Source organism: Cupressus sempervirens, chromosome 4 (assembly GCF_028749045.1).
Source record: "Cupressus sempervirens isolate cs-2001-9-10 chromosome 4, ASM2874904v1, whole genome shotgun sequence".
NCBI lineage: Eukaryota > Viridiplantae > Streptophyta > Pinopsida > Cupressales > Cupressaceae > Cupressus > Cupressus sempervirens.
In genome coordinates, this window is record NC_143121.1 from 160,601,171 (window position 1) to 160,673,259 (window position 72,089).

General features: G+C 35.4%; 1 protein-coding gene and 2 pseudogenes across 1 annotated transcript; 1 reads left to right on the forward strand and 2 right to left on the reverse strand.

Moving 5' to 3' along the window:
- Positions 1 to 43,182: 43,182 nt before the first annotated feature.
- LOC149560465 (nuclear transcription factor Y subunit A-7-like) lies at positions 43,183 to 43,741 on the reverse strand. Its single transcript, XM_089823602.1, has one exon. The coding sequence runs from the start codon at positions 43,704 to 43,706 to the stop codon at positions 43,284 to 43,286; it is 423 nt and encodes a 140-aa protein (XP_089679728.1). The 5' UTR covers positions 43,707 to 43,741; the 3' UTR covers positions 43,183 to 43,283.
- Positions 43,742 to 48,305: 4,564 nt separating this feature from the next.
- Positions 48,306 to 48,836, reverse strand: LOC149560466 (nuclear transcription factor Y subunit A-7 pseudogene; annotated as a pseudogene).
- A 689-nt stretch (positions 48,837 to 49,525) lies between these two features.
- Positions 49,526 to 50,001, forward strand: LOC149560467 (nuclear transcription factor Y subunit A-7 pseudogene; annotated as a pseudogene).
- Positions 50,002 to 72,089: the final 22,088 nt, after the last annotated feature.

Below are 72,089 nucleotides of genomic sequence, written 5' to 3' on the forward strand. Positions count from 1 at the left end.
AAATCTTCATTTCTCACTCATTCCTTGCTCTTTTCTTATTGGTTGCATGCCTTCTCCATTTTTCTTATTGGTTGCATGCTAATTGCATATGAAATGTAAAAGATTCATTCTTATCTTTAATATCCTTTAAGATTCTTCTATGTCGGGTCAAAAAATGGTTGACATAGGTGTTTGTGCAATTACAAACAATTATTTCCAATTTGTGTTACTCGACACTTGTTACCTCTAATGCTTGGCTCATATAGAAAAACTAGCTCACTCAATACCTATAGCAATTTTGTTTCACTCAGCTTCTATAGTGACTTGGCACCTATAATTTGCTCGGCACTTGATCTTCACTTGGTACCTAAAGATCACTTGGCACACGAAGTTCACTCAGCACTTGCTGTAGTTCTATCTAACTTGGCATACATTTTAACTCAACATCAACTATTTACTCAACATCTATACATATTTTACTTGGCATGTGTTACTAGCTTGGCATGAACTTAGTAAACATCTTGAGTGTGTTGACATGAAATAGTCAAAACCTAGTCTTAGATTCAACAATCTCCCCCTTTGACATGAGTGTCAAAAAAACTTAACAATATATCAAAGTCTTATGTCCTTGAGTAAAATATGCATACAATTTGGCATATATACGAAAATTCAAAACTTCTCAAAATTCTGTGAAAACTATCTACATATATATACCTCAAAAGTTTAGTAACTCCCCCTGAGTTGTTGTGCCATTTCATTCTTTTGTTCCATTTATATTGCCTTCATTTCTTATTTATAACTCCCTCAAAACATTATATCTCATATCTCCCCCTTAATTGTATCTCCCCACTTACAATATCTCCCCCTTTTTGATACTTATGTCAAAAGGTTCTAAGGAGTAAGACCATATTTTTTCAAAAATATTTTATTTACCTCCATAATCATCTTGAGAGAAGTATCCCAAATTTCCAAAGCAATTTCCACTAATTTATGTTGGATAGCTATCTCTACTAAAAGATGAACAAGACTTTCCAAAGTAGAAAGATTAGGATCTTTCTTGAGAACATTATCTGCATAGGCTTGTTCTTTATGGAGTACTTCCAAGTGTGGGGTTATGGAAGACTATGTCTACATCAATTTGGCCTTGATGTTGGCCTCTTCAGCTGTCAACACAACTAGTTCTTTCTGAGTGTGAAGCATTTGGGAAAAATGCTTCTCACTCTGAGCTAGATCATTTGGTAGTTGAGTGTTGGAAATCTTTAGATTTCTCTCCAAGCTCAAGATTCTTTGGCTTGTCTCCTGTGTGAAGTATGAAAAATTACACAACTTTTTGTACAATGAGAATACATTCTCAAGTATCTTTTTCACTTTGTCAATTTTCTTTGCCAATTCAACCTATGATAGTGTTGTTTCACTAGATATTTTCTCATTTAATTTTCCTTGAAATTTCTTCTTAGACCATTCCATAAGTTTCACATTGGTTTCCTAGTCTTCATTAGTCACCTATTCTAAAATCTCTTTCAGTTGTTCCAATATAGGCTTGTTTTCATTAGGTGTCTACAAGTTGAATGCATCAAGAAATATTTCCACTAGTGCTTGCTTCTGCGTATACTCATTTCTAAGTATCTCTTGTCTTTTCCTCTTTTCTAGTGCCTCTTGCACTTCATATATCTGTTGCAAGTTCATTGTCTTCGAGTCATAGCTTGGTATGACTATTTCTTCATCTAATGAAGGGTCTCCATAGTGAAGTACCCCTATAACCTTAGTTGAGCTTGAGCTTGGTGTGGAGATTTGTAATGGCATTGCATCGGTGCTCATCTTTTGCTGAGGAGTCCCCGAGGTAGGCAAGTTTATTAATGTTTGCATTGCCACTTGTTCCTTAGGTGTTTTCTCTACTTCTTTCTCCTCTTGTCTACTATCTTGGTCAATTATGATGATTTCAGGAGCTGCACCTAAGGTTTGTGCTACAGGAACATTTTGTCCTATTGGTTCCTTTGTAGGCTCCTCAACAGTAGTTGTCATCTTTGTTGTAGAACCAACCTTAGCAATTTTTTGTTGTGTCTCTTGCTCTTGAGGTTGATCTACTATAATAGTGGGAGGTTGTAGGATTGTTCTTGAGTGGTTTCCTTCTTCTTTGTTATTTCTTCTATAGCTTTTTGCAACTAATCAACACTTACCAATATTGGATTTGTGCATAATTGTGCTTGTAGTGTTGATTGGTGAATGATCTTCTTGAGATCTTCTATAGTTAAAGGGTTGATTTTTTGAGTAGAAGTTCCAGGAACATCCTTTATAGTGACTATAACTACATGTGTTGTGTGTGGAGGACTAGCAGGTGGAAATTATGTATCTTGTACATCTTGTTCAGTTTGCTACTCATCTTTAGCTGTTGCCATTTCATTTTCCTTTTCTATTTCCTCCTCCACTATTTCTTTTTTTGCCTCTTTTTCTCCTTCAGTTGTTTCATGTTCTCTTTCTTCTTCTTCGTTACTAGCATTAGCCTTATTTGCATCTTTATTCTTTTTGGTATTTTGTCCCTCAAAGGGATCTCTATCTCCATCCTTGACAATAGTCAAGCCATATATCAACTTCCATATTCTAGTTGATTTATTAACAACTTCTTCAACTTATTCTAAAGATGTTGAAGGCTCTATGCTTTGGTCCAAACTTGCTTCCATGTTTCTTATTTTCCTTAGTTATTTGGCCTTTGCTCAATTCTGGCATCACTTGTGCCAATGTGGATTCTCTTATTTCATTTTTCATCTTTAAAAAATAATGCTAGTTATTTTCAACAATTTCATATAATTCTTTGGGTACTGTATTGTCCAATTCAAGAGGGGTGTTCTTGAATTCTACCATCATGGCATATATTGATTCTTCTATTTTATTTTGATCTCCTCTACTTAATTTCTTAAAATCAACATTTTTCAAACCAGAAAAATTTGCATTTTTCCTAACATTATCACATATTTTATCAATGTTAGACTTAGAAACATGGCTTACCACTCTAAATTGGTTGATATATTTTGATTCTATCCTTTCCTTATCATCTAATTCTAGTTTTGCAACATATTTTCTCCTTAGTTTCTTCTACACATGACCAATCTACTTAGTAGCCTTCTTCTTCTCTTTGTCCTATTTCTTGGTCTTTTGAGTTGAGGCTCTTGTGGTAGCCCTTGTCACTAGTATGGTTGGCTTTGCTTGAGTTCTCTTTGTACCCTTTTTTGTTTTAGGCTAGGCTATAGGTTGAGCTTTGGCTTTTCTCTTTTTGGGCTTAGCTTGAGCTGGTGCTTCCTTGGCTTCTTCTTCCTCAGCACCTTCTTCCTCTTCTTCATCCTCACCTAAGACTTGTGTCAATGCAAGAGGTTGATGTTCCTCTTCATCATCATCATCATCCTCTTCCTTGACTTCAACACCTTTACCTTCTACTTCTCCTGTTGTGCCTTCTCCAAACTTTGCTTAAAGCTTCTTTACAAACTTATCTTTCTTCTTTAAAGTGGAGGTAGTTTTTAGCTCCATATCTACCTTGGATCGTACCACATTATATGTTCCAAAGTTTGGTGCCTCCTTATCAATTTCCTCTACAAGCAATGTTGCAATGGTTTCTAATGCTTCATCAATGTTTATCTCATATCCTAATGGTCTTAACCATCTAGTTCTTGGAATTTCTAGTTGGCCATTGTTAGGAATAAGGTGTCTCAACCTTGTATAATTCCTATTCTTATTATTATTTGTTTTGTAAAATGTATTTCTGCAAATAATATGTAAATGTGAGTGTACATGTCTAGTTGGCATGTTGATCACTTACATGTGTCGGCATCTTGAAGTGTGTGAAGGAGATCATGGCTGAAATGGTTATGATGGATTCTTATGACGCGTAAGAGCTATTTAAGGAATGAGCTATGATAGGTGTAAGAGCATCTTATGACATGAGGCCTATCTGGGTGCCCAAGAATGAGTGGTTGGTGTGTGTAAGAGAATATGGCAAAAATAGGTTGGTATGACAGATTCCCTTACATTTCTCTTGTGACCACTATTTTTGGCAGATTTTATGACAAGCTGTCATTGCCTATTCAAGGGATGGACACCCTTTTCTTGGTATTGGATGTACATGTGGCATTGTGCATGTTTCTTGGTGCTTGAGCCATGAAAAATGCCCAATTCCATTGTGAGCATTTTGTTGGGTCTTAAGATGTTCATAAAAGGAGTATTGCATGTTGTAATGCGATAGAGTGATAGATGAAAGTTTGCAGGTATTGAGGTGCTGTTGGAGTCTTCTATTGTTGTTATTTAACTTGCATTGCAAGTGTATTGTAATCTTGTGTTGAAGATAATACATTGTGTAGGTTCTGGAGGGGTGGGGTTGTTTTACCGAAAGGTATTTCCCCACTGAAAAATCTTTGTGTTATGTGTTTCTTTCTCTATCTATTTTCTGTATGCATGGTTGGCTTCAATATTGTTTTTTACATGATATTGAATTTGTAAGTGTAGAAGATGTACGAAAACTCAGGTGCGGAAACAACTTCCTACACTAATCTCATAAGGAAAGTATGGTGCAAATCCTTTTAAAATCTTCTACACTTACAGATTCAATACACCAATATAGCAGCCAACCATGCATACAGAAAATAGACAAAGAAAGAAACACATAACACAAAGATATTTCGGTGGGAAAAAACCTTTCGATAAAACAACCCCACCCCTCAAGAACCTGCACAATGTATTATCTTCAACACAAGATTACAATACACTTGAAATGGAAGTTCAACACCAAAAATAGAAGACTCCAGCAGCACCTCAGTACCTGCAAACTTTCATCTATCACACTATTGCATTACAACATGCAATACTCATTTTATGAACATCTTAAGACCCAAAAAAATGCCCGCAAAGGAATTGGGCATTTTTCATGGCTCAACCACCAAGAAACATGCACAATTCCACATGTACATACAATACCAAGAAAAGGGTGTCCATCCCTTGAATAGGCAATGACAGCTTGTCATAGAATCCACCAAAAATAGTGGTCACAAGAGAAGTGTAAGGGAATCCATCATACCAACCTATTTTTGGCATATTCTCTTACACACACCAACCACTCATTCTTGGGCACCCAAATAGGCCTCAAGTCATAAGATGCTCTTACACCTATCATAGCTTATTCCTTAGATAGTTCTTACACATCATAGGAATCTGTCATAACGATTTCAGCCATGATCTCCTTCACACACTTCAAGATGCCGACACATGTAAGTGATCAATATGCCAACTAGACATGTACACTCACATTTACATATTATTTGCAAAAATACATTTTACAAAACAAATAATAATAAGAATAGGAATTATACAAGGTTGAGACATCTTATTCCTAACATTCTCCCACTTGTCGAACACCTTGTAAGAGCAATAGGAAAATAACAGGAACTAACTGCTATAGGCTGAAAGGCCCATAGACTCCGAACACCATCTGAACTTCTCAGTGCCCACTAGTTTCATTAATGCATCTGCAACATTCTTAACAGTATCTACCTTCTCCAAATTTACCTTTCCATCTTCCACCATATCTCTCACAAAGTGAAACTGCACATCAATGTGCTTCGTTCTATGATGGAAAGTTGGATTCTTCACAAGGCAAATAGCACTCTGACTGTCACACCAAATAGTAATCTCTTCTACATCAACACCAACATCAAAACATAATATCTTAAGCCAAATGACTTCCTTACAAGCATGAGTAGCAGCCATGTACTCAACTTTTGTAGTGGAAAAAGCAACCATAGGTTGTCGCTTACTCATCCAACTGATGGCACCACCAAACATAGTGAACATATAACCACTGGTGGATCTCCTACGGTCAATATCACCTACCCAATCTGAATCAACAAACCCATGAATACAAATTGAATGCAAAGATCTAGAAGAGTTACCATGATAACATATGGAGTAATCTGATGTACCCCTCAAATATCTGAATACTCACTTAACTTCATCCCAATGTATCCATCTAGGATTAGCCATAAATCAACTTAGGACTCCCACTATGTGGGCAATGTCTGGTCTAGTACAGACCATAGCATACATAAGACTGCCAACTGCACTAGCATAAGGTACTCTACTCATGTCCTCCACCTCACTAGGAGATTTTGGACAATCATCTACAGATAGCTTTGTTCCCATAGAAATAGGAACATATAGTGGTCTACAATCTACCATGCTGAACCTGTCCAACACAAACTTCACATACTTACTCTGACTCAACCAAAGTTTTTTGTTAGACTTGTCTCTACTGATTTCCATACCCAAGATGTACCTAGCTGCCCCAAGATCTTTCATCTCAAACTGTGCTGACAACTGAGATTTAAAATAAAAAATCATACCCGTACCCTTCCCAAATAGCAACATATCATCAACATATAATGCAACAATAAGAAGGCGTTCATTTTCAACTTTGAAATAAACACAATGATCTGATTTCGATCTTACAAATCCAATTGACAACACAAAGGCATCAAACTTAAGGTACCACATCCTAGGAGATTGCTTCAAACCATATAGAGATTTCTTCAATCTGCAAACAAAGGATTCTTTACGTTTAACAATGTAGTACTTAGGCTGTGATATATAAATCTCTTCCTCCAAATCACCATGAATGAAAGTTGTCTTCACATCCATCTGTTCTATCTCTAAATCATATGATGCAGCAAGAGATAACAAAAATCTAATGGATGTCAACTTTGCAACAGGAGAGAATATTTCACCATAATCTATTCCCTCTACCTGTGAATACCCAATTGCAACCAATCTAGCTTTGTACCTTTCAACACTGCCATCTACACAAAAAATTTTCTTGAACACCCATTTACAGCCAATAGATTTTCTCCCTTTAGGCAAAGGTACAAGGTCCCAAGTTTTGTTTTTCTCTAATGAAGCCATCTCATCATCCATAGCCTCAATCCAGGAACCTACATCTTCCATGCCCAAAGCCTCTTTCATAGATCTAGGCTCATCAGTGTTAGTAATCAAAGCAAAAGCACAACTGGAATCTAACATAGAATAACCAAACCTTTTTGGGTTCTTTCTTTCTCTCATGGATCTCCTCAATGGCTGAGGTTGAGGTTGTTCTTCCTCTTCTTCTGAACTTTCAGAGCTGCTAGAGCTCTCCTCATCATTAGACCCAACATGGTCTCTCTATTTAGTCTTCTCAGGGGTAGGATGCAACTGAACAACATCTTTTTTCTTTTCTTTTTCATTTGGTTGTAGCACAATAGGAGAAGATGTTAGCTCTCTAAAAATAACATTTCTGCTATACAACACCTTACTAGTCATAGGATCCCAAAGCTTGTATCCTTTCACACCAGCACTGTACCTGATGAAAATACATTTAACAGCTTTTCTTTCCAACTTAGATCTTTTCTCCTTTGGAACATATGCATAAGCTTCACAACCAAAAACGTGAAGATGTCTAATTCAAGGCTTCTCACCAGACCACACCTCCATGGGTGTCTTACCAACAAGGGCTAATGTAGGAGATCTGTTAACCAGATAGCAAGCAATGGCCACAGCTTCGGCCCAAAACCTTTGTTCTAAACCAGCTCCACTAAGCACACTCCTAGCCTTCTCCATCAATGTCCCGTTCATTCTCTCTGCAACTCCATTTTGCTCCGAGGTATAAGGAGTTGTCTTATGCCTCTTGATACCTTGTTCTTTATAGAACTGTTCAAACTCTACTAAGCAAAACTCACCACCAGTGTCAGTTCTCACACACTTAATCTTCTTACTAGTCTGATTCTCTACAAGGGCTTTAAATTCCTTGAATCGACTAAAGACTTGTGTCTTACTTTTAAGGAAATAAATCCATGTCCTTCTACTGTAATCATCTATGAAAGATAAAAAAAATATAGACTTGGAGATCAAAGGAACTTTTACAGGACCAAATACATTAGAATGAATAAGATCCAAAACATCAGAAGATTTGTGAGAACTAGAGTAAAACTGAACATGATTTTGTTTACCATATACACATTGTTCACAGAAGTCAAACTCAAGATTGCAATCATTTAACCCCTCAATGAGATTTTTGTTTTTCAAGGTTCTGAGACCCTTCTCACCAATGTGGCCAAGTCTCATATGCCACAACATTGTCTTTTCTGTAGGAAACTTTCCTTCCAAAGTGTTTACATTGCCATCGAAACCAATAACCATAGAATTCTTCACTACCCATTCAGATGGTGAGGATGAAGAACTGTTACATAGAGGAATACATGCATCTAGCTGAAATAAAGTACCTCTCCTAGTACCCTTAGCAAGCACCATCGATCCTCTAATCATCTTACATCCTTCTTTTGAAAAAACAACTTGCACACCTACATTGTTCAGCATACTTACAGATAATAGGTTTCATGCCAAGCTTGGAAGTGCATAACTCCATTGATTCCCTTTACTCGTCCATCAGGAAATTTGATAGTGACCCTTCCATGTCCAACTATCTTCAGGTGAGAATCATCACCCAAGTACACCTTTCCACCATCAAACTCTTCATATCTTGAGAACCAATTTCGATGAGAGGTCATGTGAAAAGATGCACCCAAGTCAACCAACCACACATCATCAGATGCATGGGCTGCCAAAGCTACAATGAATGTATCGCCATCTTCTTGAGATTTTTTAGAACCAAAATCTAAGGCTTTCTTCTTCTTCTTAGGCTCTTTACAGTCTTTACGGAAGTGCCCAGTCTTATCACAGTTCCAACATTTTGCCTTGGACTTATTGGAAGTCTTTGACTTCCCACAGGATTTGGATCTACCCTTATTGTCAGACTTATTGTCATTTTTCTTTCGTCTTTCCATGGATCTCCCACAAACAGCAAGGGCTTCTTTTTCCAAAATGGAAGCCTTTCTCCGTAATTCCTCTGATAGTAGTGAAGACACCACATCATCCATTTTGAAGGTGACTAATATTCTTCCAAGAGCCATCACAAGATGGTCCCATGAATCCGATAAAGAACACAAAAGTGTGTAGCAACGATCCTCCTCCTCTAACTTGACACTAGTAGATGTCAACTGTGCAGCCATTAGATTAAATGCATTTAAATGATCCATTAAGGATCCACCTTCCTCCATTCGTAGAGAATACAACTTCTTCCTCAGGAACAACTTGTTCACCAAATATTTGGCCTGATACACGACCCAAGTCTCTCCAACAAACTATATACGATTTTCTCATCTAGAACATTTAGAAGGACTGCATCAGTTAAATAGAGTCTTGTGAGACCCTTAGCTTTACGATCTTTGATATCCCAATCTGCTTGAGTTATAGTTTCTGGTCTTGTAGTGCTTGTAGTCACTTCCCATAGGTCACAATCTTCCAACATGTCTTCCATCTTGAGTTTCCACAACTCAAAATTAGTGCCATTAAATTTCTCCATCTCCATTCTTCCATATGATGAACTCGCCATCTCAATCTGCAAATAAGATTCAGGATGCTCTGCACAAGACTCCCACTCAACTTGAGATTAGCTCAAAAAACCCTACCCAACAACTAGGATCAAAAGTTGATCAAGCTCTGATACCACTTGTAAGGAAACTCAGGTGCGGAAATATCTTCCTACACTAATCTCATAAGGAAAGTATGGTACAAATCCTTTTAAAATACTCTACACTTACAGATTCAATACACCAATATAGCAGCCAACCATGCATATAGAAAATAGACAAAGAAAGAAACACATAACACAGATTTTTCAGTGGGGAAAAACCTTTCAGTAAAACAACCCCACCCCTCCAGAACCTGCACAATGTATTATCTTCAACACAAGATTACAACACACTTGCAATGCAAGTTCAACATCAACAATAGAAGACTCTAGCAGCACCTTAGTACCTGCAAACTTTCATCTATCACACTATTGCATTACAACATGCAATACTCATTTTATGAACATCTTAAGACCCAAAAAAATGCCCACAAAGGAGTTGGGCATTTTTCATGGCTCAACCACCAAGAAACATGCACAATGCCACATGTACATCCAATACCAAGAAAAGGGCATCCATCCCTTGAATAGGCAATGACAACTTGTCATAGAATCCACCAAAAATAGAGGTCACAAGAGAAGTGTAAGGGAATCTATCATACCAACCTATTTTTGGCATATTCTCTTACACACACCAACCACTCATTCTTGGGCACCCAAATAGGCCTCATGTCATAAGATGCTCTTACACCTGTCATAGCTTATTCCTTAAATAGCTCTTACGCATCATAGGAATCTGTCATAACCATTTCAGCCAAGATCTTCTTCACACACTTCAAGATGCTGACACATGTAAGTGATCAACAAGCCAACTAGACATGTACACTCACATTTACATATTATTTGCAAAAAATACATTTTAAAAAACAAATAATAATAAGAATAGGAATTATACAAGGTTGAGACACCTTATTCCTAACAGAAGATTTTAAAAGTATTTGCACCATACTTTCTTATGAGATTAGTGTAGGAAGTTGTTTCTGCACCTGAGTTTCCTTACAAGTGGTATCAGAGCTTGATCAACTTTTGATCCTAGTTGTTGGGTAGGGTTTTTTGAGCTAATCTCAAGTTGAGTGGGAGTCTTGTGTAGAGCATCCTAAATCTTATTTGCAAATTGAGATGGCGAGTTCATCATATGGAAGAATGGAGGTGGAGAAATTTAATGGCACTAATTTTGAGTTGTGGAAACTCAAGATGGAAGACATGTTGGAAGATCATGATCTATTGGAAGTGACTACAACTGCTACAAGACCAGAAACTATAGCTCAAGTAGATTGGGATATCAAAGACCGTAAAGCTAAGGGTCTCATAAGACTCTATTTAACCAATGCAGTCCTTCTAAATGTTCTAGATGAGAAAACTGCATATAGTTTGTGGGAGAGACTTGGGGCCGTGTATTAGGCCAAATCTTTGGTGAAAAAGTTGTTCCTGAGGAATAATTTTTATTCTATATGAATGGAGGAATGTGGATCCTTAATGGATCATTTAAATGCATTTAATTTGCTAGCTACATAGTTGACATTAGCTGGTGTCAAGTTAGAGGAGGAGGATCGTTGCTACACACTTTTGTGTTCTTTACCAGATTCATGGGAACATCTTGTGATGGCTCTCAGAAGCACATTAGTCACTTTCAAAATGGATGATGTGGTGTCTTCGCTACTAGCAGAGGATTTGCGAAGAAAGGCTTCCATTTTGGAAAAAGAAGCCCTTGCTATTTGTGGGAGATCCATGGAAAGAGGAAAGAAAAATGACAATAAGTTTGACAATAAGGGTAGATCCAAATCTTGTGGGAAGTCAAAGACTTCCAATAAGTCCAAGGAAAAATTTTGGAACTATAATAAGACTGGGCACTTCCATAAAGACTGTACAGAGCCTAAGAAGAAGAAGAAAGCCTCAAATTCTAGTTCTGAAAAATCTCAAGAAGATGGCGATGCATTCATCGTAGCTTTGGTAGCCCATGCATTTGATGATGTGTGGTTGGTTGAATTGGGTGCATATTTTCACATGACCTCTCATCAAAACTGGTTCTCAAGATATGAAGAGTTCGATGGTGGAAAGGTGTACTTGGGTGATGATTCTCACCTGAAGATAGTTGGACGCGGAAGGGTCACTATCAAATTTCTTGATGGATGAGTAAAGGGAATCAATGGAGTTATGCACATTCCAGGTTTGGCACGAAACCTATTATCTGTAAGTATGCTAAATGATGTAGGTGTGCAAGTTGTTTTTTCGAAAGAAGGATGTAAGATGATTAGAGGATTGATGGTGCTTGCTAAGGGTACTAGGAGAGGTACTTTGTTTCAGCTAGATGCATGTATTCCTCTATGTAATAGTTCTTCATCCTCACCATCTGAACGAGCAGTGAAGAATTTTGTGGTTATTGGTTCCGATGGCAATGCAAACACTTTGGAAGGAAAGCTTCCTGCAGAAAAGACAATGTTTTGGCATATGAGATTTGGCCACATTGGTGAGAAGGGTCTCAAAACCCTGAAAAAGAAAAATCTCATTGAGTGGTTAAATGATTGCAATCTCGAGTTTGAGTTCTATGAACACTGTGTATATGGTAAACAAAATCGTGTTCAGTTTTACTCTAGTTCTCACAAATCTTTTGATGTTTTGGATCTTATTCATTCTGATGTATTTGGTTCTATAAAAGTTCCTTCGATCTCCAAGTCTATATTTTTTGTATCTTTCATAGATGATTATAGTAGAAGGACATGGATTTATTTCCTTAAAAGTAAGACACAAGTCTTTAGTCAATTCAAGGAATTTAAAGACCTTGTAGAGGATCATACTAGTAAGAAGATTAAGTGTGTGAGAACTAACAATGGTGGTGAGTTTTGCTTAGCATAGTTTGAATAGTTCTTTAAAGAACAAGGTATTGAGAGGCATAAGACAACTCCTTATACCCTGGAGCAAAATGGAGTTGCAAAGAGAATGAACAGGACACTGATGGAGAAGGCTAGGAGTATGCTTAGTGGAGCTAGTTTAGAACAAAGGTTTTGGGCTGAAGCTGTGGCCATTGCTTGCTATCTAGTTAACAGATCTCCAACATCAGCCCTTGTTGGTAAGACACCCATGGAGGTGTGGTCTAGTAACAAGACTTCAATTAGACATCTTTGTATTTTTTGTTGTGAAGCTTATGCACATGTTCCAAAGGAGAAAAGATCTAAGTTGGAAAACAAAGCTATTAAATGTATTTTCATCGAGTACAGTGCTGGTGCAAAAGGATACAAGCTTTGGGATCCTATGACTAGTAAGATGTTGTATAGAAGAAATGTTATTTTTAGAGATCTAACATCTTCTCCTGTTGTGCTACAACTAGATGAAAAAGAAAAGGAAAAAGATGTTGTTTAGTTGCCTTCTACCCCTAAGAAGACTGAATAGAGACACCATGTTGGGTCTAATGATGAGGAGAGCTCTAGCAGCTCTGATAGTTTAGAAGAAGAGGAAGAACAACCTCAACCTCAGCCCTTGACAAGATCCACAAGAGAAAGAAAGAAACTAGAAAGGTTTGGTTATTCTATGTTAGATTTCAGTTGTGCTTTTTCTTTGATTACTAACACTGATGAGCCTAGATCTGTGAAAGAGGCTTTCGGCATGGAAGATGCAGGTTCCTGGATTGAGGCTATGGATGATAAGATGGCTTCATTAGAGAAAAACAAAACTTGGGACCTTGTACCTTTTCCTAAAGGGAGAAAATCCGTTGGTTGTAAATGGGTGTTCAAGAAGAAATTCTATGCAGATGGCAGTGTTGAAAGGTACAAAGCTAGATTGGTTGCAATTGGGTATTCACAGATAGAGGGAATAGATTATGGTGAAATATTCTCTCCTATTGCAAAGTTGACATCCATTAGATTTCTATTATCTCTTGCTGCATCATATGATTTAGAGATAGAATAGATGGATGTGAAGACAACTTTCCTTCATGGTGATTTAGAGGAAGAGATTTATATGTCACAACTTGAGCACTACATTGTTAAAGGTAAAGAATCCTTAGTTTGCAGATTAAAAAAATCTCTATATGGTTTGAAGCAATCTCCTAGGATGTGGTACCTTAAGGTTGATGCCTTTGTGTTTGTAATTGGATTTTTAAGATCGAAATCAGATCATTGTGTTTATTTCAGAGTTGAAAATGATCGCCTTCTTATTGTTGCATTATATGTTGATGATATGTTGCTGTTTGGGAAGGGTAAGGGTATGATTTCTGATTTTAAATCTCAGTTGTCAGCACAGTTTGAGATGAAAGATCTTGGGGCAGATAGGTACATCTTGGGTATGGAAATCAGTAGAGACAGGTCTAACATAAAACTTTGGTTGAGTCAGAGTAAGTATGTGAAGTCTGTGTTGGATAGGTTCAGCATGGCAGATTGTAGACCACTATGTGTTCCTATTTCTATGGGAACAAAGTTATCTATAGATGACTGTCCAAAATCTCCTAGTGAGGTGGAGGACATGAGTAGAGTACCTTATGCTAGTGCAGTTGGCAGTCTTATGTATGCTATGGGCTGTACTAGACTAGACATTGCCCAAGCAGTGGGAGTCCTGAGTTGGTTTATGGCTAATCTTGGATGGGTACATTGGGATGCAGTTAAGCGAGTATTCAGATATTTGAGGGGTACATCAGATCACTCCATATGTTATCATGGTAACTCTTCTGGATCTCCGTATTTAGTTTGTATTCATGGGTTTGTGGATTTAGATTGGGCAGGTGATATTGATTGCAGGAGATCCACCAGTGGTTATGTGTTCACTATGTTTGGTGGTGCCATCAGTTGGATGAGTAAGCAACAACCTGTGGTTGCTTTGTCCACTACGGAAGCTAAGTATATGGCTGCTACTCATGCTTGTAAGGAAGCCATTTTGCTTAGGAGATTGTGTTCTGATGTTGGTGTTGATGTAGAATAGATTACTATTTGGTGTGACAGTCAGAGTGCTATTTATCTTGCGAAGAATCCAACTTTCCATGCCAAAATGAAGCACCTTGATGTGCAGTTTCACTTTGTGAGAGATATGGTGGAAGATGGAAAGGTAAATTTGGAGAAGGTAGATACTGTGAAGAATGTTGCAGATGCATTAACGAAACTAGTGGGCACTGAGAAGTTCAGATGGTGTTCGGAGTCTATGGGCCTTTTGGCCTATTGCGATTAGTTCCTGTTATGTTCCTATTGCTCTTACAAGGTGTTCCTCAAGTGGGAGAATGTTAGGAATAAGGTGTCTCAGGCTTGTTTAATTCCTATTCTTATTATTATTTGTTTTGTAAAATGTATTTTTGAAAATAATATGTAAATGTGGGTGTACATGTCTAGTTGGCATGTTGATCACTTACATGTGTTGGCATCTTGAAGTGTGTGAAGGAGATCATGGCTGAAATGGTTATGACGGATTCCTATGATGCGTAGGAGCTATTTAAGGAATGAGCTATGACAGGTGTAAGAGAATCTTATGACATGAGGCCTATTTGGGCACCCAAGAATGAGTGGTTGGTGTGTGTAAGAGAATATGCCAAAAATAGGTTGGTATGACGGATTCCCTTACATTTCTCCTGTGACTGCTATTTTTGGCAGATTCTGTGACAAGCTATCATTGCCTATTCAAAGGATGGATGCCCTTTTCTTGCTATTAGATGTACATGTGGCATTGTGCATGTTTCTTGGTGGTTGAGCCATGAAAAATGCCCAATTCCATTGTGGGCATTTTTTTGGGTCTTAAGATGTTCATAAAAGGAGTATTGCATGTTGTAATGTGATAGAGTGATAGATGAAAGTTTGTAGGTATTGAGGTGCTACTGGAGTCTTCTATTGTTGCTATTGAACTTGCATTGCGCGTGTATTGTAATCTTGTGTTGAAGATAATACATTGTGCAGGTTCTGGAGGGTTGGGGTTGTTTTACCGAAAGGTTTTTCCCCATCGGCAAATCTTTGTGTTATGTGTTTCTTTCTCTATCTATTTTTTGTATGTATGGTTGGCTTCAATATTGTTTTTTACATGATATTGAATTTGTAAGTGTAGAAGATTTTAAAAGTATTTGCACCATACTTTCCTTATGAGATTAGTGTAGAAAGTTGTTTCTACATCTGAGTTTCCTTATAGACATAAGTATAATCAATATCAACCAAGAAACAAATATCATTGATGTGCTGCTCCACTAGGGATACTAGAATACTCAATCTTTTCTTTATGGATTTCTTGAAGTCCTCAAAGTAACTTGTCATAAGAGAGTCAAAGTTGTTTCCCATTTGCTCTATGTACTCATTGATTTGAGTAATAGCTGACCCATTTGATTTCCAATTAGAAAAATATAGAAAAATATACAAATTAGAACTGATCCAAACTTACATTGAGCACCTTTTGATCTTCTTATTGCTCCTAGATTCTCCATGATCTATTATAACAACAATTCTACTAGATCATATGAATGATCCTTCTTGATAATTTTATAGGCCACATCCACAAAAATGCATGGAACACTATTCAATCTACTTGATTAATAAAACTTGTGAGATATGATTCTCATTATAAAGTCTAGAAGGGGATCTATGGTTGTATCAATATTCATGCCCCTTTAGTTCCATTTTTCCCTGATGTTCTTTTCAATAAGTTCCTTTGAATCACTTTGTAGGGTCTTGTGCTAATCTAGGGTTCAAAAACCTATAAATCTATGCACAATTCTCTTTGTTATCTTGATAGGTCCTCATTCCAACCATAAAAAACCATTATGTATGCTACTTAAGACAATTATTATCCATTTTGTTTTGAAAATTGTGGGGAAAACTAGGGCACGGGTCAAGCCCTTCTTCTCAAGTATTTTAAATTCTTCCTTAAGAACTCAATTTTCACACAATTTATCATATGCTTGAAAAATCTTCGAGTCTCTTATTGCACCTATCTTGCAATTGTAACATTTCCTAACATCTTGTACCATTACGACTTTGGGTAGAATCATGGATAATGCACTAGTAGGGTCATTTTTATAAACAACTTTGCCTAAAATCTAGTTGCTTGACCTCATTGCTAACCAATTGAACCTTGAAACCTTCCTTTTCCTTAGGGTTTTTAGAACTGGATGCTATTTTGAAAATTTGGGGTTTTAAAAGTTATAAAACTTTATAACTATGCAACTTAACACTTGAGGAATACCTTAGATCAATGAAAATAGTGGTTGATCTTTGTTGAAATCTGCACTAAAGCTTCAATTACTATTTTTCAATCACTTTTATGCTCTTCTTATTCCTACTCTATGTTCAAAATGATGAGAAATGATTGAAAAAGAAACCTTATACCATTCAAAACATAGCATTAAATGCTTAGTGCATATCCAGCTGTACACTCGGCTCTTTAAGGATTTCAGCATAACTCAGCTTCCATTGAATTTCCATCACTTGGTTCCCATTGCCAACTTGGCTATGACCAATCACTTTGCTCCTACTAGCAGCTTGTTATATATTGAAATTTGCTCGGCATCCAAGGACAGCTTGGAAATACTAGTGAAAACTTTGAATTTCAACTTCACATCTCTAATCATGCTAATATCTTGTTTTTAGTACTATATTATTTGGGAACTGATATATGATAAACCTTTATAGATTAGTCCCTTATGCCTTCTTTTACTTAGGTGAAGTGTGACCACTTGATCTATTAGGTGAAGTGATCCCTTCATTTGATGAGCTACACTCATCTTTCTTCTTCCAAGTCTTCTTCATTTATCCTTTGATGTGTTCAACATCTACCTTCTCTTATCCTTTTTTGACTTCTAACTTGGGTGCCTTTGACTTTGTTGGCTGATTCTTGCTGATATGACTAGTCTTCAAGCAACTGAAACATGTGGCTTGACTTAACCATCTGCTATAGTTTCCTTTGAAATGTGTCCTTATGCAGTTTTCAGGAATGTGTCCATATTCTTGATAGTAATGATAGCTATGCCTGGTGTTATAGTCCCAATTGTAGTGATGACCATGGTTACCTTATCATGTTGCCTGATTTGATTTCCACATAGGCTTTTATCTACACTCAAAAGCTCTATGTCCATACTTCTTGCAATTGTAGCAGTGATCTTCAAATTTTTGGTGTCCTGATAGTCCTAGTCCTGCATTCATGTGCTTGATGTCCTTGCTTTTTGCACTTATGATAGTAGCTTTCCTTCTTAGGCTTATCATGTTGATAGGAATTCTTGCTCCTACATACATTAGAATTATGTCCCCTTTTACCATAGAAATGACAAGTGGGTTTAGTGTTCTTACCATTGTTGCTCCTTTCTTCTGCAGTCTTGGAAGACTCTCCTTGTTCAGTGCTAGTGTAACCAAACCCTGAAGTATCATTGCTAGCCCTTGGAGATTTTAGTAGCTACTTAAAGTACTTGATAGCCTCATTGGGTTTGTTAAAACTTTTTGTAAATTACTTCTCTCTTTTTAGGTCATTTTGTAGTTGTTCATTCTACATCTTTAGTGTAGAGATCTGAATGTCTTTCATATTTAGCTCATGACGTGCATTCATCATTTGACTTAGGGTTTCTAGTTGCATGTTTGAGATTCTTTCAAACTCAATTGTCTTTTCCTCTAGTCTATTGGTAAGATTTCTCTTGACATATTCTATCATAGCCTTGTCTTCAATGGCTCTTTTCTTTTGTTCAGTTACTTCACAAAACATTATGGCTTATGATTCTTGTTAAAGCTTGAGTATTTTGATTTATTCTACTTGAGCTCTATTTTTCTCCATCAATTCTACTATTGTTGCATCAAATTCTTAAGTATCTTCATTGGCAAACACTTTTGTGGTATCAATCTCCTTGTAGTGTGTGTCATTTTCAGCTATGGCTATATCCTTCCTTCTTTTCAAGGATTTTCTCAATTCTTCTGTGGCTTCCTCCAAGTTATGTAGAGTGAGGTGCACATCAATCACCTAATTCTCTATAATCTTCTCAATTTTGAAGCCTTCCATCTTCAAGTATTTTCTCTAAGCTATTAGGCTTCTCCTTGTGAGAACCTTGCTCTGATACTAATTGTTGGAATTAACAAGTGGGAAGATTTACTTCTAAGAGGGGGGTGAATTAGAAGTAACTAACTTTAACCCTTTTAAATTCTTTTGACTAAAACTAGTCACATGCATTCAATCTATCTATTGAACTTGAAAGTGAAGACATGCATAAAAATAGACAACACACAAATTTGGTAACCCAAAAACCCTCCAAAATGAGAAGGTAAAACTGGGGTGGGGATGACACCTACAAAATATCACTTCAGCAATAATTTTTGACCACTTTTGATGCTCTGCCATGTTAAAGGCATGTCTTATTAAAGACTTTACACTCTGTCAAAAGTGACCTATCTAAAGGACTTACAAATACTTTAATGAAGTGTCACCCTATTAAAGGATTTTATCACCTTGTCAAAGGTTCTACAACCTAGTTGTTAAGCTAACCTATAGCATAGTATTTTCTTTCTAATACAATTTCTAGAGTGTACTAGATTAATAAACATGATAGCTTACAATCCTTGATTGTTGAATTCAGGAACTTGATCTACTCTCTTTGATCCTGATCCTCTAAGATCTTATATCTGTTTGATGCCCTTGCTCTAGTCAGATCAATTAAATATACAATGTTGATTCATTCACTAAGTCTTTCACACTTTCCTCTAAATTTTGCTATAGTTTACCCATACTCTTCTCTCATCCATCCATACAATGGGGTTTCATCCTTAAAAGAGGATTTTGATGACTTAGGGTTAGGTATTAATCTATGTTCCATATTAAATCTTTATTTCCTGCTCATTCCTTGCACTTTTCTTACTAGTTGCATACCTTCTCCATTTTTCTTATTAGTTTCATGTTGATTGCATAGGAAATGTAAAAGATTCATTCTTATCTTTAATATCCTTTGAGATTCTTCTATGTTAGCTCAAAAAATGGTTTACATAGGTGTTTGTGCAATTACAAACAACTATGTCTAGTCTGTGTTACTCGACACTTGTTACATCTGATGCTTGACTCATATAGAAAAAATGGTTCACTTAGAACTTGTAGAAATTCCATTTCACTCAATTTCTATAGTGACTCAAAACCTATACTTTGCTCAGGACTTGATCTTCACTTGGCACCTGAAGATCACTCAACAAATGAAGTTCACTTAGCACCTATTGTAGTTTTGTCTGGCTCAGCATACATTCTAGCTCAACATCAACTATTTACTCAACATCTATACATATTTTTCTCAACATGTGTTACTAGCTTGGCATGAACTTAGTAAACATCTTAAGTGTGTTGAAATGAAATAGTCAAAACCTAGTCTTAGATTCAACATTTCTTTTGTCTTTGGACATGCACTTAGTTAATTTTAAATGACTAGGTAAATGTGTGCTGAATGCTTTAGCATTCTCCATATAAAAACATTATAACACCTTCTCAATATAATTAGCCTGAGATAGAGTCAATTTCTTATTTTTCCCATCTCTACAAATTTTTATACTAAATATTTATTTTTCTATCCCCAAATCCTTCATAGAAAATGAATGTGCTAACTATTGTTTGAATCTCTTGATGTGATCCTTGTTTGACCCAACTAAGACAATATCATTAAGATATAAATATAAAATAATGTAGTTCTCATCATCCAATATCTTAAAATAAACACAATTGTCTAAATGATACTAAGTGTATCCATGCTCATTCATAAAAATATCAAAATTAAGACACTGTTTTTGAGGTGCTTGCTTGAAGCCATGTAAATGTTTCTTCAAACTGTATATTGAATTCTCCTTACCCTTTACTTAAATCCCTATGGTTGTTACATATGTATTTCTTCATCAAAATCACCATGAACAAAATTATTTTAACATTAAGTTTCTCCAAATAAAAATCTTTAGTAGACACAATACTTAGAATTGTGTAGATAGAAGTCATTTTAACAACTAGAGAAAATATCTCATCAAAATCAATTCTCTTTTTCTATGAAAATTATTTTACAACTAACCCAAATTTAAATATTTTCTTACCTCTAACCTCTTCTTTCATCTTGTAAACTCAATTAAATATGTAAAGCCCTTTTAAATGCACATAACTTACATAACTCCCAAGTCTAATATTTCAGTGAGGAATCCATTTCTTTTGTCATTGTAGACTCCCATTAAAACTTTGTATCCACCTACAAATCTCCATCATAAAATTTTGGTTCACTAGCACTTGTTAATAAAATAGAGTACAAAGAGGGAGAAGCTCTTTTTGGAGGTGTATTGAGCCTTGTTGACCACCTAACATTCCCTAGAGTTTGTGATATTAATTTTTCCTAGTGTTGTAGATCATAAGGAGCTACTAAAACATCATATTTTGGAGTATCATCCAAAACTACATAATACTTTTCTTTCTTCTCATGCTTCTACAACAAATCCTTGTACAACACTTTCACATTGAATATGACATTCCTACTTCTAGAAAGTTTATGATTTTCAAAATCCAAAATTATATAGCCAAATTCATCAATTTCATATACAAAAAATCCACATTTCTTGGATTTAGCTTCCATCTTAGTGTTAGTTAACCATATTTTCCCTCCCACCAAATTTGAGTTTTGCCTATCAAGCATGGCTAGTGGTCATACCTTTTCAAAATTTCAAAATTTCAAACATTCTAATGTTATACGTATACATGTAAAAAAACTTGGGATATCTTTATATCCTAAGTCTCAGGCTTTTCATGCTTTATCCCCTTGGAGATTCAAGTGATTATCATGCAACTATCTCTCATTATCTAGTCACAGGATAATATGTCTTAATTGTGAAGTAAGTCATGAAGGTGTGAGGCAGTCATTCCATGTTGTTGGTGGACTATCGCAGTCTAAAGAGAAACCATCTAGTTAGCATTTGTGAAGCCACACCTTCCTTCATTTTGCATGGTCACAATGGATTAATAGTTAATCATGGTTGGGGCCATGACATAGTAAATAGCTTTGTTTGTTGGGTCACCAAGACAAATCATTAATCTATGCTCAAGGCAATGAATCAATGAAAACATCTCCACCATAGATCTTTAGATAGATCTACGAATGTCATTTTGTCACTATAGAAAAATGCAATAACTTTAGTCATAGTGATATAACAACAATGTGCCATGCGTCTCAGTGGACCCATTGTATGAGCTTCTTCAATCACTTGGTCATGGAGGATTAGGTCTAACCCCAAGTTCATGCTGTGAAATGGTGATTTTCTTTATTCACATCATTGTAGAAGGTAAATCTTAACCCATGGTTAGTATGGTGAAGTCATGAATCTCAATGCTTGTGCAGTCATGATGAGTTAATGATTAACTCTAGTTTGAGCTATGACACTGCAATTTTCTTGATTGTGTATTCATAAAGTTAACATCATGGTTACGAGATCAAGCTATGACCATGTAAAGACAATACATGTAGTAAAGATAATATATGTTGTATGGTCATAGAAATTTAATGCCAAAATTAGTTTTTAGCTACGAAGGTGTGACTAACATATGTTAGTTGATCTCACATCATACATGGTTAGAAGTCTATTAAGCCTAAACCATAGTGATGGTGTGATGGAAAAAATCCATGCAGTCACTGGGTTGCAACAGTTAGTGGAATAAAGAGAAAGTAGGCTACGAAGCAACGATAAAAGTTACTTGATGGTATCATGGCTTTGCATAGTTAAAATGGCTAATAAAGTTGGAGTTTGTGAAGCCATGATCACAAGAAGTCAATTATCAAACATAAAATATAAGGGCTAGTAGGGTGGTGGAATAATGAAGATCTATTTGTCCACATGGTGAAGCATGAGGATTGACTCCAGTCAACTGATGATATGGCTGACTTCGCATGCTAATAGCAAGAAGAAAAAACTCATTAATGGAAAATAAGATCTTCTTGATCATCCACAGCCACCCCTAAATGTTGCCCATGCCCAATGAATGAAAATGGACACTCCATCGCCACTTTTTTATCCATCTACTCAGTTAAAGAATTAATGGCCACCATTTTTGTCTTCCCATGGCTATTTTTTGGTGAAAGATATGATTTTCTTGCATCTAGATGTGTATGAAGATAATATCTTCTCCAAATTTGTAGTGATTATTATTTGCAACTTTAAATGGAGTTTTTGTGCTTTTCCTTAGGGTAGAAGCTATCTTAGTTATTCTTGAACTATAAAAGCAAGTTTTGTAACCCTTCTTAGGGTCAACCATTTCCCTTTTTCTATGCATGAATGTATTCTTTGTCTTATAAGTGCAAAACTTCCTTGCCTTTGTTGATGTTTTGTTTTCTATTCTTCAATTTTCATAATAGTATCTATTTTTCCTAAGATGTTATAGAGTGAAGTTCCTTCTAGGTAGCATTTCATTTCATTTCTAATCTATTTGTGGCTATTGAATTGAAACAAAGGTTAAATTAGTATATCTTGAGAATATGTTGATGAATAGTGCATTGTTAGGGAAAAAAATAAGGCTGAACAAAACTATTTTTGTGTATCACCCCCTTTAGATTAGATTAGGTAGTTTTCTTTGTATGCATTCCTTCTCCCTTCTAATCTCAAAGAGTAGTTAGGTGCACTCTAATAGCAAGGAAGCCAATGTTCTCCGGAGACTCAATCTCATAGTTCAAGCACCATAGCTTGGATATTATTTCCATGCTTCATAAGGTTTTCTTTAGGTAAAAAATTTAGGCAAGGGTGAAAGCTCTTGTGACAATAGTTTTTGGCATGCCTAGTGGGACTTATATTTAAGCATTCTATGTCTACTAGTTCACTGATCTCAAAGTGAAGAACTTCAAATACATGTTGAGAAGATAGTGTTGCTCTCAATATTTCAGGCCTTCAAGAGGCTCATTTTCAAGTACTTGGTAACTCCAACTCTATATTTTGGTTCGTAGACCAAAGCTATTATGATTCATGCCAAAAGCTCATAGAAGAGCATTTTTTGAAAGTAATTTTCAATATACTAAGCTCTCATTTTGAAACCCTATAAGGAAGAGAAATAGATTATCTCTATCACCAATTATGAGTTTAGTAGTAACAAATACACTTGCAAGATATCTCTCAACTCCCCCTATTGATAGGTCAGAGCCTAGGTTATCATCTTTTCATTTAAATAGGACATTATTTTATATGGTGCAGCCTAGAGCACATGCATTTTCCACCTTTAATGATGGGATTCCTCTCCTTTTGGCTCAAAGACATGACATCCTAGCATCAGCTCTCAAAAGTATACCTAATTTTACTAGTGAAACTTCCATATCCCTTGTACAACATATTTGAGATATTTTAAATGTTTGTAATTGTTGACATATTAGTCAAGTTTGTTATTAGTGACACACACTTATTTAGATTCTATATAGCTACCAAAATCATTGAATAGTTTACATTGTTTTCCATGTAATTTAGTAGCTACCAAGTCCTTTGGGCTATTTCTAGTGGTTATTGAGCAGATTCAATTAGTGTGAAGTTCAACAGTGTAAACTGAGCAGTTTAGTATATACAAAGTTTATCAGTGATTACTGAGTTCATAGTTCATGTGATGTGAAGCCACTACTAAGTTGTCAGTTCATGTGATGTGCAGGAAGTATTGACTGAGCCACTCCATGATAACCAAGTGATTTAGTGTTTTCCAAGTTGCATAATATCTACAGAGTCACTAGCATAGACTGAGTTCAAGACTAGTTGAAAGTGATTAGTATTGACTAAGCTTCTACATTCACCAAGAGCATGATGATGCCAAGTAGTGACAGTGGATGCCAAGTATCAAAACCTCACCGAGTCAGTCTTCAAAACTCGAATATCTTCATATTGACCAACTTTATGATATTTGTGTTAACTTGTATCATGGACAACTTTGTAATTTTGTAAATTAGATTGGTATATATATGTGATGCATTGTATCATATCAATATATATGAAATGTAATGTATATGTAATGCAAGTGCAAGAATGCAAATGTAAGCGCAAGAATGCAAATGTAAGCAATAGATAAAGATTTATGAAGGCCATATCAGCATAAGGAGTAGAAGTGAAAAATTTATCACAAAAAGGTGATCAGTACATCAAGGAATCTCTATTAGAAAACTCAGTTGCAAATTAGAGATCCACTTCTTCATCCTAATAGGTGAACCAATTAAAATCCTCTAACAAGGTAGACCTAATAGTCTTTTCTAAATCTCTTTACCAAGTGCACACTTTATTGTATGTTTGTAAATCCTTTCACAAGGTGGACTAGTAGTCCTATTTCCTCCTAATAGGACAGATTATCAAAAGTGATCAATGTAAGCCTTAATAGGCCAACTTTATACTATTGTACTAAAGTTTTGTGGGTTTCATCACCACCCTAATTTTAATTTCGACTTGGAAGGTCTTTGGGTCACCAAATAATTGTGTTCAAGTGTTATGGATGTTTTTTATATTTTTAGTTTCTCATGTATACAATTATATCAGATGTGATGAATGTAATTAGTTTATTAAAATTGGTAAAAGTTTTAAAAGTTACTGATTCACCCCTCCCCTCTTAGTAACTTAGCTTAGTCTTGAATATTTCAAATAATTGGTATCAGAGCATTGTGGTTCTCAAGAGAAAGTTTAACAGCTTGAGTAAAGATCAGGGATATGGAGATATTAGGACTTGATAAGGCTACTGATCATGAAAAGTTAGATATGAAAATGGCCATTGCACAACTCAAGAAAGCTAAGGAGAAACTTTCCCAATCCCTAAAAAGAACAAAGGAACTTGCAAATCAAGTGAATGACCATCTCTACATTGAAGAAAGAATTGAAGACTTTTTCTCTTCAAGTAGTTTAGGTGAAGCAAATGATGCAATCAAAGAACTCCTAGAGAAGAATGGTTCCCTACAAGAAGAAGTATGAAAGCTGAAAAGAGAACAAGAAATTCAATTAGTGAGGTTATGTGGAATATTGGAACAAAGGAACAAGATAAAAGAAGAAATAGATGGAAGGAGCAATGAGATTGAGAACCAATCCCTTTAGCATGCAAACCTTATGAATCAAATCTCCAATGCAAATTTGGAAATCATGAGCCAAAGATAGATCAATGAAAGATTAAGGAATGATCTAAATTTAGAAAGACAAATCAATAAAAGAATAAGAAATGAGATGAGATCTAAAAAGAAAATTAGTGAAAGATTGAAAAATGACCTAAACACTAAGAAGCAAATCAATGAAAAATGATGAAATCTCAAGTAGACATGGTTCAACTGAATGAGTGAAACCTCTATAGGAAAAAAGGAAAAACAAGAATTGGATACAAAGATGAAGGTGAATCCTCCAAACAATGTGCTCAAAGGAATCAAAAACCTACTTGCAATGACTTCGGTAAGATATGTCATACATCTAACAAATGTTGGAGTAATGGAAAAGAAAAATTCAATGGAAAATGCTACAAGGCTAATGAATGCAAAGAGAAACCAAAATTTGAAGGCAACTATCATAAATGCAAGAAAAATGGACACAAGGCATCAAACTACAAAACAAAGACATTGAATCCTATAGAGAAAATTATGAAAGCAATATTTGGTTGGGATTAAAATACTTGGTGTAGATGTCATTACTGTGGTGAATATGGACACATTGGTATGAATTATGTTAAACATCATATGAGAAAAAGGGATACCACTATAAGATGTTACATTTGTACAAAGTTTGGCCATATTGCAAAAAATTATATGAATACTAGTAAGATTGAAGATGAGAAGAAGGAAAAAATTGATAACATTCAAAAGAAAATGAGATAGCAATCCATTTCTAATTCTATCAAGAATACTTGTCCAAGTAATGATGGTCAAGTCACTCAAGAATTGTGTAACTCTACCACTTCTAATTAAGTTCTTAAGAAAGAACTAGAACCAAGCTATCAAAGAAAACATCAGAATTAGTTCTAGTTGAAAGGTAACAAAGATACAAATCCATATGTAACATACAAAAGGGATCACTAAGCAAGATCTAAATCAGTTATTACCAAGTTACCTTCTCTACCAAGTAAGGTTGGGTCATAGACTCCACTGAGCAAGGTCAAGAGTAACATTGACACTTATGGTTACTGAATCATGAAGACTTCGCTGAGTGATCAAGATAGAGTAGTGGATGATAGCCTATCAAGCATTATGTTAACTCATCTACCACTGTATTGAGTATTAATGGAAAATTTTTAACAAAATTCATGAAAGTGAATTCATTCTTCACCATGAACTTTCAAAGAGCTATTGTGAAGTGCTATTTTTTATGCAATCAAGGGACTTGAGAAAATTTCTTGCAATCATTTTCAAAGTTCTCTCAAGCTACTAAGTGAAAATGGCATCCAACAGTAGCAACAAGGAAAAGAAAGGTTCTGATATGTTGGTTCAAGGTGTTGAGTGGAAGGCATTGGACTTCAAACTCATGCCCATGGTTGTAGAAACCATAAACCCCAATGGAGCTTAATCAAAAATCCCTCCCAAGGTACTTCTTGTTAATGACATTAGAACTCATTTTAAATGTGCAATTCAATAAATTGGTACTTTTGAGATGGATGATGCCCTAGCTTAGTTGTGTGTTGATGGAACCCTCAAACCTGAGCATAAATATTTGGAAACAAAAGGTTTAACTCACATTCCCCATGTGCCTTAAGAGTTTCAAGTTAAATGGATTAGGTATATACTTAGCCAAGTGTACACTGGTCAATTATGGTTGGAGTAGCCAGTATTAATAACCAAAAAAGATGATTCATTGAATCATTGGTCTTCTCATTCTCGCAAAAGCCAAAACCAAAAAAACCTTAGGTTGAGCTAAGTTGGAAAAGAAAACCCTAGCTAAGTAGGATGACAGAGGCATGAAAATAAGTAGTGTCACTGATGCAAAACTCAAGTTTGGTATTTATTTTATAGCGCACAATAAATATAGTTCAAGCCATCTCAACAGTGTATCATGTGAAGCTATGGACTTGACATAGAAAGTGGTGAAAAATAACTTGTCTTGTGACCTTGTCGAGTTGTCTTTGAGGCAATTCAACAAAAATATGGAAAAAATTAGAACCTTGAAGAATAATCCTTGCAAAATTGGTTCTCTGTTAACATGTTTGTTCTTCTATGTGCAAATTTTTTTCCCTTCTAAAGGAACTATGGTCTAGAAAAAGGATGTGCTAGTATTATACCAAATAAATGAATACATTGTATAAATGAGAGAAAACTATGAGAGCATCATTGAAAACTACTTCGATGTGTTTAAAGACAAAATAAATAATAGGTTCAAAATACCTAAGAAGTTATTTGAGGATTACAAGGATGATGTGTGTTTTATGGTTGATTGTGACAACATATACATCTAGGCAGTCAAGCCTAAAACTGTATGGGCAAAGCCTCTTGGCTATGAACTAAACATTGATGAGACCAAGGATATCATTGAAGCCCTTGTAAATGAACTTGTGGATTCCAAGGTCCCTTACTTTGGTACCTATGATGAAGCAAAGGCAAGAATAGAGATGGAAATTAAGCTACCTCAGGTGGTTAACAAAGGAAAGAGGAGGATAGCAAAACTAAAATCTAGGGCACCTCTCATGTTAACCAAGGGAAAAGGTGAAGATGAAGAGTAGGTAGAGGATGAATAAGAAGAACCTTTAAAGAAAAAGGGCATGGTGATCATCACCAAGCTTCCAAAGGCATCCACTACAGCCTTCACAAGGAGGTTCAGGAAGAAAGGAAGTGATATTGTTCTTAGTAAACCTCCTCCCACCTTTTAAGAAAAGTTGAAACAAATGGAAGAAGGTGCTCATATAACAAAATTCAAATCTTTGAAGTATGAGATAGGGATAGAGGCTGGGAAAAAATAGGTTGAAGAACTGGTGTTGACCAAAATGGGAAAATGGAAGTATTCACCGAACTAGATCACCTCTCAAATATCTAATGAATTGTTAGAGAAAATAAAGTCAAGATGGGACTTTACAATTAAAATGCAAATAGAAAAAGACATTTATGCACAAACCCAAAGGTAGTTACTAGTGAGCATGATAGATGCTAAGGTAAAAGAATTTTTAAAGAAAAATGAAGATAAAATGACTCTAAGGTTTAATACATGTTTAATTTTGATCAAAGATATAGATCATGTAGTTAAGAATGCTACAAACATGTAGAAGAATGTTTATCATCTTCATAAACCAAGTAACTTCCTAGTGGATGTAAAGGATGATGAAGAAGAAGAAGGTAAGGATAAAGAGGATGATGAAGGATCAACTCATTATGTTACTATTGATTATGAAGAATATAAGGAGAAATTAGCTAAAGAAAAGGAAGAAGAAGAGGAGAAATGTGTAGAAGTTATTGAGGAAGATAAGAAAAATGATGAGGAGACTAACCAAATAAAGATAGTAGCTACAATCATTGCCTCACTTCCCCACTCCCTAAACAAACCCTCGACAACATCAAGTATGGAGGTAGCTTCAGCAAGTGTGGTTGTGACTACATCAAATATATCAAATGTCCAATCACTCTTCACCCCAACACAACTTAGCATATCATTGAAAAAAGTGACATCCACTTCATCAATTGAGTTGTAGGTTACTCCTTCATCTATCAAGTTGATTTCTTTAGTCATCTCCTCTCCAATTTTGACTTCTTCAGTTTTGAGTTCATCCATGGTAAGCACTCTAGTTTTGTCTACTTTAGTTTTGGATTCTTTAATTTTGGCTTCATCAATTTTGCATTCTTATAGCATCCCTACAAGTACTCCACTAGTCAGTGCTATAAAAAATTTATTGCAATCTCGAGTATGTCTACCATTGTTTCCATTATGGGTACTAAGGCAATAAGTACAAGCACCGTTGAACCAAAGTTTCAATCAAGTACAAAAGTTTTAAAGGAAATGAAACAGAAGAAGATATAGATCTAGATGAGGAAATATAAATTCTCAAATGGGATTTCTACTATCTTTCTGCAAATCAAATGCACATGGTTGGTGAACTTCTTCAGAAAAAGGCTAAGCGACAAAAATTGAGAGAAGAAAGGGACAAAGAATATAAGATATTAGATGATTCTACAAACATTTTGACTAAGGCTATTTGAGTTAAGGTTGATTATTCTCAACATATTTTGTTTCAACTTGAAGAGGTAGTCCAAAAATTTAAAAATGACACTGAGGGACAAGAGAAATTAACTGAAAAAGTAGAAAAGAAGTTCAAAAAGAAAGTGTTGGAGCACATTGCTCAGCAAATTGCTATTAATCAAGTTGAATTATCAAAAAATTTGGTCAATCTTGAGGCATCCTATTCTAATGTGTCATCACTTTTTGCTAAGCTATGTGATGTCACTAAGTATACCAAAGAAGTTAAGGACAAATTGTCCAAAATTGATATTGATCTCAAGGCAAGTGCTCAGCAATTGCAACTTGACTCTAGTTCAAGCTCTACACATTTTAAGAAGATCATTTTTTTGTCAGATATGCAAGTAGATTTGTTATGAGAAGAAGCAAGGATCTATTCCACACTAGTTGATATCTAAAATATGATCCTTTCTGTCATGGATTCTATGTAGAAACACATTGTTTACTCAAAAACCCTGATCCAGGAAAACAACTTCTCTGTTGCTGATCACATGATTGAACTATTAATAGAAGTACAAATTTCCATTCAAACATGTAAGGTCTTACAAGAAAACTAGGTTAAAAAATTGGCAATTACCCTCAAGGTACACTCTAAATTCTTATCTCATTTTGGTTTCTCTATGTAAATAGGTTAAATAAATCTTTGGCATTACTATCAAAAGGGGGGAGAAGAGCAGAGTTATAGGGGGAGAATGAGATATTCATATAAGAGAAAAATTTCATGTACATAATAGATATATGCTATGATATAAATATACTCTATATATGTCTTACAAAACTCAATTTTGAAAAATCTCAAAAAAATAGACCAAGCTAGTATCACATGGTGATGAATACAAGGTATTCAGTTTTGAGCTAATAAGTGTTTTTGTCACTAATGCCAAAGGGGGAGATTGTTGACATATTAGTCAAGTTTGTTATTAGTGACACACACTTATTTAGATTCTATATAGATACCAAGCTCATTGAATAGTTTATAGTATTTTCCATGTAATTCAGTAGCCACCAAGATTCTATAGTTGCTACTAAGTCCTTTGGACTATTTCTAGTGGTTACCGAGCAGATTTAGTTAGTATGAAGTTCAACAGTGCAAACCAAGTAGTTTAGTATATACCAAGTTTATCAATGGTTACCAAGTTAATAGTCCATGTGATGTGAAACCAATGGTTATCAAGCATTGCAGTGTCTACCAAGTTCTTAGTTCATGCAATGTAAAGGAAGTGTTGATCAAGCCACTCCATGATAACCAAGTGATTTAGTGTTTACCAAGTTGCACAATATCTACTGAGTTACTAGTACAGACCAATTTTAAGACTACTTGAAAGTGATTAGTATGAATCAAGCTTCTATGTTCACCAAGAGCATGATGATGCCAACCAATGACAGTGGATGCCAAGTATTAGAACCTCACTGAGTTAGTCTTTAGAACCCGAGTATCTTCATGTTGGCTAACTTTATGATATTTGTGTTAACTTGTGTCATGGTCAACTTTGTAATTTTGTAAGTTATATTGGTATATGTAAGTAATGCATTGTATCATATCAATATGTATGAATTGTAATGTATATGTAATGCAAGTGCAAGAATGCAAATGTAAGCAACAAATAAAGATTTATGAAGGCCATATCATCATAAAGAGTAATAGTGACAAATCTATCACAAAAAGGTGATCAGCACATCAAGGAATCTCTATCATCAAACTTAGTTTCAAATCATATATCTACTACTTCATCCTAATAGGTGAACTAGTAAAAAACCTCTAACAAGGTAGACCTAACAATCTTTCCTAAATCTTTTTACCAAGTGCATACTTCATTATATGTTTATAAATCCTCTCACAAGGTGGACCTAGTAGTCCTATTTGCTTCTAATAAGATAGATCATTAGAAATGATCAATGTAAGCCTTAATAGGCCAACTTTATACTACAGTACTTAGGTTTTGTGGGTTTTATCCACACACTAGTTTTACTTTCTATTTGAAAGGTTTCTAAGTCACCAAATCATTGTGTTCAAGTGTTATGGATGCTTTTATATTTTCAGTTTCTCATGCATACAATTGAATTAGATGTGATGAATGGTAATTAGTTTATTAAAATTGATAAATTTTTTAAAAGTTATTGATTCACCCCTTCACTCTCAGTAACTTAGCTTGGTATTGAATATTTCCAACATGTAATATACATGGGATTACAATGGATGAAATTTCTATTAGGATTCTAGCTTCATCTTTAAAGCGAAAAGTATTACAGTAGTATAAAGGTTTGCCTCATAATCTATTACTGATTGGGATGGGTTAGGAGTAGGGCTGTGTAAGCATTTTGAGGATAAAATTAATTACCTATCACTTTTGTAATAGCTAACAACTATCAAGAGAGCGCCCCATTAATATATGATAGATTTCAATTATAGATTTCAAAAGACATGGGATAAAATACCTACTACAATAAAGTCTTCTCCTAGTAATGCTTTCTTATATTACCTTAGAGCCTTTAATAGTGATATAGCTACCACAATGTAAACTATGGGAAGGAATACTTTACCAGATGCTTATGAGATTGCTATAAAGGTAGAAAATATATTGATACAAGAAGAAAAGTTAGCTTTGAGGCCTCTTATGTCTTTCTTTCCTAAGATGCCTAATCATTAGCCTACTATAGTCCCCATTCCTACCACATCTACATGTCAACCTCTCTCCATAACTCCTATAGCCTCTACATCTACTAATGAGTTAGGAGAGTTGATGGATCTAATGCAAAATATAGATAAGAAGTTGTAAATTTAGGATAAAAAGCCTTAAGATGGCCTCTCAATGATATATAAGGTGGGAAACAAGGTGGTGACCCTAGAGAGGAAATAATCTTAAAGCAATAAGCCTCCCCAACTTTAGTACCAAGGTCCTATGCATAGCAAACCCCCAAATCAAAGCCAAAGTCATGTTCCCTACAATCTGAATAGACCTATTGGTAATGCACCTACTACAAATACAAACCTAAATAGGGCTTTTGATGTAGGAGCATCCTAGGTGTAAGAGCAATCTTGCATCACCCAAAAATATTTTTATATCAGTGTTTTCTATTTTAATAAGGACTAGTAGATAGGGTGGTTACTATTTATGGGAACTTGCTATTTTTAGTAAATTTTTCATATGAGCTCAGAATATTCTCATTTTCTATAGGAAGATTCATTTTAGAGTTATAAGCCTAAACATAATAATCTCATTGCTCAAGCATAAGTATTAGAGAAGTTATTGCAAATTTTCAATGGAAAAATTTGTAGAAAAATCTTCAGGCTCATCGTTGGAGGCCTGAGAGTGCTCGGTTGAGGTTTGAAAACTCGATGGAAGGGCACTAGCACCATTTTTTAGCCTATAGATTAGGAGCTGGCATTTCAAAAAATTGGTTATAATAGCTAATCATAACAATGGCTCATGAGTTATGGCCTTTAAAAGTTGGGCTACTTGAAATATCTAAAATAATTGTTAAAGATGTATTTGGTTGGCTCTATATGTATTGTAAGTGTTGGTGTAAATAAGTATTTACTTATTACACTTACTTAAGTTTTACTTAGGTTAATGCATTATTTAAATATTTTACATTATTTTATTATTATTTTAGGTGAGACACTTCGGAGTTTATGAACTCTCATTGAGTTATGCAACTCTAATTATGCACATGGTGTCTACAACACAGGAGTATGCATCAATTCACTGAATTGTCATGATGACAACACAGTTTTCTGCACTCCTCATTTAGCACATGTTGTCTACTCCATTGATTTATGTGCTACACCATTGTAGTCTTATCCTCACATCATCACACTTAATCCTGTGTTTAATGGAGGATAATCCATATCTGGTGGACATATGCCTGGTTGTATGACATATCATGATGCTGACTTCTAGGCATTCTAGAAGCTCTCCAAAGGCCTTTATATTTAGGCACTCCTAGTGTACTCTCATGTTGGTTGTATCCAATTATTGAATGAATATCATCATTCTGATCATACTCTGCCTATTTTGGTCTACTGTGTGCTTGTGTTGAGTTCTTTTGTTCTTGGGTGAATTTTGGCCTAAGCCAAATTCTTACAGTAAGGGTCTATTAGCTGTAGGTATTATGTTTCATTGTCTATAACCTTCCTAGGTGGCATAAAATTGCCTATTTAAGAAAGGCTTGAACATTATCCAGGACAACTCTAGGTGATAGTTTGCAGCTTGTCTTTCAGATTACTATAATGAAGCCTCCCATGTGGGTTAACATATTGTACTTGTGAATTATATAATTTTGCATTTGTGACACAAATAAGAAGTCCATATTTTGTTCTTGCATTTCTTGTTGTTTCTTTGTTTCTGTTATGAGTTTATGGCATTAAGGGGAACACCCTTCATCAATTGGTGTTAGAGGTAGAGTTCTTGAGTATGTGGACAAATCACTGACTGTGAGGTAGTTCACACTAGGACTATTGTTTGGCCTAAGCATGTAGACAGATCACCAATTATGAGGTAGTTTGCACTAGGGTTTTAATGGAAGCATGAAAATGCCTCCATGAAGAGAGTGTGGTGGAAGAATTTTAGGTGGAAGCATGAAAATGCCTCCATCAAGAGAGTGTAGTGGAAGACTTTCAGGTGTTACACTTGAGGATTTTTGAGCCCTCCAAAGACAAATGCAAGCATTGGAAGAACAAATGCATAGAGGAAAGAATCTTCTGGTAAGAGATGAAAGCAAGGATGAGGACAAAGTAGAAGAAAATGCCAAAGTAGAAGCAGTTCTAAACCCAGATGAAGAAAGGATTTTTAGAGCCATCTCCAAGATTGGAAAAAGACCTAAGTTTGAAGTTTCCACATTTTTGAGAAATCTTAATCTAGAGGAGCTGATTGATTAGATCTATGAACTGAAGGAGAACATTGAGTATCAAAATATTGATGATCCTGATAGAGTCAAGTTTGCGAAGGTGAAACTGAAGGGACATACAAAGATCTAGTAGCAAGAGGTTTAGTTGGGGTGAAATAGAAATGGAAAGGACAAAATCACTAGATGGGACTGAATGATAGCTAAACAAAAGTGACAATTCATTCTTTTGGATTATGAGCTTGATCTATTTAAGAAAACACAAGGGTTGAAGCAAGTGGGAAAATCTATTCAAGAATATGCCAAAGAGTTCTACCAAGTTCTCATTAGAACTGGCCATGTAGAAGGTGATAAGGAGAAAGTCACCTGCTATCTTAATAGGTTAAGGCCAAGAATTCAAGATGAGCTGAGTCTAGTTTGAATGAAGAGTGTTGAGGAGGCATACTAGTTTTCCCTAAGAGTTGAGGAGACACTAAGCAAGAAGTTTGATAACAAGAATAGTAGAAGAGGTCATAGTGGAAGATTTGGTAGAAGATCTTATGAAGGTTAGAATGGTGATCATAAGAACAAGGATGAGGCTAGAAGTAGTAGTTAGAACCAGAAGGGAAATAATTTTGATCATTTCCATGATCAGAACAATAAAGATTAGATGGAAAGAGGCAGAGGACAAGGACCTGGAGTAGGAGGCTTCCATGGGAAATATTGTCACTACAAAGAAGAAGGGAATAGAGCATTTGAATGTACCTAGTGCCAAGGAAGTATAGATCAAAGAATAGAAGGCTAGGCCAGAGTTGCACATGTTGATGAAGATTCTAGATCATTGCATTCTAAAGATGCTAAAAAGGAGAATTCATAGTTAACAAAAGAGTCCTATTGAGTGGTGAGAATGAACCTCATCAAAGAAGGATCTTGTTTTGCACAAGGTGAAAATATGAAGATAAGTTTCGTGATGTGGTCATTGATGGTGGAAATACTAACAATTAAGTATCATTAAAGCAAAAAAGGAAGAAACACCCGTGTCTATACCATATTGCTTAGGTGCAAGATGACCACAAGATCATGGTTAATGAGTAGTGCCCAATGAAGTTCAATATTGGAAGCTACTAGGATGAGGTACTTTGTGATATCATACCTATGGACATAAGTCATATGTTGCTAGGTAGGTTGTGGCAGTTTGATAAGCATGTTGTACACAATGCGTGAGCAAATACCTACACTCGGACCAAGGATAGAGTGAAACATAAGTTGAAGCCATTCAAGGAGAAAGAAGAAAAGGTATGTAGTACTGCTAGAATATATTTTTTTTAATGAAAAAGAGTTTCTCAAAGGTATAAAGCATGAGTGTATGTGTTTTTCTATAATTCCAAAAGATAGTAAAGAAGGAGTAGAGGACGTTCCTGTAGAAGTTGTAGATATATTGGGAGAGTTTTTTGATATTGTGTTAGATAATGTATCTAATGAATTTCCCCCAATGAGGAAGATTAGTCACCAGATGTATTTGATTCTAGGAGCCAATTTTCCAAACAAGGTAGCACACAAAATGAAACCAACAGAAAGTGAAGAGTTGAATAGACAAGTTCATGAGTTATTGCAGAATGGGTTGATTGAAGAGAGTCTGAGTCCATGTTCTATACTAGTAGTATTAGCATGAAAGAAGAATAGAGAATGGAGGATGTGGATAAATTCTTGCATTATCAACAAGATCACAATCAAGTATAGATTTCCATTACTAAGGATAGATGATATTATGGACTATTTGAGTGGAGCTAAGTGTTTCACAAAGATATATCTTAAGATTGGGTACTATCATATTCATATCAAAGAAGGAGATGAATGAAAGATAGCTTTCAAGACAAAAGAAGGCCTAAATGAGTCGTTAGCCATGCCTTTTGGACTAACCAATGCACCAAATAGTTTCATGATGCTCATGAATGAGGTACTCAAGGAGTTTCTACATAAGTTTGTCATTGTTCACCTAGATGATATTTTGATCTTTAGTAAGACATTGAAGAAGCATTTGATCCATATTCACAAGGTGTTTGATAAGTTGAGGGAAGAAAAGCTATTGATAAACTTGAAGAAGTGCAATTTTGTAAAGGAGTTGGTGTAACTAGGATTTGTAGTCTCAACAGAAGGTTTGAAAATGGAGCTAGAGAAAGTGAAGGCTATCCTTCAATGGCCTACTCTAAGGAGTGTGATAGAGGTAAGATATTCTCATGGACTAGCTAGTTTTTATAAAAAGTTCATAAGAGGTTTTAGTAGTATTTGTGGACTCTTGATTGAATAATTAGAGGGGATAGGAAAGAATTTAAGTGGACTCTAGGAGTAGATAGGATTTTCAATCTGTTGAAATAGAAAGTTATTGAGCAACCTATTTTAGCACTTCCTAATTTTAATAAGATGTTTCAAGTAGACTGTAATGCTAGTGGTACTACAATAGGAGCTGCTATGAGCCAAGAAGGTGGACCTATTGCTTATTTTAGTGAGAAATTGAATGATGCAAAAAGATTTTTTTTTTATGATTTGAAAATTTATGCTATAGTTCAAGCATTAAAGAAGTGGAGACACTATCTTCTTCCTAAGGAGTTTGTTTTGTATACTAATTATCAAGCTTTGTTGTTAAATTTTTCAAGAGGATCTACTGCAAATGTATTAAGCATTATCGTGATAATTGGTATGTATTTTCCAAAGGCAACTTTCCTCAATTAAATAAGAGTAAGACATGAATAGACATGTCACTTTAAGGGACATGCTTATTTGTTAATTAATAATTGATATAATGGTAAATATAACCATTGTTATTTATTATTATATTAATCTATCTCATATAATAATAAACACATATACAACTATATCTCATAGGTTTATCAAACTAAAGCTATCACACATTAACACTCCCTCTTAGCTATGGAGGATAAACATAGGATCATATATCACCACAATATAAAAATATCTTTGATTAGAAGATATTCAATATTTTGATATCATGAGTCTTGGTCTCCTAGAATATCAACATTAGATATCCACCAAGTACTAAAATAAAGTTTGATATCACATCTAATATCAAGAGTATTGGCCTCCCAAAATATCGATGATATTCACCAAATACTCAATAAGGTTTAATATCACATTTGATATTAGGAGTATTGGCCTCCCAGAATATCAACAATATTCACCAAATATTCAATAAGGTTTGAAATCACATTTGGTATCAAGAGTATTGGCCTCCTAGAATGTCAATGATATTCAAAAAATACTCAATAAGGTTTGATATCACATTTGATATCAAGAGTATTGGCCTCTTAAAATATTAATGATATTCACCAAGTACTCTTTGAGCAATGGCCTCCCATATACTCAATTGTTTGATCTCATAATACAAGTTATTGTAAGATTGTAACCTTACAACAACTTCTCCAAATACAAGTGATGGTAATTTGGAAGTCATCACTCCCTCATGATGTACACAAGGGGTAGGCCCATTAAAATCACATGGTTATGATGTATAAATCTAGGTCCTCTTGACTATGGAAACTTATTCATCACTAGACAATCCATCTCATCATGGTTTACTCTCTCTTAATCAATAACATCAAGATCATTGAAGATTACTAAAATCCTCAATATTCTCCGTCTCTTTTAAGGTTGCCTCTAATAACATGTTAGGCTCCCTTTGAATCTCAATCTTCCTTTTCTTGCAATAACATTCTTAGAGGGAAAAAAACAAGGAGCATAGCTCTTATAATATAAATAAGAATAATTTGTATAATATAAGATCATTATAATTTAATATAGATAAATATCTAATTTAAAGATATGCTTTAATCAATACTCACTTCTATTTATAAGAGGTTATATTACTATCTTGATGTACATCAACTAGTTCTTTTACATTTCATAATGTCAAATTATTAAATTAAAAGATGTTACACATAGATATATTTCATATATTCATGCTATTTTCATTTACATACAAAATAATAATATATTATACTTACCTTTAGAATTGCTACCCAATACTTCTATTACCTTAGTATTTTATTGAATGTATACCCTTATGTTTCACAGTCACAAATCCCACATCATCCAATAATGATCTTTGATCCTTATCACCATTGACATTCTTGCAGATCATATTGCTTAGATGCCAATGTGATATCTAGTATAATCCCATCATTGCATTCTTGTAGGTGGTCACAAAGATTATCACATTTTGATTGCATACATATCAAGGGGACAACTCTACAATAAGAAAGTGATGATATTTATTGCTATCTATGGCACATAAAATGCATCAATATTCTATTTATATAACTATCTACACTCTTGGGGTGGCATTATGTTACTACAATTTCTGATCAACTTTATGAGATTGTGGTATTATTCACTAAAGATTAGGACATACTAGCATTCAACATCTTTGAAATAACCACAACCCATACATGCCTGAGCATTCAATGATACATGTGGTGATCAAATCAGTTTGGAATTGTTGTGATATTAAATATGTGGCTTCGATAATCTTCATACCCAACAATTAAGCAGTACATCTCTACATCATTTTGAATAGGCGGTCATAAAACTAGTGAATATATGAAGGATCACAAGCAACTCTTTGTAACATATCATACCAACATTGCATAATGATATTTTTTTTTATATAGTTTGAGTGACCATACAACACCATCAAGTAACTACCATTCAAGATCAACATACAGATTTCCAATAGTTTAGATTCTCATGAGAATGATATATAGTGAAAAGTTTGTTCAAAGCCATCCCCCTTGTTTCAACTCATGGATTGTACCATCATTTGTATTTAGAAACATATTCAGATACAAATTCCATCTGAGGCATAACCATATCTTTAGATTAGATACATAATTCATATCCTTTTGTGATTGTGTAATGACAAGTTCACTAATTAGAACTAGTATACTGCCCCCAAAACTATAGTGGTGGAGGCTCATCTTGCCTACCAATTTAGAACCATAATTACTAGTACTCTACAATAAATACAACAATGAAGTGATGCACTTCTCTACATGCCAAGTCTAACCCATCCTAAAAGGTTCTTGATCGATAAACATCTTATTCTCATCCACAAACCACTAGCTTGACATTGATGATATCAAACTTAGATTATCCAAAACAAGTGAAATCTTCACAACTTAAATTATATATAATTTCTCCAAGGATTGAAATGTGCTCTGATACCATGTTAAATTTTTCAAGAGGATCTACTACAAATGTATTAAGTACTATCGCGATAATTGGTATGTGTTTTCCAAAGGTAGCTTTCCTCAATTAAATAAGAGTAACACATGAATAGACATGTCCCTTTAAGGGACATGTCTATTTGTTGATTAATAATTAATATTATAATAAATATAACCATTGTTATTTATTATTATATTAATTTATAATTAATATATAAACATAGTTATATATATTATTATATTAATTTATCTCATATAATAATAAACACATATATAACTATATCTCATAGGTTTATCCAACTAAAACTACCACACATTAACATTTGTAATATTTGAATAGTCAAGAAAAATTGAACCAAAGGTATTTAAAGTGGGTTGAGTTTTTGTAGAGTTTTACGTTTGTTTTGAAAATCAGGAATGGGAAGTCTAACAAGTTTTAGATTCTCTTAGTAGAAGGCAACTTTTTCTAAAAAAATGCAAATAAAGGTGGTTGGGTTCAAGGAACTCAGTACATTGTATCTAGATGATCCTAAGTTTGGTGAAGCATGGAAGGCTTGCACAAAACCTATTACACTTGATGGGACAAAGTGGTTGGATTTTATGATCTAGGATTGTATGTTTCTCAAAGGAAGTTAGTTGTGCATTCCCAAAAGTTCAATGAGAGAGAATCTTATCAAAGAGAAGCATAGTGGAGGATTGGTTGGGCATTTCGACAGAGATAAAACCATAGCTTTGGTTCCTAAGAATTATTATTGGCCACAATTGTAAATAGATGTGAAGAAGTTTGTATAGAGTTGTAGAGTATGTTAGATGGCAAAAGGAGTGAAGTATAATACATGATTGTATCAGCCATTACCTATACCAAAGAAGTCATGGGAGGATGTTAGCATGGATTTTGTACTTAATTTACCAAGGATGCAATGTGGGCATAATTCTATTTTTGTGGTGGTTGATAGGTTTCAAAGATGGCCCATTTTATTCCTTGTAAGAAGACTAATGATGTTGTTCATGTGGTAGAGTTATTTTTCAGAGGAGTAGTGAGACTACATGATCTACCAAAGAGTATCATTTCATATCAAGATACCAAATTATTTGGGTATTTTTGATGTACATTGTGGAAGAAGTTGAAGACAAATTTGAAGTTAAGCTCATCACATCATCCATAGACTAATGGATAGACAAAAGTTGTGAATCATAGTTTGGGAAACTTGCTAAGATATTTTGTTGGAGATAAACCAAAAGGATGGGATATGATTTTAACAAAAGTGGAATTTTTATATGATAATTCTATCAATAGGAGTACTAGTAAAGCACCATTCTAGATTGTATATGGGAGTAGCCCAAGAAATGCTTCTGAATTGAGGTAGTTGGATAAAGGAGAGATAAGTAGTGTTGAAGCAAAAGAATTTGTTGAACATTTGAAGAACAACCATAAGGAGGTCAAGAAGCACATTATAAAGATAAATACATAGTACAAGGTTAAGAAAAATGTGAAAATGAGGTATAAGGAATTTTAGATTGGAGATGAAATCATGGTTCATTTGAGAAAGGAGCATTTTTTAGAGGGTACATATAATAAGCTAAAAATGAAGAAGTTTGGACTATGCAAGATAGTGAAAAGGCATGATTCTGCAAATGCTTATGAAGTAGAGTTGCCTACTAAATTGGATATTTCACCAATATTTAATATTTTAGATTTGATAGAGTATTATGAAGGAGGTGATGGAGATGAAGTTACAGAAGCATAAGGGAGTATTCCAGTAGGTAGTTTGGCTAAAACAGAGATTGAGGAGATATTGGAAAGTCATATTGGCAAAAGTACTAGGAGAAAAACTTATGAGGAATACCTAGTAAAATAGAAAAGGAGGCCAGTAGAGAATTCATCATGGCTAGCAAAGGAGGAGGTTAACCATCTTAGTTTTCCTTTGAACACCTGAGACATGACAGGGTCACTTCTCAAATTACTCTACGTGTCTAATGCAGGAGCATCTTGGGTGTAAGAGAAATATTGCATCACCCAAAAATATTTTTATTTCAATCTTTTCTATCTTAATAAGGACTAGTAGAAAATGTGGTTACTATTTATGGAAAATTGCTATTTTTAGTAAGTTTTTCATATGAGTTTTTAATGTTCTCATTTTCTATTAGAAGGTTTATTTTAGAGTTATAAGCCTACCATAAAAATCTCATTGCTCAAGCATAACTATTGGAGAAGTTATTGTGGATTTTTCATAGAAAAATTTGTAGAAAAATTTTTAAGCTCCACATTGAAGGCCTTAGAGTGCCCAGGTGAGGTCTATAAACTCAATGGAAGGGTGCTAGCACCATTCTAAGCTGTAGATCAAGAGCTCACATTTCTAAAAAGTGGTTATAATAGACAGCTGGAGAAATGGTTTGTGAGTTATGGCCTTTCAAAGTTGGGCTACCCAAAATATCTAAAATAATTGTCAAAGATGTATGTGGCTAGCTCCATATGTATTGTTAGGGTTTGTCATCCCTAAGTATTAAGTTTAATTGTCTAGAACCTTCCTCGGTGGTGTCATGTCCCCATTTTTGGTGACAGTTCGATTTAATTAATTTAATTAATCTGGTTGTCCAAAATAATGAATATTTTATAAGGACGACTAATTAATTATTTTAATTAAATAAATAAATGATATTAAGTTAATTACTTATAAAGTTATCAAATAAATAAATAACTTTATATTTAATTAATTTAATAAAGTGATTTGGATCATAAAATATTTAATAAAGTCACTTAAGAGATAAGATCGAAAATGTTCTAGAAGTCTCTGGAGAAGATGGAGAGAAAAGAATAAATAGGCACCCCGGGGCTCCATTCGAATCAAGCAGTTGTTTATCTCTCTTTTGATTTTTAGATTGTGATTCAATCACAGGTGCATTGTGGAACCTAGGGTTTCTGCAATTGTCACAGTTGGCCATTGAGAACGATAACTCTCAATTGGTACGCAATTTTGAGGGTGTGAAATATCATCTGAATTATTGCAGATTGGAGGTGACATTCAGTCATTTCATCAGGGCGACTATTTGTGGCTTAGGGCCAAATTCAGAAGATTGAGTTTTGAGGATCACTTTGAGTATTGAGATTCGAAGATATAATCAACTCACAAGGTTCACAAGATCAGTTGCAGTATTGGACAAAACAGGAAAGAAGGAAAGTCTTACTAGACAATCCTCCCAGCCAGCGTTTTCGTATATTAAGGACGAAGTCTGAACTGAGGGAATCGACTCGGATTTAATTAGGAGCTATTGGATAGAAGTCACAAATAATTTGCACAAGGCTAGCAGATTGAATGCATCATCGATTTAATTGTCAACTTTTGAGATTCTCCTAGGGCGGGTTTCATTATTGGTATTGCCACGGATCATGAGTCAAAATCTGCCGCATGTAAAAGTATATATGAGCACGTAGGAATCCAACTATGAACAAGTAGATTTTCGATCAAGGATGGCGTAACCGGCCGCACTCCAGTCCGGCCAGACACAGGTTATGCGGTTTGAACGAGCATATTTTCTAGCTACACTACCCTAATGCTGTGCAGAAGCTTTAGCTTCCTTCCCAGAATCTGATTTATCAAGGCCTGATTCTTGTCCAATATTGTCATTTGAGTTGTTCTCCTATGACATCCCATCTTGACTATTACTTTTGGAATTGAGAAATCGGCCACCACACCCCCTTGCCCGCTTAATTGCATGCAAATGTCGCGACTCATGTAGATAAGGCTTTTTGCTTTTTATGAGTTTGTTCTCAGATTTTGCTTTTGCTCGAGATTGCCGACGTCGCAAAATTCCATGATATTGTTTAGCATTGACATAAACTGGCTCCTCAATTGCATCTAATGGTAATGGAACACCAGTGTGTGGAACACCTAGTATGTGGGGATGAACCATTGTCTGTGGTCCATAAGCTGCAACCATGCCTCCATAATAAGGATCTGCGTAATGATATGCAGCCCTAACCATAGATTGTCCTATTTCAAGTTGAGAGTGAGGGATCATGAGTTCAGGATGTGGCAAAGGCATAGTAGGTACTGGAGCCATTATAGCTGGCAAAACCTGCTATTGATTTGTCTCATTCTGCTGCTGCTGTTTTTGCTCAACTAGAGCACTTCCAACCACACCACGAAATAAGTTGACCAGGCAATAGAGACAATAATCCATTGAATAGCTGGAGGAAATCCGTATTTCGATCTTCTTGCGGCAAATTGCACTAAAGGAGAAACGGCACCCAAATCATGGTTAAGCAATGAAACATTTGATTGTAATAGGAATTTCTCCCTGAACATTGAAGTTGTATCAGAGTGGTTTTCTTGCCATCCTGTGGGGTGAGAACCGACGTACATGAGTGATCAGCACTCTACTTCAACCAAGATGGACAAGTACAGCACAAAGTCTCCAAGGACACAATCTTGGTCAAGTAATAGACATAGTATTCATAGTCGGAATTGTGGAAAGGAGGACTATTTAGACATTCAGGATGAGCTCAGGAAAATAAGGCATAACATGTCTGAACTGTTAGTTAAGCACCACCATATGATTGACAGGCTGTCCGACCCAGCTAAGGTGAATAAATCAACTGGATTTCATTTTGTCAAATCTTCTCACAAAGCATTGACTGATACAATGAGAGATGTTACTAGGAACCTTAATGAGGAATTCGAGAAACAAGTGTGCAACCGGTCAGAGGCTTCAGTTCGGTCACAGGAAGAAGTGGTGAAGGATATTACGCTGATGGATAGTAACGGTCAACTTGATACTTCAATTGAGACAGTTGTATACAGGTTTCCCAAGGGTGATGTCTCAGATACTAAAGGTGGTTTGGTTCTGACAGTCAATGATTACAGTGAAGTGAGTTCAGATGATGATGAAGATGTCATTGTGCATGATGATGAGATACCTGGTGGAAATGAGCAGACATCGAGCATTTATGATTTTGCTGACAGAGAATACCAGGCTCAGTTAGATGCTTCGTCACATGAGGATGAAATTGGTGGTACTTCACATGATTGGTCTAGCCAGCTGAAGGTGAGCGAAGATAGTGTTGTGACTTCTTTATCTCATCATGACAGGATGCAAGAGATGATAGAAGAGCACATCTGAATGATTCAGTTACAAGGAAGACATAAGGGAGTTCAGGCAAAATCTTCTTGGTTTGACTTACAGGCAATTAGTGAAGGAATCGGAACCATGAAGTCAAGCTATTTACATCTTCTATCAGACTATGACCATCTTCTTAGCCTTACCAAAGACTATTCAGATGCCTTGAGGAGGAAGGAGGAGAAAGTTTCCAAGCTTTCTCGTGAGCTTGAGGACAATCAAGCAACCTTGGTAAATACTCCTTTGGCTTTATAGGACTGGGAGAGACATGGGAATGAGCATGACATGGAGCTGAGGTTAAGTTCATCTTGCACTCAGTTTTTGACAGAAGAGGGATCATATGAGGTTGCTGATAATGCTACGAGTTCATCTTGCATTCACATCCAAGATACAAGGACAATGTCAAACCAATATGAGGAGTTAGTTGGTATTGGTCACATTACTCAGGTAAGTAGTTTGCTTGAGTTACTAGTTGTTCCTTGTTTACGGACATGGACTCAAGAATGTTTCCGCAGTGTTTGGGATTCAATTGACTGGAGAACACTTAATGGTAGCAGCGATTGTTTAAATACTATCATGGACTGGATTAGCAGAATACCCGGTGTTGTCTTTCTTTATGCTAGCAGCTTGACCGATGTTGGTATTAGTTTTTATACACCGGTATTGGGTTTGGTTCATATATGCAGACGATTGTTCTTGCTGGAAGGTGTTGAAGATTTTTCATATTTGACAGTGTGTACAGATGAATCCCAGGATCGTTTCAACCTTGATAACATCCAAGAGGATGAAGTGAATAGTTTTGTAGACTCAGCTTCCTTGACAAATTCTTTAGGTACAGGGGAGTTTAACAGAAGTACTATAGATTTTGACACTCCGGATGAGGATATGAGTTTTGGAGAGGATTTGCAAGATATGGATGACAATATTCTAGAAACCAGTAACCTTGAAGATACTCCTTTAGACAATGTGACAGAGAAGGTTTATGGAAGACAGTTTAGCCAGAGCCATCATGTGATTAGCCAGTTGAAAGTTAGTGAGTGAGACATTGCTATCGCTTGTGAGCATTTTAATACTGCTCGTCAGTTGTTGGCTATTACTGGTTGGGGTTCTTCTATGACAGATGAGTCCAGCAGTGGTTACTTTTCTTTGGCAGAGATTCATGCCTTGCATGAAGCTGTTCGGATTTTGAAGTAGGATTATTTACGATTGGTAGCCAACCGTGATCACTTTGTTGAGTGGGGAAGTACAACTTATGAGGCACTCTTGGATCATGAAGAAGAGGTGAGCGAGCTTTCCCAGGAGCTCACAGCAACTACTAAGGTTTTAGAGGACACACAGCGAGATCTACAAAAGTTGCAACTTCAGTTAAAGAAGGTGACCATGGAGTTGGAGGATTTGCAGTCAAAACCAGCCCCAGACCCAGTTCACTTGACTATTGAGGTGGACGATGGTAAGTACACTTCCACAGTTGCTACTAAGGAGCATATTGTTGAGGCTGACACACATATTCAGGATTTGGTAGTAGCTGGTTCTAATGAGTTCGGGATACCGGTAGAGTCTAGTTTCCAGATTGATTCTTCTCAGATAGTTGATAGTGTGGTACAGTTGAATATGCCACCCTTACAGGAGGACCAGTTATGGTGTAAAGGGGAGTATGTTAATGTTTCCTCATATAATTTTTACTGCACTGAACCGTTCATGGAGTATTTTCTGGATAGTGCATGTGTTCATTTGGACTCGCATAAAGTGACAGAAGGTGTTCTCATCCATGATACTAGTGTTATTTGCAGATTGGTTGAGAAGATTATAGGGGTCCTTTCTACTATGCTACCTCACAGGGATCTCGAGGAGGGGTTTGTTGATCAGAGTGCACAGGGACCTATCTGACTTACAGTCACTCAGAGTCAGAGATTGGAGCCATATGTTGATCACCAGTTCAGTGATGATGAGCTCGCAGCAGAATTTGGAGGTTCTTACCGGCATTATACGGTAGGGTATGCTCATCATTTTTCTTTTGACACAAAGATAGAAGCTTTTATTTCATGCAAATGTAGATTGGCTCCAGTTTCTTACCATCCATTAGGGGATAGATTGGCACCATCTTTTGAAAATAAAATTGGTAGTAGCAAGTTACTCATCCTACAACATCGACACACTCGGAGCAGTTTTTCAGAGATTGGATTTGATGGCAGTGATTCAGGTACCTATGGCTATTGTCATATCTACAGTGCAGTTGGGTGTAGGTGTCATTCTGACAGGGGGTTGAATTTCGATAGAGTTGATGTTTCAGTTGGGTTGAGATCTACAAGAAGGTTTCTTCTATCACCATCTACAGTTGGTTTACAGATGATTTCATCAGAGTTGTCAGTTGTTTGGATGTTGAGTACAGTTTTTCAGCTACTGGTATTGATGATTTCTCCACGAGAGTATGATGAGGATTGGGATGATATACAAATTTACATTTGGGACCCAGGCATACTGATTGGTTTATGGTTCAGCCATTGCTTGGGGACAAGCAATTTTGGGAAGGGCGGACTGTCATGTCCCCATTTTTGGTGACAGTTCGATTTAATTAATTTAATTAATCTGGTTGTCCAAAATAATGAATATTTTATAAGGACGACTAATTAATTATTTTAATTAAATAAATAAATGATATTAAGTTAATTACTTATAAAGTTATCAAATAAATAAATAACTTTATATTTAATTAATTTAATAAAGTGATTTGGATCATAAAATATTTAATAAAGTCACTTAAGAGATAAGATCGAAAATGTTCTAGAAGTCTCTGGAGAAGATGGAGAGAAAAGAATAAATAGGCACCCCGGGGCTCCATTCGAATCAAGCAGTTGTTTATCTCTCTTTTGATTTTTAGATTGTGATTCAATCACAGGTGCATTGTGGAACCTAGGGTTTCTGCAATTGTCACAGTTGGCCATTGAGAATGATAACTCTCAATTGGTACGCAATTTTGAGGGTGTGAAATATCATATGAATTATTGCAGATTGGAGGTGACATTCAGTCATTTCATTAGGGCGACTATTTGTAGCTTAGGGCCAAATTCGGAAGATTGAGTTTTGAGGATCACTTTGGGTATTGAGATTCGAAGATATAATCAACTCACAAGGTTCACAAGATCAGTTGCAGTATTGGACAAAATAGGAAAGAAGGAAAGTCTTACTAGACAAACCTCCCAGCCAACATTTTCGTATATTAAGGATGAAGTCTGAACCGAGGGAATCGACTCGGATTTAATTAGGAGCTGTTGGATAGAAGTCGGAAATAATTTGCACAAGGCTAGCAGATTGAATGCGTCATCGATTTAATTGTCAACTTTTGAGATTCTCCTAGGGCGGGTTTCATTATTGGTATTGCCACAGATCATGAGTCAAAATATGTCGCATGCAAAAGTATATATGAGCACGCAGGAATCCAACTGTGAACAAGTAGATTTTCGGTCAAGGATGGCATAACCGGCCGCACTCTAGTCCGGCCAGACACAGGCTATGTGGTTTGAACGAGCATATTTTCTAGCTACACTACCCTAATGCTGTGTAGAAGCTTTAGCTTCCTTCCCAGAATCTAATTTATCAAGGCCTGATTCTTTTCCAATATTGTCATTTGAGTTGTTCTCCTGTGACATCCCATCTTGACTATTACTTTTGGAATTGAGAAACCGGCCACCACACCCCCTTGCCCGCTTAATTGCATGCAAATGTCACGACTCATGTAGATAAGGCTTTCTGCTTTTTATGAGTTTGTTCTCAGATTCTGCTTTTGCTCGAGATTGCCGACGCCGCAAAATTCCATGATATTGTTTGGCATTGACATAAACTGGCTCCTCAATTGCATCTGATGGTAATGGAACACCAGTGTGTGGAACACCTAATATGTGGGGATGAACCATTGTCTGTGGTCCATAAGCTGCAACCATGCCTCCATAATAAGGATCTGCGTAATGATATGCAGCCCTAACCATAGATTGTCCTATTTCAAGTTGAGAGTGAGGGATCATGAGTTCAGGATGTGGCAAAGGCATAGCAGGTACTGGAGCCATTATAGTTGGCGAAACCTGCTTGGTTATTTGTCTCATTCTGCTGCTGCTATTGTTGCTCAACTAGAGCACTTCCAACCACACCATGAAATAATTTGACCAGGCAATAGAGACAATAATCCATTGAATAGCTGGAGGAAATCCGTATTTCGATCTTCCTGAGGCAGATTGCACTAAAGGAGAAATGGCACCCAAATCATGGTTAAGCAATGAAACATTTGATTATAATAGGAATTTCTCCCTGAACATTGAAGTGATACCACTGAAATATCCCCAACAGGATTATTGCTTCTTAGACACCAAAATACTAAAACTTCAATGATTAGGCATTTCGTCAAACAGTTAGCACCCAAGGTTGTTTAACGAACTGGTTACAAACTGATGTCAAGTTCTATTCTTGTAATCAGAGTTGTACTAATACACTATGAATGGAGTAATTCCTCACATAATTCACCAAGACATTCTAAATGCAAAATATAATCATACCTTCAATGTTCAGGGAGAAATTCCTATTACAATCAAATGTTTCATTGCTTAACCATGATTTGGGTGCCATTTCTCCTTTAGTGCAATCTGCCGCAGGAAGATCGGAATACGGATTTCCTCCAGCTATTCAATGGATTATTGTCTCTATTGCCTGGTCAACTTATTTCGTGGTGTGGTTGGAAGTGCTCTAGTTGAGCAACAACAGTAGCAGTAGAATGAGACAAATCAACAGCAGGTTTCGCCAGCTATAATGGCTCCAGTACCTGCTGTGCCTTTGCCACATCCTGAACTCATGATCCCTCACTCTCAACTTGAAATAGAAAAATCTATGGTTAGGGCTGCATATCATTATGCAGATCCTTATTATGGAGGCATGGTTGCAGCTTATGGACCACAGACAATGGTTCATCCCCACATACTAGGTGTTCCACACATTGGTGTTCCATTACCATCAGATGCAATTGAGGAGCTAGTTTATGTCAATGCCAAACAATATCATGGAATTTTGAGGCGTTGGCAATCTCGAGCAAAAGTAGAATCTGAGAACAAACTCATAAAAAGCAGAAAGCCTTATCTACATGAGTCGCGACATTTGCATGCAATTAAGCGGGCAAGGGGGTGTGGTGGCTGGTTTCTCAATTCCAAAAGTAATAGTCAAGATGGGATGTCATAGGAGAACAACTCAAATGACAATATTGGACAAGAATTAGGCCTTGATAAATTAGATTCTGGGAAGGAAGCTAAAGCTTCTGCAGAACATTAGGGTAGTGTAGCTAGAAAATATGCTCGTTCAAACCGCATAACCTGTGTCTGGCCGGACTGGAGTGCTGCCAGTTACACCATCCTTGATCGGAAATCTACTTGTTCACAGTTGGATTCCTGCGTGCTCATATATACTTTTGCATGCGGCAGATTTTGACTCATGATCCATGGCAATACCAATAATGAAACCCGCCCTAGGAGAATCTCAAAAGTTGACAATTAAATCGATGACGCATTCGATCTGCTAGCCTTGTGTAAATTATTTCTGACTTCTATCCAACAGCTCCTAATTAAATCTGAGTCGATTCCCTCGATTCAAACTTGATCCTTAATATACGAAAACGCTGGCTGGGAGGATTGTCTAGTAAGACTTTCCTTCTTTCCTATTTTGTCCAATACTGTAACTGATCTTTTGAACCTTGTGAGTTGATTATATCTTCGAATCTCAATACCCAAAGTGATCCTCAAAACTCAATCTTCTGAATTTGGCCCTAAGCCACAAATAGTCGCCCTGATGAAATGACTGAATGTCACCTCCAATCTGCAATAATTCAGATGATATTTCACACCCTCAAAATTGCGTACCAATTGAGAGTTATCGTTCTCAATGGCCAACTGTGACAATTGCAGAAACCCTAGGTTCCACAATGCACCTGTGATTGAATCACAATCTAAAAATCAAAAGAGAGATAAACAACTGCTTGATTCGAATGGAGCCCCGGGGTGCCTATTTATTCTTTTCTCTCCATCTTCTCCAGAGACTTCTAGAACATTTTTGATCTTATCTCTTAAGTGACTTTATTAAATATTTTATGATCCAAATCACTTTATTAAATTAATTAAATATAAAGTTATTTATTTATTTGATAACTTTATAAGTAATTAACTTAATATCATTTATTTATTTAATTAAAATAATTAATTAGTCGTCCTTATAAAATATTCATTATTTTGGACAACCAGATTAATTAAATTAATTAAATCGAACTGTCACCAAAAATGGGGACATGACAGGTGGCATGAAATTGCCTATTTAAGAAAGGGTTGAACATTGTCTAGGATAGCTCTAGATGATAGTTTGTAGCTTGTCTTGTAGATTACTGTAATGAAGGCACCCATGTGGGTTAGCATATTGTACTTGTGATTCTATAATTCTACATTTGTGTCACAAATAAGAACTTCATATTTTATTCTCACATTTGTTGTTGTTTCTTTGTTTCTATTATGAGTTTATGGTATTAAGGGGAGCACCCTTCATCAACTTTAGTCCCTCAAAATAATCTTGCTCAAGAACAAGATTTATGCCCTTCTTGTAACTATTTGTATGGATATTGTATGTGCTAGAAGATAGAGTCTTACTTAGTGTTGACTACATAAGAGAAAGCAATAGGACAACAATATAGTGTTGGTCAACCTACTAATGATTCTCATTTTTAGTGACAAGGTGATTTTTCTTTCATGAATGATCAACTAGAAGAGCATTGTTGTGCCAATCATGATACTATAGCTCACAACATCAGAAGTAAAAGGAGATTTGTTCAAGATGCTATATTCCCCTCTCCTCTGGTGTTTCTCCACATGTTTTAGCAATAAATGCACAATCTAATGTTGCTCTTCAACAGAAGCAAAATATAAGCAACAAGGATTTTGTTGAACCTCACAGCACTCAATCTTAGTCACCATTCTATGTAGCTCCTAAAGTTCCAACTAAAGAAGTAGGTGCTCCTCTTAACATTGTAGATCAAATAAAGAAGGATACCATTAATCCTTCCATAGAGGATGCTATTTATGCCATGCCTTCACAAAGGAAGCTATTACAACAATAATTAGAGAGCATAGAGATGAAGGAGAAACCACCTAGAGAGGAGAATGCAACTAGCCTGGTGCAACCAATAAAAGGGGGAGAAACAAGTATGAAAATTAGGCCTCCTCCCTTTCATGTTTTTTTTATCATAGGAGATAAACTAGTCCATAATTTTATGATAGATTCAAGGGCTAGTAGTTCTGTAATGCCTAAAAGTGTAGCTGATCTCCTTGGCATCAAATATGAGACCATAGTTAGGGATGTCCTTCAATTAGATGGTAGCTCTATCAAGACTATTGGGATTCTAAGGGATATGAAGATGGCATTGCATGATTTCCCTGGTTGTACTATAACACAAGATATATCAGTAGCTGAGGTAGAACCTTATTTTTCCATTTTTCATTCTAGAGACTTCACTACACAAATAAGACATCACATTTTAGTAGATTGTTCCTATATGTTCTTTAGGAAATATATGGGGAAAGAGCTTCTTTGAGAGTGGAGCCTTTGACCCTTAATCACATAGCAACTTATACTCCAATCCCTATAAACATGAATTGTATAATTAGGGGGGGATGAAGGATACAAATCTTGTAAGCCTACTACTTTGGTAGAAGTGCCTGACTATCTTTTGGATGAGTGGGCCACTACTCATTAGTTTGATTGAGAGAAAGAGGCTCTAGAGATAGGCCTTGGCACATATTTCATATTGGAAAAGGACACTCCTACTCCTAGTCTCATAAGGACACAAGAGGACACTAATGGTTTATGGAGCATGTTCTTTGATGGATCAAGAAATAGAAATGGTTTAGGGGCTGGTGTCATGCTCATCGCTCCTAAATTGGAGAAGTGTTATTTTTCTTATAGGCTCCAATTTAGCTGCACCAATATTTTAGCAAAGTATGAAACTCTGATCCAAGGTATCCAACCTACACTAAAGAGAGGAATCAAGGATCTAAGGGTATTTGAGGATAGCAAGTTGGTTTTTAATCGAGTAAGAAGCTAAAACATTACCAAGAACAACCTCCTCAAATCATACAAGTATAGAGTGTGGGATCTACTTGAAATTTTTTAAGCATTCAACATCTAGAGCATCCCTAGAAGAGAAAATAAACATGTCAACATGATTGTAGCCATTGGTGCTCATTATGATGCATCAAAGCATGTGGAAGATGAAAAAGAGAAGAAATCAGAATGATTATAAGGCCTATCATCATTGGTAACTGCACAAATTGGAAAGTCTTTGATTCTAATGTACAAATTGTCATCTTTTTGCAAAGTGAAGTAGAATTCTCTGAGAGGAATCAGTCTAGGCTACAAGGCTAGTATGGTGATCAAATCATGAACCTCAATTCAAACAAGTTAGCCAAAGGCCTAATTACTTTGGAGAGTACCTTCAACCCCAATGATCAAGCAAGGGGCAGAGGGTTAAACTTGATTTCAAATAAAGATGATCATATACTAGTTGTCATTGCTAATGGAAAGACTTTAAATATGGGAAAGGTATGCTCTAAAATTGAATAAGAAAAATGTGTTCATCTATGTCAATAGTTTAATGATGTAATTTTCATGGACATATGATGATTTAAAGGGTTTTAACCCAAGTTTGTTTCAACATACCATAGATTTAAATAGTGATGCAAAGCCTATTAGGAAAAAATGAAGACTAGTAAACCCTAAGATTAAGCCTATAATGAGAAAGGAGTTATCCAAGTTGATAAAGGCCAATATAATTTTTTCTATTAAGCATTTCTTTTGGGTTGCTGACCTTGTTCCTGTTAGGAAGAAGAGTGGGGTGATTAGACTATGTATAGATTTCACAGATCTGCATAAGGCTTCTCTTAAAGATCATCATCCTCTCCCTTCCATGGAGATAATTTTGTCCAAGGTTAGTGCCTCTGAAAGATTTTATTTCTTAGATGGGTTTTCAAGGTACAACCAAGTGTTAGTCCAAGAGTTTGATAGATACGAGGGTAAGGCCATAGTAATGGTTCCCACTTTTTGGCATTTGATGTAAACTAGTGATTTTTAACATTTTCTATCTAGTTTCTAAAAGTATTTTTTTAATTTTTAAAAAAAAAATTAGTTGAAGTTCATTTTTCCATCTCCTTTCAGAAGTTGTTTATATGAAAATCTCCATTTTCAAAGAGTGATGAGTCATTTGATCAAGACAACTATATTTTTAAAAATGATAGTGACAAAATTCTTTCAAGGATAGAATAGTAACATCAATATTTAGCAAGTTTAGTTGGTTTCATTTAATTTCATTAAAAAATATAGATTTTATTTAATGGCAAATTGATGGTAATGATAACTTAGACATAGCTTATTTTTTATCAATATAATTTAGGCTATATATATTGAAATGAATTTTTTCTTGATTTTCTAGAAATTTAACACACATACCTTTGATGGACATATTTTTGAATTTTTGAATTTTCTCATTATCTATTTTTCTTGAAGCTTCAAATCCATATTTGTGAAATGGCCAGACAACCTATATTTAATAAAACTAAAAATTAAACATCATGATAAACACAATATATACTAAAAATGTAGTCATTGGAAAGCTTATTTAGAGTAAAAAAAATTTTATATTTTTTGTTTTAGAATATGGACCTATTTAGCCCTTGTTTAAGCCATCAAAAGGGCAAAAATTGATAAAAATTTGAGTAAGTTTGTAAAATTTCCAATTTTGGGACCTTCGAATGAAGGGGGCTTTGAATGAAGCCCTTGGAGAGGCTTTGAATGAAGGGATTTCATTTGAAGCTATTGGGTGATGCGACGCGCTCCCCTACCCACAGGTGGTTAATTATGTGGTGTTCCATGTTCACTAAAAGTCATGGCTTTTGGTGCAATGGCAAATGGGCCCTACAATTGGTATCAGAGCCTGGTTTTGGCTTGGTCATGGGTTCAAATCTCCCCGGTGCCTTCTCGACCCACGTAAGCACCTGGTATGCGCATCGAGGGGGAGATTTTTGGGTGATGCGACATGCTCCCTTGCCCACAGGTGGTTAATTATGTGGTGTTCCATGTTCACTAAAAGTCATGGCTTTTGGTGCAACGGCAAATGGGCCCTACAGAAGCCCCCTAAGGGTTTATTTGGGCAGCCCTAGGGGGGTTCAAATGAAACCTCTGGCCCATTTTTTGGCCACTTGGTGGCCCTAGGGGGGTCCTAATGAAGCCCCCTAGCCCACTTTTTGGCCACCTAATGGCCTTAGAGGCTTCACTTGAAGCCCTAAGGCTTCATTTGAAGCCCTTGTGGCAGTTGTTGCAAGGAGCTTTGAATGAATCTTAGGGCTTCAAATGAAGCCCCTAGGGCTACGACTTTGAATGAAAACCCTAGGGAGGCTTCATTTGGAGCATGGGCTTCATTCGAAGCCCCTAGAAGATGACTTTCCCACTTTTCACCTAATTGCTTCATGATGAAAAGTGATAACCATTATTGTGGCCTTACCCACAAGTCTACTTTCACTACTAAATGGGGCACTTATGTCCATAGAAAGATACATTTTGGACTAACTAATGTAGGTGCTACCTTTCAAAAAGAAATGAAGATGGCTTTTAGGAGCATGACTGAGAAGTATATGTTGGTCTACCTAGATGATATAATAGTTTGCTTCCAAGAATGTGTCAGATCATTTTGGTCATTTAAGATAGGTGTTCATCAAATATAGAGAATATGGTGTATCCCTCAACCGAAGCAAGTGTGTAATTGCCACTAATCAACAAAAATTTCTTGGACATATTGTGTCTAAAGAAGGTTTGACTTTTGATCCAAAGAGGACAAAGGCAATTCTTGCTCGCCCACTTCCTACTCATAAAAAATGGGTTACAAAGCTTCCTTGGTAGAATCAACTTTGTAAGGAGATTTATTCCTAATCCTTCTACCATGGTTAAACCCCTTATAGCTATGCTAATAAAGAATATGGTCTTCAACTAGAAAGAGGAAGGGAGAGCTAGTTTTAAAGAGATTAAGGTAGTAATAACATTAGCTCTTACCCTTGTTAATCCCAATTTTGATAAGGATTTCATTCTCTATACCTTTGGAGGTGAGTCAAGTATATTAGTTATCTTGACACAACTGAATGATGCAAATGAAGAACAACCTGTAGCCTTTTTTAGTGAAGGGATAAATTATTATGAAGATAAATATAGTTATGCAGAGAAACAAGTCCTCTCTAAAGTAAAAGCCTTGAAGAAATTTAGGAATCTTTTGTCTCACAATAGGATCTAGCTCCTAGTCCCACATACAGGTGTGAAAAGCTTCCTTTTGAATAAATATGACAATGAGAAAAGGGTTGGATGGGTCACAAAGATCATGGAGTATGACATAGACACCAAGATAACCAAGATGATCAAAGGTAAAGGGCTATGTGAATAGATGATTTCATTTTAGGGGCCAACTAAAGAAATTTCTTTAGTTATAGAAAATGCAAAATTAACAGGGGATGAAAACTAAAATAGTTGGATGCATGACATGAAAAACTTCTTGTTAGGAGGAGGATATCCATAGGGATTAAGAAAATATAAAAGAAGGTAATTCAATTTTCAATCTATTCCTTTTTTCCTTGTGGATGGGATTCTTTTTAGGATAGATTTCAACGGATCCCTATTGAGATGTATTGATCTAGATCAAACTGACAAGATGATTAAGGAGTTCCATGATGATCTTGATGCTGTCCATTTCTCAACTAGAACTACAACTATGAAGGTCATGAGGGTTGGTTATTATTGGCCAACTTTGTTCCATGATTATTATAAGTGTGCAAGGAAATGTGAGAAGTGTGCTTTCTTCTCAAGTAAACAAAGGTTAGCAACTCTTCCCCTACATCCTATTCATGTTGATCAACTATTTTCTCAATGGGGACTAGATTTTATTGGTCCAATCAATCTACCCTACAGTGCTGGTCACAAATGTATTTTGACAAACATAGATTACTTTACAAGGTGGATAGAGCTAGTAGTCTTGAAGGATGCCACAAAGACTTCATTATTTAAATTCCTTGATGGAATTGTTAATAGGTTTGGTAGTCCTTCAACAATAATATTAGACAATGCTAAGTCCTTTTTTGGGACTCATGTTTTCTCTTGGGCAGTTGATCATGGTATATATTTGAGAATGTTCTCAAATTACTATCCTGAAGGAAATGGCTTGACTGAGTCCTATAATAAGAACCTAATTAGAATCATGAAGAATACCATTGAGGATAACCAGAGGTGTTGGCATTTAAAATTAAAGATTGCCCTTTGGGCTGACAAAATTACACCTAAGAGAGAAATGAGGAATTCACTTTTCATGTTAGTAAATGGGAGGGAAGCCAAGCTTCCTATTTCACTAGAATTCCCATCTCTTAGATTAGCTCATCAATTAGAGCTAGAAGATTATGATGCCATGACTATCAGAATGACATAATTAATGGAGCTAGAAGAAAAGAGGTAACAAGTTATGTAGACACTTGAAATTCATAAGTAATAGGTCAAAAAGATATTTGATAAGAAGGCCAAAGGTAGGGTTTTCAGAGAGGGAGACCTTGTTCTCAAGTGGGATGCAAACAGAGACAAACCAACTAGGCACTCTAAATTTGATGCCACCTAGAGTGGGCCTTATGTTATCACCATTTTCAAAGAGGCCAATGCTTTTTAGCTATCTAAGCCCAATGGTGATGTCCCACCCATTCCAGTTAATGGAATTTATCTCAAATTGTGCTTTTAGAGAGGGTTAGGGTTTTTAATATATATTTAGATCAATTTTATGTTCTCTAATAAGTCTAGGAGTACATGTTATTTCTTCTAGAGATTATAGGTTTTGAGTTTGTAGTTGTAGAGAAAATAGAGGAAGAGTTCAGGTTTCACAAAGCACATGTTTCATTTTAAGAATCCATAGCCCAATGGATACTTAAGGTCACTAGTCATATACTTAGCACACTAGTATCCCCTATGAGTCACCAAATTGTTAGCCATTTTTTCCCTCTCACCAAATTTTAGTTTTTCCTCTCAAGCATGGCCAATGGTCATATCTTTTCAAATTCTCTAATTTTCTAATGGTATAAGGATACACGTAATAAAACCTTAGGTTATCTTTATATCCTAAGTCTCATGCTTTTCATGCTTTATCCCCTTGGAGATTCAAGTCTGATCATGCAACTATCTCTCACCACCCGATCATAGGATAATATGTCTTAACCATTAAGGAAGTCATAAAGGTGTGAGGTAGTCATTTCATGATGTTGGTGTAGTGTCACGGTCTAAAGAGAAACCATCCAGTTAGTAGTTGTAAATTTATGCCTTCCTTCATTTCACATGGTTACAATGGGTTAACAATTAATCATGGTTGGGGTTGTGACACAATGAATACCTTTGTTTGTTGGGTCATCGAGTTAAACCATTAATCTATTTTAAAGGCAACAAATTAGTGAAAACATCTTCATCGTAGATCTTTGGATAGATCTAAGGTTGTCATTTTGTCACTATAGAAAAATGCAAGAGCTTTAGTCATAGTAACATAATGACAGCATGCCACACATCTTAGTGGACCCCCCATATGAGCTTCTTTGATTGTTGCTTAGTCATGAAGGGTTAGGTCTAACCCAGGGTTCATGCTGGGAAATGGTGATCTTCTCTATTCGCACCATTGTAGAAGGTTAAGTTTAACCCATGGTTAGCATGGTGAAGTTGTGAATCTCAGTGTTCACATAGTTATGATGAGTTAATGATTACCCCCAGTTTGAGCTATGATGCTATTATTGTCTTGATCACATGTTCATAGAGTTAGAATCATAGTTAGGAGATCAAGGTGCAACCATGTGAAGAAAATACATGTAGTAAAGATAATAGTAGTTGCATGGTTGTAGACATTGTATGTAGGAGTGAGTTTTTAGCTATGAAGGTGTGATCAAGATAGGTTAGTTGATCTTACATCATCACATGGTTAGAAGGCTATTAAGCATAAACTATGGCCATGGTGCAATGGATAGAATTCAAATAGTTGGTGGGTCCCTACATTTAGTGGAATAAATAGAAAGCAAGCTACAAAGTAGAAATAATAGTCAGTTGATGGTGTCATAGCTTCACATGGTTAAAATGACTAATAAAGTTGGAGGTTGTGAAGCCATGATCATGGGCAATCAGTGATCAAATATGAAATATAAGGGATGGAAGGGTGGCAAAATAATGAAGATTTATTGGTCCACATGGAAAAGCTTGAGGATTGACTCTAGTTGACTAATTCCATGACTGACTTGGTGTGCTAATAGCAAGAAGAAACTACCCTATAATGGAAAATCTAATCTTCTTGATCATCTACAACCACCCCTAAACAATCCCCATACCTTATGAATGAAATGGGACACTTCATCACCTCCTAGTTATCCATCTACTTAGTTAAAGCATTAATGGCTTCCATTTCTATCTTCTCATGGCTATTTTTTGGTGAAAGATATGATTTCACTGCACCTTGATGTTTACCAAGATTAGATCTTCTCTAGATTTGTAATGATTATTCTCTATAACCTTAAATGTAGTTGTTGTGCTATGCCTTAGGGAAGAAGCTATCTCAGTTATGCTTGAACTATAAAAGAAAGTTTTGTAACCCTTCTTAGGGTTGGCATTTTTTTGATTCATTTTTAATGCATTTGATTCTCTTTTTCTATTATAATTTTCCTCTTGTCTATGCCTGAATGTATTCTTTGTCTTGCCTCATTCTCCCATTAATATAAGTGTAAAACTTCCTTGCCTTTGTTGATAATTTTTTTTCTATTCTTCCATTTGCATAATAGTATCTATTTTTCCTTGGATTTTATAGAGTGAAGTTCCTTCCTAGTAGCATTTTATTTGGTTTCTAATCTATTTTTAGCTATTGGATTGAAACAAAGGTTGAATCTATGTATCTTGAGAATATGCTGATAAATAGTGCATTGTTAGCCAGAAATAAAATTGAACAAAACTATTTTGTGTATCACCCACTTTAGATTATATTAGGTAGTTTTATTTGCATTTATTTCTTCTCCCTTTTCCCCTCAAAGAGTAGTTGGATGCACCCTAACAGTAAGGAAGCTAAACTTCTCTAGAGACTCAATCTCATAGTTTAATTCCCATAGCTTGGAGATTGTTTCCATTTTTCATAAGGTTTCCTTTAGGTAAAAACTATAGGAAAGCATATAACCTTTTGTGATAATAGTGCTATTTTTCAGAATCTATATGTTTGAATGCTTCACAATTAAAGATTCTAAGAAAAGAACTCACCTTCTTACTAGTCCATGCTTCCTCTTGAATACCACAACCTCTATTTATGAAATATATAATAGTCTTAACAACCAATGTCTATATGTTTAAGGGTGTCAGTCCCAAATATAGGTTGGTATGTAGAGGGTGGGGTGGGGGGGTAAATTAGTATACCCTCTATGCTCAACTTTTTACTCTTAATCACACTTTACTTATTTTCATGAGTTAGTGTTGACTATAAATCTATTAAGAGATTGTTGGAAGCATGAATGTTGATGATATTCCTATGGGGGAGTATTGCAGATATGTTACTATGATGATATGTTACATTCATGACTGAGTTTTTCATTGATCTCAGCATAGAAATCTTCTTTGGTATCTATTTTGGCTAGTTGAGTACTCTAACTATCCAAGGTTATAGGATATACTTTTGAGTATCTAGTATACGTAGTTTACAAAGACATGCTCTGGTAAACTTGTTATATCTCTTAGTAGAGTTTTTATTCTGAGAATCAAGGTTGAGGATATGAAGAAAATATGTTGGTGATGACATGGCTAAGTTTTCTCATCATAATATTACGTTTACAAAATGTTATTCAAGTTGCAAGGAAGAAGATTAATGTTATTACTAAGTATGACATGTTCTTAATGTGGTTCTATAATGATTAATTGAGAAGGTCTAATAGTTGACTTAAGAAATTGTATTATGGAATCAGTACAAAGGAAGTACATTTTTCTTTATCAAGCATGAAATACAAAAGTAATTTTGTAAGCAATACAAGAGCAAAATGCAAAGTTGAGTAGAGTAGAGAAAAAGTGAAGGAAACTTCACTATCAAGGTTTTGTTGAGTGATATGAGGTTTGATATTTGGATCTGAGGTTTGTGACTTGGTCTACAAGGTCTGATAGTGATTGGTTCAATTGAAAAAATAAAAGAAGAACATAATAGTAAATTGCATGTTTGAGTAGTGAGCTCTTCTTACAGTTTAAATTGCATGTTTAGGCAGTGGGCTCATCTTGCATACATTGTACTATAACTCCTAATAGGAATTCAAAGTCTCCTAACAGAGTGTCATATGTACTGAATGTTATAATAGAATCCTAATAGGGTCCATCCTTTAACAAGGAATATTTATATTAGTACAATATCTTATGGGCATCATTCCCACTAGAGTTTTTCCTCTCATCAAAGGTTTCCCTAGTTAACATATATAGTTTAATTGTCTATGTGCTTCTTATTATGGTTATTTTTTACTTTGGTTGAAAGGTTAAGTTTATGATGCAGGAAAAGGGTGAATAACTAGGACCAAAGGCTCACCCAACTATCCAAACCACCCTGCAAGAGTTAACACAATAGAAGTAAACACAAGGAACAACAACCAAAAGAGGAAGAAGAGAGAAATACTTTTATCAATTCATCAAAATATCTTCATACATGCCCAACTGTAAGGCCTTCTCAGTTATAGCCAATTAAAAATAGATTCAAATCTAGACAACCAACTTCAAGTTCACATCTTCTACCTGATCCTCTAAGTTCTCCCCTTTAATCTAAGCTTAAGCACTCTATTTATACTTGCCAAAATGGCTTATAGAACATTCTAGAACATAGAGAAGCCACAAGTTGGCTCTTTAAAAATATTAACTACCTAATAGAAATTAAATGCAAGTAGTGTTAGCCCAAACTAGAGCCAAACATAGATAACTCAATAAATGGAAACTAACACTCAACATCGACACAAGCTCAGCATCCAAAAAAATCACTCACAAATAACTAAATTTGGCACCCAAAGAAAATCACTCGGCACCTAAAGGAAATCACTTGGCACCCAAAGGAAATCACTTGGCACCAATAGGAACTCAACACCCAAAGGATCACTTGCTACCAATAGGAACTTGATGCCCAAAGGAAATCACTTGATACCCAAAGGAAATCACTTGGCACCAATAGTAACTCAGCACCCAAAGGATCACTCAACACCAATAGACAGAAAGAACAAAGTGCAATTTTTGCAAGGAAACCCAGGATGCTCTTTCATTAGACAATCGAGGTTGGAGAAAATGATTCTCCTAAATCATGCAAGTGTCACAACTTGAGCTAAATCCAACTTAGATTGAGAAATCTATGTAGCATCTTCAATAGTTCTATTCTTCCACTTCACCAAATACTCAAAATAATCTTTTCCTATTGTGCTCTTGCCAACTCTCTTCTCCAATATCTATTCAACTTCTTCCCTTTGTTTCTTAGGGTAACCATTAGGTACAACAACTTCATTGTCTAACTCATGATACTTATACAAATCAGCAATGTTGAATATAGGAGATATATCCATGTCATTAGGTAACTCAACTTCATAAGCATTACCACTATCAAACTTCTTCAAGATCTTACTAGGTCCAAATTTCTTCATCTTCAACTTACTGTATGTTCCAACTAGGAATCTTCCTTTCTTCAGATGAACCATCACCTCATCACCAACTTGAAAATTATGTTGTCTTCTAGATTGATCATAATTCTCCTTATACTTTTTATTACTTTGTTCCAACCTCAACTTCACTTCCTTATGCAAAGACTCCATAAATCAGTAAATTTTTCTCCTATAGTGCTTCTCTTTTCTTCACTAGAAACTTCTCTCAAATCTCATATACCTCTAGGATGCATTCTAGTAATAATCTCAAAATGTTTCTTCCCTATACTCCTATTCACAAAATTATTATATGCAAATTCAGCTTGTGCCAATACCATCTCCCATTTACTTGGCTTATTCCCAACTAAACATCTTAGAAAATTGTCCAAGCTTCTATTCACAACCTCTATCTATCCATCTATCTGTGGATGCAATGTAGAACTAAATTTTAGCTTAGCACCCATCTTCTTCCACAAAGTCTTTCAAAAATAACCAAAAAGTTACTATCTCTATCAACAATAAAACTTCTTGGAAATCCATGCAATCTCACAATCTCTTTAAAAAAAAGTTCAGCAACATGCTCAGCATCTGATGTCTTCTTACGTAGTATAAAATGGGCCATCTTAGAAAATCTTTCCACTACAAAAAAGATGGAATCATACCCTTTCACTATCTTAGGCAATCCAAGAACAAAATCCATGCTGATGTCAGTCCAAGGTTTCTCAAGAACAGTAATAGGTGTATATAAACTAGTATTTTGACTCATTCCCTTTGCAACTTGAAAAACTCCATAACTCTTTACAAATTTTTGAATATCCTTATACATTTGTGGCCAATAATATTTCTCTTTTAGCAAATTTAATGTCTTATCAATTCCAAAAATGTTCAGCTAATCCATCACTATACTTTTCTGTAATCAGATTTGACCTCATAGAACTTCTAGGAATACACAACTGAATGCCTTTGAACATCATATCTTCTTGAATGAAATATTCATCATACTTACTTATGTGATTTTTTAGATTTGGTGCTCTGTACTCTCTCCATGCCTTAGAAAAATTAGGATCAGCATCATACAACTCTTTCATTTCATCAAAACCAAGAACTTCAACCTTTATTTCAATCAACAAAGAATGTCTTCTACTTAATGCATCAACAACTCTATTAGTAACTCCACTCTTATGCTTGATCACAAATGTAGAACTCTACAAGTACTCAACCCACTTCATATGTCTTTGATTCAATTTATGTTGACTTCCCAAGTATTGTAAAGCTTTATGATCAGCATACAATACAAACTCTTTAGGAACCAAATAATGTCTCAACTTCTTCAATGCTTGAACAATGACATAAAAATTTTGATCATACACAAAATACTTCCTTTTAGCATCATTCAACTTTTCACTAAAGAAAGCAACAGGTTTACCTTCTTGACTTAATATAGCTCCTGTTGCATTACCACTTGCATCACATTCAATTTGAAAATACTTTGTTAAAATTAGGTAAAGCCAACATAGGTAATTTAGCAACCTTTTGTTTCAAAGTCTTAAAACTCTTATCAGCTCCATGTGTCCACTTGAATTCCTTTTTATCTCCCCTCATTGTCTCAGTCATAGCATTACAAATAGAATTGAAATTCTTTATAAATTTTCTATAAAAACTAGCCAAACCATGAAATGATCTTACCTCACCCACATTCTAAACTGTAGGCCATTCCAAAATTTCTTTAACCTTCTCAAGATCCATCTTCAATCCATCAATTGAAATCACAAATCCCAAATACACAATCTCTTCTTGCATAAAAGAACACTTTTTTAGATTAATCAACAACTTTTCCTCTTTCAACCTTTGTAATACTTGTCTAATATGCTCAAGATGTTCCTCCTTAGTCTTAGTGAATATCAAAATATCATCCAAATAAACAATCAAAAACTTAACCAAAAATCTTTTAAGAACTTCATTCATCAACCTCATGAAAGTACTAGGTGCATTAGTCAAACCAAAAGACATAACCAACAATTCATACAAATCATCTTTTGTCTTCAAAGTAATCTTTCATTCATCACCTTCTTTGATATTGATCTAATGATAGCTACTCTTCAAATCAATCTTGGTAAAATATTTTTCTCCACTCAAAAAATTCATTATGTCATCCATCCTTGGCATAAGAAACCTATATTTCATTATTATCTTGTTAATGGCTCTAGAATTAGTACACATTCTCCATTCTCCATTATTTTTAGGTGCTAATATAGTAGGTACAACACATGGACTCAGGCTTCCTCAATCAAACCTTTCTACAACAACTCATGTACTTGTCTGTTAAGTTCTTTATTCTTTGTATGTGTCAATCTATATGGTGCTTTGTTTGGAAAACTAGCTCTAGGAATTAGATCCATACAATGACTTATGCTTCTTACTGGAGGTAAACCATCAAGAATATCATTAGCAATAATGTCTTTATACTCATTCAACAATTCTATAATCTCTACTAGTACCTGACTATCACTATCTGTTGTCACTTGGTCATTACCAACTTCTGCTACTCGGTCATTACTACCAACACTCGCTCTTCTAGGAACTATGGAAAAATAGACTTGATTCTTCTTCACTTCCTTTTCAAATTGTTTCCCATTAACCATGCAAACTTGTATTGTAGTGCAACTAACCTCATTTGGACTTTCAATCAAAGGAACAATATTTTCTTCCTCCCATTCATCTAAAGAGTATATTGATTAAATCTTCCATCATGATCAGAATATCTATCATATTGCCAAGGTCTACCCAAAAAAATATGACAACAATCCATAAGCATAATATCACACAAGACTTCATCAAAGTAATGTCCAATTTTGAACTTCACAAGGCATTGTTCACTTACCAATATCTTATGCTCATCTTTGATCCATGAAACATGATAAGGTTTGGGATGTTTTAGCCTCTACAATTGCAACTTGCTAACCAACTCTTTTGATGCCAAATTTGTGGAACTTCCACTATCAATGATCACTTTGAAGTATTTTCCAGCCATCTTACATTTGGTCTTGAAAAGACTTCTCCTTAAAATAGGTTCCTCATCACTTCCCTTATTACGTAAGGTTCTTCTCACCATAAGATTGTCTCTAGCCTCAAGTCCACTTGGTGAACCCTCATCATCTCCTTGAATCACAACATTTTTTTTAGCTTTCCTACTTTTAGAGGATCTACATTCAAAAGATCTATGTCCCTCTTTACCACATCTAAAATAATTACCTTGAAATCCACCTCTAGAATAAGAATTACCTCTTCCTTGGTAAGAATTAGTGCCTACTTGATAAGAATTACCACTTTTTCATTTAATCTTTCCTTTGTCATCATTCTTCCATTTAGATTTTCCTTTATCCTATACAAAATTGTTAGATCTGCCACCTTCACTATAAGATCTACATCTGCCTCTCTAGAATCTACCACCTCTACCTTTTTGTCTTTGTTTATGCTTCTTTGTCAAGATCTCCTTAGCTTTCAAGGCATATTAATATACTTCTTCTACACTTTCCCACTTCACAAAACTTATTTCATCTTGAATTTTAGATCTCAATTCTTTAATGTACCTTGCAATTTTCTCAATATCATCATCCACATGTCTAGATTTGATGTCCAATCTATAGAATTTGTCAATATATTCTTTCACAGTCATGTCTTTTTCTTTCATATTTTGCATCTTTCTCAACAAGATAACTTGGTAATCAACAAGGAGGAATTTTTTCTTTACCTTGTTTACCATCTTTGGCCAAGTTCTGATCTTCTCCTTTCCTCTCCTTTGTCTATTAGTTTGCAAATGTTCCCACCATTGTGATGCATAACCTTTCAACCTAGTGATTGCAATCTTCACCTTTCTATTATTAGGAGTGTTTGCATGCTCAAATAACTTCTCCATATCAAAGATCCAATCCAACACAGCATTGGTATCCAATTTTTTATCATAAGGAACAACTTCTACAATGGGCTTTGAATTTTCCCTAGACAACACTCGTGACAATCTTTCTACATCTTGATCTTTTTTAGGTTCTAAATTATGGTTTGGTGTTGCTGCTTCATCATCACTCACATCTTTAAGATGCACTCCTCTCCTTTGGGCTATCTCCATAGCATCTAATTGGGCTGCAATTTTTCTCAACTAATCCAATATAGCATTATCAACATTATTTCCTCTACCACGAACCATCTTTACAAATCAAGTTTATGCAAGATTGTAACCCTCTGCAAGTTATAGGTCAAATCTATAGATCTGTAACTCTACAACCAAATCCAAATTAGGGTTCTACATGATCCAATCTCCACAAGGATGAACCTCAAGCTCTAATACTGACATAGGCAAAGGGTGAATAACTAGGGCCAAGGGCTCACCCAACTATCCAAACCACCCTACAAGAGTTAACACAACAGAAGAAAACATAAGGAACAAAAACCAAAGGAGGAAGAAGAGAAAAATTCTTTTATCAATTCATCAAAATATCTTCATACGTTCCTAGCTATAAGGCTTTTTGGGTTATGGCCAATTATAAATAGATTCAAATCTAAACAACCAACTTCAAGTTTGCATCTTCTACCTAATCCTCTAAGTTCTTCCCCTTTAATCTAAGACTAAGCACTCTATTTATACTTTCCAAAATGGATTACAAAACATTCTAGAACATAGAGAAGCCAGAAGTCAGCTCTTTACAAATAATAACTACCTAATAGAAATTAAATACCAGCAGAGTTGACCCAAACTAGAACTAGAAACAGACAACTCAGCAAAGGGAAACTAGCACTCAGCATCCATATGAGCTTTGCATCCAAATAAAATCACTTGGTAGCAACTATGAAATCAACACCTAAAGAAAATCACTTGATGTCAATAGGAACATGGCACCCAAAGGAAATTACTTAGCACCAACAGGAACTTGGCACCCAAAGGAAATCACTCGACACCAATAGGAACTTGGCACCCAAAGGATCACTCAGCACTAATAGGAACTCAGAACCCACAAGAAATCACTTGGCACCAATAGGAACTCAACACCCAAAGGAAATCACTCAGCACCAATAGGAACTCGGCACCCAAAGGATCACTGGGCAACAATAGTCAGAAAGAACAAAGTGTAGGTTTTGCAAGGAAACCCATGATGCTCCTGCATCAGTTTTTTTAAAGAAGATAAATGTTTTAATTGTCAGATAACTAATTCACACCCCTCGCCCCACTCAGTTATCTTGGTGAACTATTATTGCCAAGAATTGGTATCAGAGCATTAGGTCCTTGAAGATAAAGTTTAACAACTTTGGGAGATCCATAGTGAGCATGTTTAGGAAAGATAGTCTAAAGTTCAATTGAAAAATTATAACAACTAGAAGGAAAAGATGAAGACACATTTATTGTGTATGGGTCTCCAATATTGGATCTTGACAAAATCAATGAAGACAACCATTGCTGAAAAGGATTTCAAAAGCTGTACCAAGGATGGAAGAGATCTTTTTATGTATGACATGAGTGCTAGAGAAGCACTATTGACCACACTTCCTAAAATTGAATACAATCAAGTAATATCACTTGCTACTTTACATTTGATTTCTAAGCTTTTGGAAACTACTTTTGAAGGTGATGAACATTCTAAGAAATTGAGGCTACAAAGTTGGATTAGTGCATTTCAAAATGCTAAAATGATGGAAGATGAATCTATAAGAACATATGTAGGTAGGATATTAGAAATTACTACAAGTATCAAACATCAAGGAGGAACCAAACAGGATGATGAAGTTATATAAAAGATATTGATGACTCTAATACCACCAATTAAGTTAGTAGTTCAAATGATACAATTGTTGGTATCTTGTACCAAAGATTTCACAAAGGATTCATTGCTTGGAAGAATTGAAGCAGTTGAGAATAAGCTTAGATAGTCTAGAGAGTTGACCGAAATAGAGATAGCTTTCAGTGCCTTGAATATTTGACCTAGTTTATCAAAGAGCATAACTACTAGAGGAGATTTTTCTCACAATAGTAGATTTGAGGAAGAAAAAAAGATTGAAGGAGAAGCCCTTCTGGTAAGAAGAGAAAAATGAGGTAATAAAATCTTTAAATGTTGTACTTGTGATGAACATGGTCATTATGCATCTAAGTATCCTAAAGGAGAGAAAAAGTATAAAGAAAATTACAAACCTAAAAGAGATAGAGAGTGTTTATATGTAAATGAAGAAAATGATTCTGATGAACAAGCATTAAGTACTAGCGATGATGAAATTGGATTTGTGACAATTAAAGAAGAAAGTCTAGAGAAAGTAGCTTTGGTGTTATGGGTTGAAAAGAAATCTAATTGGATAATTGACAATGTGATGCAGGAGCATCCAGAGGTATAAGGGCAATCCTGTGTCACCCAAAAAAAATGTACTTAGACTTAGTTTTTGTTTCATGTCTTTACATTTTTGGATACCCATTTGGGTCAAATAAAGGTTCCAACTCTCACAGTTCAACTATCAGTGTGCTAGAAAATTTTGAAAAAATAGGAGCATGCAATTTGGCCATCATTTTGGTGACCTAGAAGGTGTGAATTGGCCAGATGAATGTAATTTTGATTTAGAGCATTCCAGAAAAAGAATCAGGTCAAAAGGCCCCACGGTTTGAAAGTTATTGCAGTTTTTCGAGTTTTGGAGACCTCCTAAGAATGCTTCAAAGTCAGGTTAGGGGCATTAAATGACCTCAAAAAGGGCCAAAAAATGGGGGATGAGTGAAGCTGGTCCATAGGGCTATAGAGCGCTTCAAGATCTTTCCAAAAATGTAAGCGGTTTGTCAATCGGAGCTACGATTCAAAAGTTATGCCTCGCGGAAGTTCGGTTACCATTTCTGGATTCTTCTAGATTTGCACCAACTTCTACCATAGCTTCTAGAACCTTCTATTTGGTCAGTGGATGCCTACTAGAACTTTCTAGAATGTACTCCTAGTCCTTAACCCTCTGGGGTCTATTTAAGGAGATTTCTGGCATTGTAAAAGGCAGTTCGAAGTGGAGTTTGAGAGGAGGTGCTGAAAGGAGAAATTATCTCCAGATTTATGCTATTGTAAGCCCTTAGGGCATGTTTTGAAGTTTATTTTCTCTGTACTATTTGTACTAGCTTATTTTCTTAGTCAATATAATTTTTCCCTTTTTTGTTGTGTCCATTCTATTCTTGGGTTGTGTCCCCATCACAATGGTTGTTCATATCATATTACTAGTGATATGAACAAGTTTGTTGACTTCAAAAGTTAGGATGGAGGTGTTGTTAGAGTTGGAAACAATACAACATGACAAGTTAAAGGTATTGGATCTATAACTCTTGATGGTAAAAGTTACACTAAGGATGTATATTGTGTTGATGGTTTATAGCACAATCTTCTGGGTGTTGGACAAGTGGTGGACAAAGGTTATCAATTGCAGTTCATAGAAAAGACATGCATGATTAGAGATAAAGATAAAAAGGTAATTGGAATAGGAACCAAATCTAGAGGTAAAGTATTTCAATTGAATCCCACTAAAATGAAATTTTTAGTAGCAAAGGTAGATGATAGTTGGTTATTGCATAAGAGATTTTGTCATATAAACTTTGACAGTATTGTGAAGACTAGTAGTATGTTTGCATTTAGAGATTTTCCTAAGATTGTAAAGCCTACTACTACAATTTGCAAGGAATGTGTGTTGGAAAACAATAACAAAACTTCTTTTCCCTATAATAAGTTTACTATTATAGTAAAATTAGAGATTGTACACAAAGATCTTAGTGGTCCTATAAAGACTAAAGGATTCTACGGTGAAAGGTATTTTATGATTCTAGTTGATGACTTTTCTAGAATGACATGGGTTCCATTTCTTAAAGAGATATATGAGGAATTTGATAAATTTAAGATATTCAAGAATAAAGTTGAGAATGAATCTAGTATGAAGATTAAATATTTAAGATTAGATAGAGGAGGAGAATTTACTTAAAATGTGTTTAACATGTTTTGTGAAGAAAATAGAATGAAAAGACAATTATTAGCTTTGAGAACCCCTAAATAGAATGACATTGTAGAGAGAAGGAATAGATCAGTTATAGAGGTAGAAAGAGCTATGTTTACTGAGAATGTTGTATCCAAGATGTTTAAGAGAGAAGATATTAATTAAAACAATCTACACTATGAATAGAGTGTGAGTTAGGAAAGACACAAACAAGACCCCTTACAAATTGTGGTTTGGTCATTCACCTACAGTTAAGTATTTAAGAATTTTTAGGAGTGAGTGTTATATCAAAAGAGATAATGATATTGGTAAGTTTGATGCTAGAACTGATGAAGGTATTTTTTTTTGTTACTCATTGAAAAGAAAGGTTTATAGATGTTATAATCAAAGAACTAAGACTATTATGGAAAGTGCAAATGTGAGTTGATGAGAAATTCAAGATACAAGAGATAATAGTTGATTATAATTTAGATGATGCTAATGTTACTAAGCCAATGAATGATGAGGTATTTCTTGAGACTAATAATGATTTGAAAAATTAAGGAGAGCCAAGGTAGGAACAAAATTTGGAAACTTCATTGGAGCCAATGATTGAGATAACAACTCCTACTCTAGGAAAGAATATGATAAAGAATCACCCATGCGAGTAGATCAATGAAAGCAAAGATAAAGGTGTGATGACAAGAAGTAGAGTCAATGAAGAACTATGTTTGATATTTAAAATTGAAGCTAAGAATGAAAATGAAGCATATAAAGTTGATTATTGCAAACAAGCTATGAAAGAAGTAAAGAATGAGACATGGGAATTGGTTCCCAGACTAGTAGACAAAAATGTGATAGGAACTAAATAGGTATTTAGGAACAAGATGAATGAACAAGGTGAATTTGAAAGGAATAAGGAAAGATTGGTATGTAAAGGTTACTCACAACAAGAAGGAATAGACTATGATGAGACCTATGCTATAGTGGCTATAATAGAAGCAATAAGATTATTCTTAGCATATGTAGCACAAAAGAAATTCAAAGTGTATCAAATGGGTGTCAAGTCAACATTTCTGAATGTAGAAATTGGAAAAGAAGTATACATTGAATAGCCTAAAGGTTTTCCTATGAAAAATGACAAGGACATAGTATGAAAATTGGAGAAAGCATTGTATGGCTTGAAGCAAGAACCTAGAACCTAGTATGCAAGGTTGGAGAAGCATTTGACAAAGCTTGAATATAGTGAAGGTATGGTAGGTAGTAATCTATATTGGAAAGAAATTGATGATGGTTTGATGATTTTGGCAATATTTGTTGATGGTATCTTAGAGAGTCAAAAATTTGTTGAAGAGATGAAAAAACAATTTGAGATGAGTATGATAGGAGAAATGAAATATTTTCTAGGATTACAAATTGTATAGAATAAAGAAAGAATCTTTATTTCTAAAACTGAGTACTTGAAGGATTTACTAAAAATATTTGGTTTCATAACATGCAAACCCATTGGAACACCTATGATAACTAGAGGCAAGTTATCTACAAAGGATAAGACACCTACCATTGAGTAGAAGAAGTATAGATCTATGATTGGAGGATTGCAAAAATTGACTCACACAAGGCC

What these genes read in the sequence shown, in the direction of transcription:
- LOC149560465 (XM_089823602.1), bottom strand. Translation starts at nt 43,706, where the DNA reads ATGGCTCCAGTACCTACTATGCCTTTGCCACATCCTGAACTCATGATC.